This window comes from Oreochromis niloticus, linkage group LG3 (assembly GCF_001858045.2).
Source record: "Oreochromis niloticus isolate F11D_XX linkage group LG3, O_niloticus_UMD_NMBU, whole genome shotgun sequence".
In the NCBI taxonomy this organism is placed as follows: Eukaryota; Metazoa; Chordata; class Actinopteri; order Cichliformes; family Cichlidae; genus Oreochromis; species Oreochromis niloticus.
Genome location: NC_031967.2, coordinates 78,474,862 through 78,546,950, shown reverse-complemented (window position 1 = coordinate 78,546,950; position 72,089 = coordinate 78,474,862). Strand labels below are relative to the sequence as shown.

The following is a 72,089-nucleotide window of genomic DNA, read 5'->3' as shown; positions in this document are numbered from 1 at the left end:
TTGTCTTTGGACTAGGATGAAGTCGGCGTAAATCTGCAGTCATATTCGTTGTGTTCCCACTAGTGCTGTCAGCGTTAATCTCGTTAAAATGACATTAACGCCATAATGCGGCAAATCTCCGTTAACGAGTTACCATGGATCGCCCCGTCAACACATTATCAAGCTAACTGCGCTAACGCTCGAGTTCCCACCAATTGAGCATTGCGTGGCACATCCGACATACTGTTTTACTTTTGTCCATGACGCGCTTACCATCAGGGTCATGCTTCACATGAAAACCAAGATAGTTCCAAACGCCAGATCTGAATGAGGGTGGGGGACATTCAATTTCGGGTAGCGTTGAGGCAGTTGCCATGTTGCAACGAGCTTAGCTTCTGTCTTGCTAGCTTGCGCTGCGCTCAGTGGATCTGCGCTCAACAGTGCAGCCTATGCGGAGTAGTCGAACGCAGATCCACTGAGCACTCAACACAGACAGCATCGTCAGAAGAAAAGTTGATAAAATAAATTACAAATTTTGTGTTGTTCGATACATATGCGTACCGAACCGAAAGTACTGTATCGAATGGTTCAATATCGATACGAGTATTGTTGCACCCCTAGTATTTATGTATTAGGTTTTAACAAGCATGTAATGATAATATTTAAATTAGGTGGTCTTTTTTTAAACACATATCTCTTTAGACCTAAACTGACAGTGCCAATACCACACATTCAGACACAGTAGTAGATGGTGTTTTAAATACTATATGTGTTAGTCTAATTTGGTTGTATGGGGTCTATATTGACCTTCTGTGTTGTAAGTTATGATGATTGCACAGCCATTAAGCATCAAATTATTTGGTTTGATGCTTAAAATTTGGTTTTCCAATATATTAGCAATTGTCAGTGACATTTATATTAATCGGGCTGAACTTTAATCATAATTTAGATCAACATGTTTTACTTATTGTTTTATTTGTGCTTTGGTTTGGGGAAGTTGTTTCTTTACTGATCTTTTCCTGTCTTCTGTTATTAGACTTGAGATATGACTGCACTATGCTGTTGCTGATCACTCCAGTTAATTCTACAAGACATGCTGTGTAAGTAAACAAACATCAACAGTTTGGTCTACATTTCTTGAAAGATCATATCCCCCAAACTTAGTTTAGAGGGTCTACACTGTATATAGTGAAGTCTCCAAGTTTTCTAACAGCAAAATTTGTTTTGTGCCCAATTCATTTTGCACATCATTAGAATGAAAATTATTGACCATGTTTGCACAGCCCTTTTTAAAATGATGCTTTCATGACATTGTATTATTGGGTGGTGGTCAGGGCTATCCAGACTGACAATTGGGACATTGAATGTCACCTCTCCGGTGGGGAGGGAGCCTGAGATCGTCTAAATTGGAGTCTGTTCTATACCAAATGCAGATAAAAATGTTTTAAGAAAGCAATTAAGTTCATGTTCCAAAAAATATGATTGTTTGCTCGCAGGACACCAGGAGAGATGAGTCCTCCGTCACAGATGGTGTGGTCAGTGAAGATGGTCATCTGCAGGTTCAAGCTCATTGCATCTCCAACCCACATCCACTGCCACTGTACTTAAGGGAAGTTAAAGACTTTCTTCTGCACTTACATTTGCATCACCTCGATCCATGATAGTCATTCAGGCAGTAATGCCTGGACTGGAAACAAGCCATCCTTAAAATATTACATCATTCCAGCTCCTGTGTTGGAATGAAAAACAAATGTGTTGTTTAAATTAGAGACTGCACTTGTGACAGAACAACAAATATATTTTATTTTGATTGTATAAGTACAAAACAAACTTGTGGTAGGCCTAAACTTATTTTCAGAATAATTAAATATGAGACTTTGTTTCATTATAATATTATAACAGTGATGGCAATATAATTGTTTGTTGTTCAGCAGAACAGTGTCCAGTATCTTGGCTGTTATACTTTTTTTGCATTTGAAAATAAAAGTTGGGCTGATTTTAACATCATCTCATTATTGTTAATTATTTTTAATAGAATAGAATAGAATAGAATTCAACTTTATTGTCATTGCACATGTCACAGGTACAGGGCAACGAAATGCAGTTTGCATCCATCCAGAAGTGCTTTAGTGATATAGATATATTACAATATATATTAGCAATAATATAGATATGTAAGTATATTACAGAAATGGGTCTATTATGGTATGTTATAATGTACACGGTATGAAATATGTTGTGAATATTCTATAACTATAAGTATGTACAGGCTGTAGTGAGTACAAGCTATGTACAGGATATGAACAGGATATAAATATGAAAAACTATACAGAATATGAAATAAATAACTTTACAGAAATCTGAGTTATACAGCTATACAGAAATGGGAACCATGCAAGTTGTAAACAGTTGTAGGGTTAAAAATTATTGTATGTACAGAATGATTATTTACACAGAGCTATACAGTAGTGCAGTTAAGATAAGTGAGGGTGTGGATAATTTCTACAGAGGCTATATAAGTGCTAGTGGTTGTGAGTGGTGGTTCAGTCCATGTTATTATTGTGTGTTTGAGGGTACGGTTGTCAATTGTGGGTGTGTGTGTGTTCAGTCCATGTGTTAACGTGGGTCAGATGTCAGGAGGCAGAGTTCAGGAGTCTGACAGCTGTGGGGAAGAAGCTGTTCCGGTACCTGGTGGTCTTAGTCCGGAGGCTCCTGTAGCGCCTCCCAGAGGGCAGGAGGGTGAAGAGTCCATGTGATGGGTGACTGGGGTCTCTGATGATTTTCCCAGCCCTTTTCAGACACCGCTTCCTGTAGATGTCTTTTATGGCAGGAAGTGGTGCTCCGGCGATGCGCTGGGCAGTTTTCACGACCCTCTGCAACGCCTTCCGGTCCGAGGCAGAGCAGTTCCCGTACCAGACTGTTATACAGTTGGTCAGGATGCTCTCGATGATGCAACGATAGAAGTTCACCAGGATGTCTGAGGACAGGTGGTTCTTCCTCAGAGTCCTCAAGAAGAAGAGGCGGTGGTGAGCCTTCTTGACCAGCTTGGAGCAGTTGGTCGTCCAGGTGAGATCCTCGGAGATGTGGACTCCCAGGAACTTGAAGCTGCTCACACGCTCCACAGCCGTCCCCTTAATGTGGATGGGTGGATGTGGGTCAGCATTCCTCCTGTAGTCCACGATGAGCTCCTTGGTCTTCTCGGTGTTAAGCAGCAGGTTGTTTGTGTCGCACCACTCAGCTAGACGATCCACCTCCTCCCTGTAGGCGGCCTCATCGTTGTCACTGATGAGGCCAATCACTGTGGTATCATCTGCAAACTTAATGATGGTGTTGGAACCATCAGCAGGTCTGCAGTCGTGGGTGAAGAGGGAGTAGAGGAAAGGGCTCATCACACAGCCTTGTGGTACACCGGTGTTCATTGTGATGGTAGATGAGCAGTGGTTATCCAGCCGGACATGTTGGGGGCGGTTGGTCAGGAAGTCCAGTAACCATTTGCAGATGAGGGAACTGATGCCCAGGTCTGTCAGTTTCCTGATGAGTTGTGAGGGGTGGATTGTATTGAACGCTGAACTGAAGTCTATAAACAGCATTCTGGCGTAGGTGTTGTTGTTGTCCAGGTGTGAGAGGACGTGTGTGGACGGGTGTGGCTTTGTAGGCTCCAGCCAGGTTGGAATACACATGGTCTAAAGTCTTGTCTCCTCTGGTGTGGCAGGAGACATGTTGGTGGAATCTGGGGAGGACTGTCTTTAAGTTGGTGTGGTTGAAGTCGCCAGCAACAATAAAAGCAGCCTCGGGGTGTTTATTCTGGTGTTTGTTAATGGCTGCAGAAAGTTCTTTCATGGCCAACCTAGCATTAGCGTCAGGGGGTATATACACGGCAGTGAGTATGATCGAAGTGAGTTCTCTGGGGAGATAATAAGGTCCGCATTTGACCATTAAAAACTCCGCATTAGGTGAGCAGTGACTCTCAGTAGTAGTGGAGTTCATGCACCAAGCATTGTTAATATAAATGCACAAACCTCCACCTCTGGTCTTGCCGGAGTCATCTGCTAGCCTGTCGGCTCGGTGTGTGTGGCGTCCTGCTAACTCGATAGCATTGTCCGGGCAGCTGTTGTTCAACCATGTTTCGGTGAAAAACATGACATTTGAGTCCATAATCCATCTGTTGTTAGTGATGGAGAGCCGTATCTCATCCATTTTGTTTGCCAGAGAACGGACATTGGCGAGGAAAATACTGGGTAAAGGCAGCCGGTGTGGTGTTAGCTTTAGCTTAGCCCGTAGCCCTCCGCGCCTACCTCGCCTTTGTTTACGATCTCGGCGCCGTCTGCGTGCACTTCCGCCCGGCCGGGGAGAGTGGGCAGCCTCCGGTGTTCTGGAGATCTCTGGGATGAGTCGGAGATCGGCGATAAAACTGTTGGAGTTATGAGTCCAGATGTCCAGAAGCTCTTGTCTGCTGTAGGTCAGCAACGCACAGCAATTCTGGATGAATAATCCGGTTAAAAGTAGATAAAAAACCGCTAAATAGCAGATTCTGGAGAGACACTGAGCCTCGCGTTGTTCACGCGCCGCCATCTTGCTACCTTGCTAATCATATTCGGGTTACCACAAATTGTTTTTTCATATAGTTAGAAGAATAGAATAATCCTTTAATTGTCCCACAAAGGGAAATTTGGTTGTAACAGCAGCCAGAAAGACACATATACAAACAAACAGTACACAGGGCACAGAACAGAAACACAATTTGTCTTACATATTTACAATAAGGACAATGGTTACTATAAACAGAGTACTGTACAGTTATTAAATTAAATATAAATAACTACAGATAAGAGGTGTGGGGATTATATCATTTTAATATCATGTTTATTCTTTTATATCCTTTTTATTAAGCTTTCAGTAATGGCATTTGATTAAAATATTTATTCAATATATTACACATAAAGTTTCAATCATGTTATTTCACATATTGCAAAATGTGCTCACAAATGAGTTGGCCTTCTGTCTGGTAAGAGGTTACAGGCTTTATCTGGTGAGGTGAGAGGTGAGACAGAGTGCAGTGAGGTCGAGACAGTTCGCCGGCACACAGACATTATATAGACACATTTCTAGGTTAGAGTTAAGATGTATTTTGCTTGTAACTGCATTTTGTGCCTGCATAAGCAACAGTTTTTTGTAGGATGTGCTTCTGATGTTCCAGAGATAAGCGAGAGTAAGAAGATCAACAGGAAGCACCTGGCGTGGAGAAGGAGAAAATGTCTTTTTGAATGTGTCAAAGGTTGTCAGCAGAAGAGTTGTGGTTATTGTAACTTATGCATGTCATGTATTCGCTTAAACGCATGAAGGGGCGTAATAACACCCTGACATATAAAACATTCTGAGTATGCGTTCTTGTGGGGATTTATGTGGTCTGTGGTCGTTTGTCTCTCACCTCAATCACGAATCAGGACAGAGGCAAACCAGGTTGTAGTGCGAATCGGTTGATTAACTTATTGCAGTTACAGCGCAGATGTAAACATCTATGATTGTTGGGAACAGTTCTGATTGTACAGTCTGACAGCTGCAGGGAGGATGGACCTGCGGAAATGCTCCTTCATGCATCTAGGTTCCAGCAATCTCTCACTAAAGGAGCTCTGCAGTTCAGCAACATTTACATGCATGGGGTGGGAGACTCTGTCCATCAGAGATGTTACTTTGGCCAGAGTCCTTCTGTCTCCCACCACCTGCACTGGGTCCAGGGTGCAGGGCCCAGGTGTTGAACTTGAAATGTTTGTCAGTAGGTAAACAATTGCTATTGTACAGTCAGAAATATTCCTAATACTGCATACTTGCAATGAATAAGTTGTCCTAACAGTCATCTTAAGTAAGCTTTACTTAGTTTTTTTGAGTTCTGGAAACTAAATAGGTTTTTACTCTGTAATCAAAGTGAATAAGTTGCCTTAACTTAGTCATCTTAAGTAAACTACTCAATTTTTTGAGGCAATGAGTTTGCATAGTTTTTTGAGTTCTGGGAACTAACGAGGTTGTACAGTGTACTCAAAATGAGTAAGTTGCCCTAACTTAATTATCTTAAGTAAAACTTTACTCAATTTTTTTCAGGCAACAAATTCGGATAGTTTTTTTTAGTTCTGGGAACTAATGAGGCTGTAAGGTATACTCAAAATGGGTAAGTTTCCCTAGCTTAATCATCTTGTAGCTGTCGCATTGAAATGTAATTATTATGTGATTGCAATGTTCAAAATTTGGTGTTTAATCTGGATTCGTGTTGTGTTGTCGCCACCTACTGGTGGACCTGACTGTGGCGCTTTGTGTGCGCATGCTTTGGGGTGATGTTCAATTAAGCGCACATGTCACCGGAGACTGAAGGCTCGAGCCAGAAAGAGAATGCTGGCTTGTGTAAAAGGTGGAAATATAGAAGATATGGACTACAATTTCTCATGAATGTTCAGTAGACAGGCGCCCACGGTATGTTGGTGCATTTACTTTGTGTGGATGTTTTATTTGAGTTGTAATTTTTGTTCTCCTGATGTAATATCCGTGTTTTTCATTGATCATTTCACCATAGTTTCTCACGGTGTTTGCTGGTGAAAAGAAGATTAAAATACTGGCTAAACATCAGTTGGAGCATGGCCCTTTATTCTACTTCGAACATGAAAAACCTTCAGGAGCAGTTACAGTGAAAAACATGGCCTGTTATGGAGCGACCAGCCATAGCCCTGCACGCCATGCTTCCAAGACGGCAGCCCATGTGGAAGAGTAGACTGTGAGTTCTTACATCAGCGAAACGTTTGAACTCCATAAAGAGATCTAAGAAAAAGCCAAAAAAAATTTGTATGGTGTAGATATTGTACATTTGTTCATTTATTGAAAGTGTATTACTGTGCTAATGTTTGATATTTAAGGTAGTGTACTCTGGTTAAGTTTCATTTTATTGTTCTAAGTTGTTGGTTCAAAACATTGTAATGGAGCAGAGTACACAAGAAACTCATATCCTTGAGCAAATACTTATAGCCTTAGAAGATGAAAAGGCACAGTTAGAAAAGAAATTAGAAACTGAACTTGAAGATGCAGAAAGAGAAGAAGTTGAAGCACGCATAGGAGAAATTCATGCAGACCTTGAAATACACAAAATAGGGCTGCCTCAGCCATCATCTAAACCTGACGCAGAGATGAGACGCACAGATCGTCAAAGGCAACTAACAGAAAAAATGCGTGAGTTTAAACAGACAGAGATAACAAGCAAAGAACGAAAGTTTATGTCAACATATTTAAACTTTAAGGCAGAAATTCAGCTCACTAGGTCCAAACTTAAAGAAGAATGTTCTAAAGCAGAATTGGCTGAAATGATCAAGTCAGTAGAAAAATGTGAGTTGGACCTACAGCAAGATTATGTGGCTTTACGTGCACTGACTACACCATCTCAAGATATGAGAAGAAAGATGGATAGCTGTACTTCAGTTTCTGCTGAAATGATGATACTTCTGAAAAGGCGTTACATAGATGTTGACAAAGAGTTTGATGCATTAGCTGTAAAAGAATCACTCCTTCAATTACTCCAAAGAGAAGGTGCACAATCAATTTATGGCTCAACTGTGTCTAGAGCTGGAAGAAATAGCCAGCACAGCCATAGTCAGCAAGGAAGTCATGTAACTGCAAGGAAAGCAGAGGCAGCAGCACGACTGGCATCAAAGCAAGCTGAAATAAACAGAGAAATGGAAATATCTGCCTGGAGAAAGGAGATATTAGCTCAACAAGAGCAATTGAAAATATTGGAAAATCAAAGAGATCTTGAGGTCATTCAGGCAGAATACAATGTATATGCTGAAGAGGAATCAAAAATGAATGCTGAAATAAGAAATTGTGAAGTAAGGAGTACTTTGTCTTTCAGTCAGCTCCCTAAACCACTTAGCAGTCCTCGATGCACCCAAGTTCCTCAGAGCACTGCACCTCCTCACTCTGAAGGTAAATTCATCCAGACCTCACAAAGTGTTCATGCCCCTCACTGTGATACTCAAGTGGTGCCAAAAGAAAGTGAGCTCTCTCTGGTGCAGGCATTAAAAGAGTCCTTAGCAATGTCTAGACTTCCAGTACCAGAGCCGTTTACATTTACAGGAGACCCACTGAAATTTGTTGAGTGGAGCACTTGCTTTAAGGCGCTTATCGAGACTAGCTGCACAGATTCAGCCCATAAGCTGTTCTACTTGAAGAAGTACATTGGTGGAGAAGCTCTCTGTGTTTTAGAAGGGACATTTTATCGAAGTGACGAGGAAGCTTACAAACAAGCTTGGGATGCTTTGAACAAACGCTATGGACACCCATTTGTAGTTCAAAGAGCCTTTAGGGGAAAACTAAGCAGTTGGCCAAAGATTGGACCAAAGAAGTCACTTAAATTAAGAGAATTTAGTGATTTCCTCATTTCTTGTAAGAATGCTATGCCCCACGTCCAAGGCCTCAAGGTTTTAGATGATTGTGAAGAAAATCAAATAATATTGCTGAAACTTCCTGATTGGGCCACAACCCGCTGGAATCATTATGTCACAAAATTACTGGATGAAGAAAAGGCATATCCAGGGTTTGCAGAATTTGCAGACTTTGTGGCTGAAGAGGCGCGTATAGCATGTAATCCAGTTTCTTCTCTGTTTGCCTTAAAAAACACATTTGAAAAACCTGAGAAAGAACAAAAACGTCTGAAGACCAGTGTCCTGGTGACATCATCAAATGTGTCTAAAGATGTGAAGAACACAACTACAGTTCAGAGCAATAGAAAATCAAAACCCAACCTTTCCTCAACTCAGAACAAACGGCAACTTGAGTGTATCTGCTGCAAGCAAAATCATTTTATCTATAAATGTGCAAAGTTTACAGCAATGCCGCTTGAAGAAAAGAAACAGTTCATTAGGGACAACAATATGTGCTTTGCTTGTCTGCGAGTCGGTCACATTTCCAAAAACTGTCGACAGAGAGCAACATGTAATGTCTGCAGACGAAGCCACCCTTCTCCTCTCCATGAAGATCCTCCACTGGGAGACGAACCTGAAACACCATCAGAAGAGGAGAATGCAGCCACTGTATCGTGCAGTGTGAGAGTGGGCAACAATGATTGCACTTCAATGATCGTTCCAGTGTGGCTTTCTTCATCAGCAAAGAATCAAGAGACATTGGTTTATGCTCTGCTAGACACCCAAAGCAGCAACACATTTATTGACCAAGATATTTGTGAAAAGATACAGGCAAGCAGGGAACCAGTGAAGCTAAAGCTGACAACAATGATTGACAGGTGTTCGATTGTACCTAGTCAAAGAGTGGATGGACTGAGGGTAAGAGGGTACAACTCAGAAAAGTACATTGACTTGCCACCAACTTACACTCAAGAGTACATTCCACTGGAGAAACACAGTATTCCAACTCGAGAGACAGCAAAAAAGTGGCCCCATCTAGTCAGCATTGCAAATGAAATGCCAGATCTCTTGGACTGTCCTATAGCTCTTCTCATTGGTTACGACTGTGCAAGAGCTCTAAAACCAAGGGAAGTCATACCAGGAAATGATTATGATCCCTATGCAATAAAAACAGACTTAGGGTGGAGTATCGTGGGAGCCATTAAGCCATGGAAAAGTTCGATGGAAGCAGCAGGGATCTGTCATCATGTCACAGTAAAGGAGCTGCCATCTGTCACACCTGCTTCTGTGATTAAAGCATTTGAAAATGACTTTCTGGACACAAACCATAAAGAAGGGGGTGTATCTCAAGAGGACATTCAGTTTGTAGAGATGCTGAATGAGAACATTCACTACAATGAGGAAGGCCATTTAGAAATGCCTCTGCCTTTTAGAGAACGCCCACAGCTTCCAAATAACAAGCAGCTTGCAATGTTTCGCTTGAAACGTTTAAAAGGAAAAATGGATAAGAACCCAAAGTACAAGGAAGACTACATAAAGTTCATGAATAGTGTCTTTAAAGATGGTGATGCAGAGGAAGCAGATGGCACATCAACAGGTAGTAACACATGGTACATTCCGCACCATGGCGTGTATCATCCCAGGAAGCCGGAGAAAATTCGAGTGGTTTTCGACTGCTCTGCTAAACACGAAGGCATCTCTTTAAATGACCACCTACTCACAGGCCCAGACTTGATTAATGCTCTGGCAGGGGTTTTGTGCAGATTTCGAGAGCATCAAATAGCAATTATGTGCGCTGTGGAAAAAATGTTTCATCGCTTCCATGTCAACCCAGAGGATCGAGACTTCTTAAGGTTTCTGTGGTGGAAGGACGGGAATACAGATACTGAGCCTAAGGAGTATTGCATGTGAGTGCACATTTTCGGAGCGGCATCATCACCGGGATGTGCTAACTATGGCATGAAGTATCTCGCCAGGGAACAAGAGAAGGACTACCCACTAGCAGCCAGATTCATTCACAAAAACTTTTATGTGGATGACGGGCTAATCAGCATTGATTCAGTCAGGGAAGCCAAGCAGCTGGTCTGTGAAGCACAAGAGGTCTGTGCAAAAGGGAAACTGCGCTTGCACAAATTTGCATGCAATAATAAGGAGGTCATGAGCATTATCCCAGAAACAGAACGAGCCAGCAATACCAAAGATGTAAACCTGAACTACTCTGTAATTGAAATGCAAAGTGTGCTGGGAGTAAAGTGGAACATAGAGGTTGACGTGTTCTCATTCAGTGTAGCCCTCAAAGAAAGGCCAGCCACACGCCGAGGAATTCTAGCAACAGTTGCTAGTGTGTATGACCCATTAGGATTTCTCTCACCACATTTTGACAGGAAAACAAGGACTCCAGGAAATGTGCAAACGCAGAGTGGGATGGGATGAACCTATTCCCCCAGCACTAGAGACCAAATGGAAAGCATGGCTCGGTGACTTGGAGAATCTAAAAAGGATTGAAATACCAAGATGCCTTGTTCCTGAGAACTTCGGCAAGGTCAAAAAAATTGAGTTGCATCATTTTTCGGATGCCAGCAGCAGTGGCTATGGACAATGTTCATACATCAGGATTGTTGCTGATAAGAACGTGCATTGTGCACTGGTCATGGGTAAAGCCAGAGTGGCACCCACAAGAATAATCACTATCCCACGCCTTGAGCTCACTGCAGCTGCAGTTTCTGCAGCTGTAAGTAACTTCCTCAGGTCAGAGCTCGAGCGGAAAATTGACGAGGAGTTTTTCTGGACAGATTCTAAAGTGACGCTTGGATACATAAAAAATGATGCTCGTCGCTTTCATGTCTTTGTGGCAAATCGAGTTCAGAAAATAAGAGACTCTACTGATCCAAAGCAATGGTTTTACATTGAATCTGATCAAAATCCAGCTGATCACGCGTCTACGGGCCTCAAGGTGGCAGATCTGCTAAGCTCGAATTGGCTCACTGGACCTAAATTCCTATGGGAAAGGGAAATTGTCACAAACCAACATTCCCTTGATCTTCTTGTTGGGGACCCAGAAGTAAAGGTCCTGAAGACAAATGCCCTTGAAGAAAACAGCTTTCTTGAGAGGTTCTCAAGATTTTCCAATTGGGATACAGCTCTTAACGTTGTGGCAAGAATTAAAAGACTTGCAAGGAGAGATAAGTCAGGACCCATTAGTGTAGAAGAAAGACAAATGGCTGCTTTTGTACTCTTCCAGGCAGCACAGAGGGAAGCCTTTAAAGAAGAGCTCAAATGGTTCAGTCAAAACTCAGCTGGACTACCAAAAACTCATAAAATGTATCAACTCGATCCTATTTTGGTAGACAACTTGCTTAGGGTTGGAGGAAGGTTGAGAAAGTCCTCAGCATCATTTGCATTGAATCATCCAGTAATCCTTCCAAAGGAAGGCATTGTCACACAACTCGTTCTTGACCACTGTCACAAGAAAACGCAGCACCAAGGCCGAAGCCAAACTCTGAACAAACTCAGGGAAAGTGGCTATTGGATCATCGGTGGCAGTAAGGTAGTGGCCAAATACATTAAAGGGTGTGTCAATTGTAGAAAAGTGCGTGGGCCAGCTGAAGAACAACGCATGGCTGACTTACCATGTGACAGAGTGGATCCTTCGCCTCCATTCACCTACACTGGAGTTGATGTTTTCGGCCCCTTCTATACGAAACAAGGTCGAAAGGAATGGAAGAGGTATGGCCTGTTGTTTACATGTTTAAGCTCGAGAGCCGCACACATTGAGATGTTGGAAGATCTTTCCACTGACACATTTATAAACGCTTTAAGATGCTTCATAGCAATGAGAGGCACAGTCAGACAGATTCGTTCTGACCAAGGGACAAATTTTGTCGGAGCTAAGAACGAGTTCAAGAAGGGTCTATTGGAATTAGACAAGGAGATGATTTCTACTTATCTAGCTAAAAACCAGTGTGACTTTCAAATGAATGTTCCTGAAGCTAGTCACAGAGGAGGCATTTGGGAACGACAGATCCGCACTGTTAGGAATGTCATGAGTTCTGTCCTAGCCCAAGCTACAGGAAGGTTAGATGACACCTCATTGAGAACTTTCTTCTACGAGGCCATGTCAATTTTGAACCATCGTCCACTCACTACTGATACGATCAACGACCCCAACAGTGCTGAGCCTTTGACGCCTAATCATTTGCTCACAATGAAAGAGTCTGTGCCACTTCCGCCTCCTGGTAGATTTGTAAGAGAAGATTTGTAAGCCAGGAAGAGTTGGCGGAGGGTGCAATATTTAACAGAGTTGTTCTGGAGCAGGTGGCGCAAGGAATACCTAACCAGCATTAGTTTAAGACAACGATGGCATACTCCTAAACAAAATGTACAGGTTGGAGATGTAGTGATTTTAAAGGAGGACAATATTCCAAGAAATGAGTGGAAATTGGCAAGGGTGGTTGAAGCCAATGAAGATGATGATGGTTTAGTGCGGAAGGTTAAGATCCAAATAGGGCAAAAGGATCTGGGAAAGAAAGGTGAACGTTTGAAACAAGTCTCTTTTCTTGAGAGACCAGTTCAGAAACTAGTGGTACTTGTGAAAGGGTCTAAACTACAGTGAAGTAGTACAAGGGTTAAGAACACAAACATAATATGTGATCTATAAGTTTATTTAAGAAGTGATTTTTTTGTAACATAAGTTGATGTTTGATTGTCAATTTATTAAAAATTACAGGATTTAATTTTGTTTTACTCATGTAAATAGAAATCCTTTGTAATTTTGGTGGCAGTGTAGCTGTCGCATTGAAATGTAATTATTATGTGATTGCAATGTTCAAAATTTGGTGTTTAATCTGGATTCGTGTTGTGTTGTCGCCACCTACTGGTGGACCTGAGTGTGGCGCTTTGTGTGCGCATGCTTTGGGGTGATGTTCAATTAAGCGCACATGTCACCAGAGACTGAAGGCTCGAGCCAGAAAGAGAATGCTGGCTTGTGTAAAAGGTGGAAATATGGAAGATATGGACTACAATTTCTCATGAATGTTCAGTAGAAAGGCGCACACGGTATGTTGGTGCATTTACTTTGTGTGGATGTTTTATTTGAGTTGTAATTTTTGTTCTGCTGATGTAATATCCGTGTTTTTCATTGATCATTTCATCATAGTTTCTCACGGTGTTTGCTGGTGAAAAGAAGATTAAAATACTGGCTAAACATCAGTTGGAGCATGGCCCTTTATTCTACTTCGAACATGAAAAACCTTCAGGAGCAGTTACACATCTTAAGTAAAACTTTACTCAATTTTTTTTTCAGGCAACAAGTTTGCATAGTTTTTTGAGTTCTGTGAACTAATTAGATTTTACAGTGCAGGCATCAAATCCAATCTTCTGCAATGCTCATCTCACATGTCGCTTCTCATATTTAGACATCCATACATGTTCTTTACATAAGGTCCTGTCTCTATCTATGTGACTTTTCCAAAGTTCACTTTAAAATCAATTCATTGCATTTTCATTCATTCTTAACATAGAACATCCATTATATTTGAACATTCAGTACCATGAATACAGTTCACTGCATCCCCAACACACAGACGCACACACACACACACACACACAAAATCTGAATCTTTATAACTTTCCTCACTTATAAGAAATTATCCCCATAAACCAGAAGATCAACTAAATAACAAACAAACCAACAAATTACAACAGTTAAATTAAACTGAAAATATTTTTGAATACTGTACTGGTTTCTTGAAGAAAATTTCTGCACTAACTAAAAAGCAATCCCGAGGCACATGCTATGCTAGCTGTTTTACCTAGTCACAGTGATTTTTGTATTTAGGGGCTATTGAGTACTTCATCTGACTCTTTTGCTTAGATCCTTCACTTTTGACCATTAAAAAGCAAAGACTCCCAAAATATTTTTAACAGTTACTGAGCGCTGCAAATACACCCCTCCCCCAAATATATTCCCTGCTGCTTGTCATTGGACTCAATGAACAAAAGAATCATTAGTAAGTGGCAGAGTAAAACTAAGTTTAACCTTTCATTCATGTAAATTAACCCTTTAAGACCTACCATAGAACTAAGTCCGCCAGAGCTTACTTTATATTTTTACATGCTGTAGTGCCATTTCTGGGAGCATTTCAAGTTGCTATACATCAATACAACCATTATAGCCCAAATTTTAATAATATGTATGCATTAAGTCCATAGTAACTACATAAATTGCAAAAAAGTGCAATAAACTACAAAAAAATTGAAAATCATTTTTGTTTTGTTTTTTTTAACTTAATGATAGGTTTGTAGCTTAAACCTATTCGCTGGAACGTTAAAGGCAATGTGATTACACAGCAAGCAAGACACGAAGTAGGCAAAGTCCTTTGGGTTACTCATGCATGAGGGAGGCCTGCCTGGAGCCAAGTGTCGTTCCACCTACTTGACCTCCGTCAGAGACTCTCAGCCAGGTTCCCCACAGCACTCCTTTTATTGCGGTTACTTGAATATGCATAGGGTCATTAACATATGATGTATACATACACACAAAGAGTACCTTGCCTGTGGTTTTGTAAGTGCGTGTGTATGTGTATGTGTGTGTAAGCTGCTGACCAAAAGGGTCATAAAGCAGGAACAACATCCTAGGTCATAAAGAGGGTAACCTCCCCACACCCAATCTATGGTTCACCCTAGATAACACAGTGAAGCCATACAAAGGGCAGGAAGTTTTACCACATCAAAAGAAGCAGATCTTCCAGATAGGATGTATCTGCAATAAAACACTATAGCCCCTCACCCAGAACCTCGAGAATCTGGGGAGGGGAGAACAAAAGAATTCCTTTCAACACACAGTTAAAGTACAAATGGTAAGAATAAAAATGACAAACATTTAACAATTCACTCTAACACATATATTTCTAGTTAGAGAAATTTAAGAGGCTTATCCCTCAAAACTGCAAATACAAAAAAGTTGCACAAAATAGTTTCCCACCACAGGAAATTTATTTTGAGTGTCTTCATAGTTTTATTTTTGAATTTTCATATACTGCAGGAAAAACAAAAATAAATATTATAATGCAAATTTCCCAAAAAACAGGATATATATAAATAAACTATTTCCAGCAGTGGAATTTGAGTCCTAAGCATCACAGAAACGACACAGAAAGTCATAAAGTCAAACATAACTTTTAAAAACAACAGTATAAGCTTATAAGGCCCCGATGGTAAAAAAAAAACAAACAAAAAACCCAAAAACCTACATTTCCACAAAATCATGTCACTTCCGGTTTCGGGCAGGTCATGGCAGACATGCGATAGTTCGCACTGATGGACGTAGGACGTGTTACGAACAGCTGATTGGATCAGTAAAGCGTGTTTCTGGAATATTATGTTTTTGTTGCTGCAAGTGCTTTTTATGCAATTTTTGCAAAGCCATGTGTGGAAGGAAACCATGACAAGTTGATGGCATAAGATGTAAGTACAACTCCTCCGGTTTCATATGCAAAAAAAAATTATTGCGCTAGCTTACATGGTTACAGCGCTACCGAGATTTAAAAATAGTTACGCAAAACGGAGCGTGCCCGCTCCAACCGGCTTTAAAGGGTTAACAATTAATAATTATTTTTGTTTAGTGAATTTAAAAATAAATGTGTGTTTGTACGTGTGAGAGTTGGCATGGACATGGAGTTTCGGTACATCATGGAATACTGCTTGATAACCCAATGATGCAGAGTATATACCCACCCCACCCTTTCTATAGCTGCACTCCATCATGTTCATGATGAAAAAACATGATTGCTGTTTTTGCCACCCAGAATTAGTACTAAAAAAAAGAATGTAGTCAGTCTCATCTGTGGCTGGCCTGTTAATAATCTAGCCATCCTTTTGAGGGCATATGTAGGACAAGAGAACGTTAATCATGTTCTTAATAATGGGGAATTGTGGGTGGAGCTGATGTGGCAGGTGATGGGCTAAGACCATCTCCCAGGCATCCACCAGATTGACATTCAGTCCTTCAAACATGGCTCTGAGCACTTTGTCTCTCTGCAGTGAGTACCAGTCGCTGTTAGTTAGTACTTCATGAAGTTTCAAAGCTTTGGGGTTTCCAGTCCGAATAACAACCAGTGTATCTGGAGCCCTGGACAGAAGCCGCACCACTGCCCTCCGAATGCTCTGCAACCGTCGGATGTAGATCTCAGTGGGGAAAGTGCAGAAGTGTGCCCAGATGCCAATAACTACAACGGTGTTTCTACCTCCAGTCACATTGTCTAACTCGTTGGCAATATAACGCAACTCGCTGGTTGGCACTTTGGTAAAATGGAGAGGAGGCCCGTGCACACGGTAAGTCACAATGATGTTGTTTTCATAGTTCAGAGCCATAAAAGGTCCAACTTTCTTCTCACTATTCAAGTTAAACTCCTTGAGATCTGAAAGTATTAGAGAGGGAATACATTAAGCTGCAGAGTAGAAAAAAATTAAATTGGTGTCAAAAAGGTTTGTGGGTCAGATACCTCGTACTGTTGCAATAAAGTATTCAAACCACTGCCTGATGGTGGAGTCTCCATACAAGTGAACCACCTTTCCTTTCAGACACTGAGTGATGGCTGATGGAGTGTTGAATTGATGAACTGTGGTGTCATCTAGTGCTCTCCACACACCCTGGTAGTAATAGCCAGAGGGTCCAGGTCCAACACTATTGCTGCTCTCCTCTGAATTATCTGAGAAGAGGACAAACAAGAAAAGAAAGAATTGTATGTTTGTTTAAGCTTATAAGTGCATTGATGTCTCTTAAAATGTTTGTTCTAATTTAATTTCGTAACAAGTCTGGTCAGTGTGGTTTTCTAGACACACTAAGATGGTCAGATTGTTTGAAAATGTATTTAGTCACCTACAAGTCAGTCCAAATGTAGTGTACTAGTGATTTGAAGACTGGTGCACATGTAACTGACTCCAAATAAAGTTTTACACATTACAAATGGAAGTCTCATCACATGCATTGTGCGCTTTGCAATTTTGTCACAGACTTGAATGTGTGTACAGAGAAAATGTTACGGTCCTGGGCCTGGGCACAGTTTTTTTTTTAATTTGCATTATTGTTTATTAGTCTTTTTTCTTCTATTGTTCATGGTTACTAGTGTTTTGGTGTCTGTTCTGTATTTCTGAGCTTGTGGATTCCTTTGCCCCTAATGTCAATAATACTGTTGATGGTGAGAAGACAACATTCAAGGGGAGATTAGTCTAATTTTAATTAGGAAAGATTTTCATGTTTTACTGTCCACTTATTACAACTTTGTAATCATACCATTTATTGTTATAATAGACCTCTTTATTTTGGGGAATAGCAGCCATTAATTGTATCCACATGTTATGGACTATCTAAACAGAAGTCCACATGTTACACTGCCACCCAAATATTCTATGCTACCACCACTTAGCTTACAGTAGCCTTGACACATCTTTCCACAGGTATCTACTGTCTGGAACAAGGTAGTAAATGTAATAGAGCCGTTTAATTTTTATAGCTGTCAACTGCTCACAATCTGCAGCACATCCTCTTTCAATTTAGATATAAATGATTGTTGTCAAAAGTGACTTTACCTTTCTTCTTGGGCAAAACAGTGACACCGGCAGGTCCTGAAGCTGGAATGGAGACTTTCATATTGACACCTCTGAAGCAAGCACACACAATTTTATGTAACCCAGCAGGCAACAAATCAGATTGGATTAAACACTACTAAACATTAAAGAAAGATATAGTGAACAGTAAGTTATTCACCATTAATACAAATCAACAGTTACCTCAAATCTATGGGGAAAAACCTTGTAAAATATGAGGTTGGATTTTTACGTTTCTGGAAAGACAGGTTGATGAGTGATAATCATCATTCGAGAGTCGTCTTGATACATGTTCAATCATCCAGGTAAGTAAATCTCCATAATGAATTGTACTGTTTATAAGATTTAGGGAAACATGCAGTCAGCTGAGACTGAAGAAGTCACTTGGATGAGTGACGAAATGTTTCTCCCACAAAACGCTACGTCCAGATGAACAGATTCAACTTCTGGAGATTTACTTTCCTGGATGATTGAGAATGCATCAAGACGAGTACATTTGCATGATGACTGAAACTAGCCCACTGAAGGAACAATGGACTGGGAGGTCAGTTCCTTAATCATAATTACTGTGAATGGTACTCATGGCCATTGATCAGTGGGCTGGTTTCAGTCATTATGCAAATGTACTGTTTATAAGATTGGGGAAACCTGCAGTCAGCTGAGACTGAAGAAGTCACTTGGATGAGTGACGAGACGTTTCTCCCACTGAAAACGCTACATCCAGATGGACTTTAATTAAAAAAAAAATGTTTCACCAAGGATCCAGAAGTAATTCTCACCTCTGAAAGAGCTGGTCCATTGCTGTGATTTGCTGATATCCAGCCCTTAAGTGGAGGATCCTGGCATCACAACTCAGATTCTTTGGCTTGTAGCAGAACCACGGCTCACCTGTTTGGAGGTCAGTGTAGTTGCACACAGGCTGCTGGGTTGGACGCAAGCATACGTGACATTTGGTAGTTTCAGTAACTGAGCCTGAGCGGAACTGGCTCACGAAGCACATCCTGTCGGGCTGTTCTATGTTCAGTCTGCGAAGTTCTGTGACTGCCTCACTGGGGTGAACCAGTGTCACCTGGTAGGACCAAGAATCAAAGTCTGGTAACCTGGTCTCATAGATTATATGCATATGAAGAACCTTGTAATACACACTTTGGTGTTGGTGGCAAGTAGGTCTGGGCCATATCATACCGTTCACGGTATACCGGTATAATGTTAGGCAAAAATTAAATATCACAATAGAATATGGCTAAAATGTGCATGTGCAGTGCCTTTGTTTTCATACACACATGGCGGAAAAAGCATGGTGGCAACGGAGAATGAAAAGGGCAAAAGCGGATCGTTGAATGAAACAGATTAAGAGGAACTGGTTTGTAAAAATGCTGCAACTTTCATGATGTGGAACTAGTTTGGTTTTTGTCCATCAGATACCCACCAAAGCACATTTTTTTTGTAGAACATGCAAGCGGGCCATCGTTATTACCATATTTTTCGAACTTTAAGGTGCTCTTAAAAGCCTTTAATTTTCTCAAAAATCGACAGTGCACTTTATGTATTCTGGTTGTGCTTACTGACCTCAAATAGGTTTTATGTGGTACTCAAAATCTGTCAAAAAATGTTTTAGTACGACTTTGGGAAGCTACGAAGCCGCACCGCTTGATGGCTTGTCGGAGCATTATGGCTACCGTAGTCAGGAGTCTCGCGGAGTAATGCATACTGTGCTTCAACATAATATCACCGTATTGCGTGTGTATAAGGACCCCAAAAAGGCACCTGTTAAGAGACGTGTACGAAGCGGATTTTAAACTCAAGGCTATCAGTCGCGCAGTAGAACATGCGAATAGAGGAGCTGTGAGAGAATTCAGGATTAATGAATCAATGGTACAGAAGTGGAGGAAGCAATAGTGATATGCGATACCACTGATTTCAGTTCCCATCCAATACCAAGTAAAATTCAGGGTGGCATCGACGATACTGATCCGATACCGATACTTTGTACAAAAACTTAATGTTTCATTGCAATTCATAATACAATATATAATGACATTATGTAATTGTAATAATAATATAGTAATATAGCTTCATAATGATTACAGGACATCAGACTACTTGTTCTTATTGCTTAATAATGCAGAATAATACTATAGAAACAAAAAAACTGAAGTTGTGTGCTATTTGAGCACGTTGCCTGCCTGCAGCATTAAAGGACTCCGCGAGAGATGTCTGTCTTGCCCTAACAGCACCTGTCCCTCTCCTCCTCTTCAGTTTGCCTCAACATAAGCTCATCATATTCTGTGATATGATTTACTCTGAGGTGTTTGACGAGGTCAGTGATGTTGCCACAACACCTCACTGTCTTGCCATATGTAATGCAAACCGCGTCTTAGCTGTTTGTGGAGGTAAAATACCTGCACAAATGACTCCGTTTACGCTCAGCAACTGTTGTGAGTGCGCACGCCAGTGGCTGCGACACATTTATACAGCCGTGTTTCACATATGACTATGAAAAGCGCAAGAGGAAGTAGTTCCTTCCAATTTAGACGATCCGAATGATATAGTTTCTTTCCACTGTGTTCCTTTTAATGGGACAAACTACAAATTTACCCCAGAGTAGTAAAATATAGATATTTTAATATGAGAATCGATTCTAGAACATAAATTACTGGTATCAGAAGAATCAATATTTCAATATCGATCCGCACACCACTAGGAAGCAAGAAGAATGAGCTGAGTAAAGTGTGACTTATCTGCCTGCTTTGTTTGCTCTTGCTCTTGACGAAGGCGGTCGTACTTTTCTCCTCTCCTCCTCCTCCTCTCCCTTAGCTTCCCTGCTTAGCCTCTTGTGTCCTTGTCTAGTCTTGTGTTTTTTGTATTACTTTTCCCTGGAACACTTTCTCACAGTCTGTTCTCTACAACCTAAAAGAGAATTATAGATTTGATCTACTGGTCCCTGAATGCAATTGACACCCCTTTCTCAACGAGAAGTTTGGGCTTGGGTGAGCCTGAGTGCTGAAGATATCTACCTATTCGGAACGTCTTGATGCATTCTCAATCATCCAGGTAAGTAAATCTCCAAAAGTTGATTCTGTTCATCTGGACGTAGCGTTTTGTGGGAGAAACGTTTCGTCACTCATCCAAGTGACTTCTTCAGTCTCAGCTGACTGCAGGTTTCCCCAAATCTTATAAACAGTACATTACAAACAGTACAGTACATCACCATGGAGGAGAGGAAGGCACTCACATCACTTAGTGATGACAACAAGATTATCATCCTTCCGGCAGACAAGGGTAGGTGCACAGTATTGCTAAACCAGAAAGAAGATTTTGTCACTACTCAGTGATGCAAATACTTATGAGCCCCTGAAACGAGACCCAGGAAGTGACTACAGGAAGAGGGTGATAGACTGTCTGAAGCAGTTAGAACAAGACAAGGCTATTGACCGGACCTCATACCACAGGCTGTACCCAGGGGAGTCTACACCAAGTCTGTATGGTTTACCGAAAATACATAAACAGGGTGCACCTTTAAGACCGATTGTCTGCATGATCAACTCTGTCACCTATAACATCTCCAAGTTTCTGGCTTCAATCCTCAACCCCCTGGTGGGCAGCTCTGAACACCACATCCAGAACACCCTGGATTTTGTTGAGAAGGTGAGAGATGTCATTATGGAGGCAGATGAAACCATGGTCTCATACGGCGTTACATCTCTCTTCACTTGCATCCCAGTCACGGAAGCGTTGGAGGTAGTCCGTAAGAGATTACAGGATGACCCCAACCTCAGCAACAGGACCACTCTCAGCATCGACCAAGTGTGTTTGCTTTTGGAACTGTGTCTTCATTCCACCTACTTCACATACAAGGGTCAGTTCTACAGGCAGAAACATGGGTGTGCCATGGGCTCCCCAGTTTCACCCATCGTGGCCAATTTGTACATGGAAGAAGTGGAAAAGAGGGCTTTGCTATCCTACCCTGGAACACCACCAAGCCATTGGTTCAGATATGTGGATGAAACCTGGGTGAAAATCAAATCTCAGGACGTACCACAATTCACGGATCACATTAACTCGGTGGACCGACACATCAAATTCACCAGGGAGGATATGAAAACTGACAGGTTAGCCTTCTTAGACTGTGAGATTTCCATCAGTAATGGGGGACATCTAAAAGCCGACGCTTACCATAAACCTACACATACGGATCAGTACCTAAGGTTTGACTCTCATCATCCACTGGAGCACAAACTGGGTGTCATCAGGACGCTACAACACAGAGCGAACACCATCCCCACTGACACAGCGGCCAGGGAGGCAGAAGAACAGCACATCAAGAAGGCCCTGAGTAAATGTGGTTATCCCAGCTGGACTTTTGTCAAAGCTGGGAAGGCACCTAAAGAAAGCTCCAGCAGATCCATTTACGTGAAAAGGGAAAGACCATCTCTGAATCGAGGAGGGGGCCTAAGGGTGCATCTGTCACCATCTTACAATGCTGTGATTGCAGCCATTCCCCAGCTCTCTGTGAATGGTACTCATGGCCATTGATCAGTGGTCTTTGATCAGTGGGTTTTGGTCAGTGGTTGTTGATCAATGGTCATGAGAATTTGCATAATTATGATTAAGGAACTGACCTCCCAGCCCATTGTTCCTTCAGTGGGCTGGTTTCAGTCATTATGCAAATGTACTGTTTATAAGATTTGGGGAAACCTGCAGTCAGCTGAGACTGAAGAAGTCACTTGGATGAGTGACGAAACTTTTCTCCCACAAAACGCTACATCCAGATGAACAGAATCAACTTTTGGAGATACCTATTCAGAACAATGATAACAGGGTTATTGCTGATTGGAGCTTGCTTGGCCTTGGCTTATCAAAGAATTAAGGAAGCGGTACTGGCTGTTCAAACCCCCACAAGGCTGCCCGCTGGGATTGAAACGATGGGACAAGGTGTGAGTTTCTCAAAATAGGGTCATTGAGTGCAGCACGGATAAGATCTTGGAGAAGCTTACGGCTGCGTTGAATACTCAGAATAAGACCTGAGTGAAAACTGGATTACATCTTAGAGGGGCTCACTCGGAATAACATCTTTGAGCGCAAATTGGATCACATCTTGGAGAAGCACACTGTGGTCGTGTGTTCTCAGAAATCGGCTCTCTGAGCACAAGAATGACAACACCACGGAGCGTAAGTCTGATGACATTATGGAGAAGCTCAAGGCTCTCCAACGGGAGATTGAGAGACCAGTGTCGGACTGTTAGAACAGCTTTGAAATTCATATGAGTTGTTCGCACTAAAGTAAAAACCACAATCACTTCATGTGGATACCCCTTTGGTGCCAGCTGCAGTCTCTAGGCTGGAGCTGAACAACAACACCCTGATAATGAACTGTTTTTAGACTGTTCTTCCCATTCTATGCAAGGCCACCTGGGTTGGCTGGAAGACTGTTTACTTAGCCTGGCATGGTGAAGGACACTGTCTCTGCTGAACTCTGGACACATACACACACACGCACACAGACATATACGCATGCAGACATACACTCATCCCCCCTCCCCCCTCCAAACGCCTCCGACGCTTATTCCCTTCCGATGCTGACGGTGGATCATGGAGACCAGCGCATAGGCTGCAGGCCCGGATGTACTGTCTACATTGAATGTCTCTCACCCTTTACCCACCCCTGTTGCTTGTCATGTGTTTCTTTGGTGTATTAAGAGTTTTGTCATGTGCTATGTGCACAGGTGGGTTTTTTTTTCTGTTCTCAAACTGATCTCCCTATTGAAGGGGGGGGGGGGGGGGGGGGGTATTTTTCTCCTTATCTTTCCTCATGTGGTGCATTTTCCATTGTTATACCTCTCTGACCTGTCTTCCCCACGTGATGTTTTTGTGTAATGTATGTATGGTCGGAGGGTAAGATGGCGCCGCCATTGCGTGCAATAGGTCGGCAGCCTTAACATGAAATTTCCCCTTGTGGGACTAATAAAGGTATATCAAAAAATGTCAGCCCATTTCCACTGGAAGTGCCTTTTGGTTAAACTGTCAGCAAGGAATTTGCATTTGCACTGTTACATTTTTATATAGCTTTAATGCACTGTTAGGAAATAAAATATATAATCTGAATGCTGATTAGTGTGTTTTATGAGAGGCCCAGATTTCAGTGTAAAACTAGGTTGCAGGCTGACAGGAAACTGCATACTTTTGCAGAGCATAGGACCAGAAAGTGAAACCAACTAGACTGTTTGATCGAAACTTAAAGTGTGATGTGACGTAGAGAGCGAGTATATAAGTAACTAGGCTTCTGTTTGTGTTTCAGACCTGGGGTTGTGTGTGTTGTGTCCAGGTCTCCATATCCGGATATGTAAAATTAAAGATCATTTTAAAGTAATAAGACCACTTTTGAGCCGTGTCCTTTTTTGGCCGTAAAGAATACAAAAGAACTGGGATTTAATACTTGGTGCCAGTGACCCGGATTCTTGTGCAGCTGAGGGGACTAATTTGGAACTTGAGGTACGATCTGATATGAGGTGGACAACAGACCTGTCTAAAAGAGTAAAAGTAAGCGTACAAGCCTGTTGAAAATTGTCCACATTGGATGAATTCTAAATTAGTTGTCCACCGAATTGATGATTGTTACCATTAAACTGGCTCAGTAGTGGAAATTAAACGTAATTGTAAAATCTGTTAAGTAGATTTCAGGTGACATGTCCAGGATCATTTTGGGTAATTAGAAATAAAGAAAAGTGAAGTTTGGGGATATTGGATGAAAGCTCATTGTTGTTAATACTGGGGTGGATTTTTAATTGTTGTTTGAAGTTGGTGTGTTATGTGTGTGTGTGTTACGTCAGCCAAGAAAAGAGATATTAGGTTAAAATATTTGGTTAAGTGATCTATCCCTGTATTGACAAGTGGTAGAGTTGGACTCAGGCACCAGATAATTCAGCGGTGGAATCCCCACAGTGGTGCTTTTAAATATATTTAAATAAATTTTAGGATGGGAAGTTGGACTTCCTATGGGTACAAAATGTTCTGAGTGTGATGGCTCCATCTTGCGGCGGACGCGCTGCAATTTCCTGTGACGACAGGGTCATCCGGGTGATACCCGCGACAGATAGGGACAGTTGTTAATAATCAGTGGTCAAGTACCACTTTTCTTGCACCGTTTGATCGACAGGGTTGGACCTGGGTGGTCCCGTTCGAACGTGATTGACAGGTAAACCTTAAGTAAAGCTTAATGGCGCAGACGGGATTCGAAAGCGCCCAGGAGTGGGGTTTCCGGTCAACTCACGGGGGACCACTTTTAAATTATCATAGGGCCTAGAAATTTGACCGCTATAGGTGAGGGCATTCCCAAAGCGGGTTGATTGACCAGCAAGGTTGGACCTGGCTTAGAGGCTTTTAAATTAATCAAGGAAAAAGTTAAGTGTACCGGTACTCAGGTTTGGAAAATGTGATATGGAAATGGTGAATAATATCGGTTTTGAAGAGGTAATATGGTAATGGAAATAATTTATCTTGGCACTCAGTGGCAGTCTTTTGTTATATATATAAATGTGTGAATGTATAAGTGAAGTGTAAAATTGTCATTTGGATGAATGTTTAAAGGTGCACATTGTTTTGAGAGAAAAGGCGGTGTGTGTGAGACGACGAAGTTTTGGGAGGTGTGTAATATGCTGATGAAAGTATTGTGTGAATGTTACAAAACTGAACTGAAAGAATGGTGATATGTGTGGAAAATTGTTAATTGTCCCGATGTCTGAAAGAACTCTGCTGAGCACGCTGAAGATTGTGATGTGAATGCTTGCAAAACCAGAGAGCTTAGTATATTTAAAAGTGTGTGTGTGAAATAAGGGTGTATTGTTTTTAGATCAAGACTTAGCAGAAGTACAGAGGGTTTATAGACTGTAAATATAAAAAACAAGAGTTTGATTAGTCTGTAGAAACAGGAAAGAGAGAAACAGAAAAATATGAGTCTGCGTGGCTGTGTGTGTGAGAGAGGAAGTAGTGTGTGTGACAGTAACTTTGCATGCCCATAAAAGGAAACTGGCTGATGTGTGTAGTGTGAGACCAGAGAGGAAGGAATGTGTTAAGAAAAAGTGATAAAATGAAATTAATTAAATGCTTTAGTGTGTTAATACAGGTGGACTTCCCTCAACCTGAAATCTTGAGTAAAGCGGCAAAATGATAGATTAACAGAATTGGGAGGAAAACAGGCCAGGTTTTGGCTAAAATTTTACAGCTTGACCTCTCACTTTGTCCCGACCCTGAGAAGAAGCTCAAAGGACAGTTAATCTCCTGATGAAGACCGACAGAACATCGTGGACTTGAAGAATTAACAGCAGGCAAAAGACAGTGCAACTGACCTATAACACTGAAGGGTCAAGCAGCAGCATGTATGAATACCACTGATGGAACATGAGTTTTGAATTGCAAGCTGGAAACTTGACAAGTGACATGACTGTTTGAAGGCACTGGATGATATTTGCCATGCTGGGAGTTAACCTAAAAGAAAAGACTGAAAAGATCAAGAGAGAAGTAACAGAGAAGAAGAAACAGCTGAGTTGGGCCTGTGTTGATCTGTGAGGCCCCACAGGAAACTATGAGAACAGTGAGAGACGTGAACCTGGACGTCATATAGTGAATGCATATGGGAAAATTGGATTGAAGGCTGAACTCATGAAGGTTTAGAAATGTCCACCACATCACAACAAAGAGGGAAACAAAAAAGGTAAAAATAAAGAGAGAAATTAACTAACAATTACATTAATGAATAGAAAACACACATATAGAAATTGTTACATGTGAAATTATTTTTGGAAAGAATCAGAAGTGAGATTGACATGATCACATAAACGCAATGAAGAACACGCCTACACTATCAATGTAAACACATAAAATAAATTGGTATTTTTGGCCGGAGAGAGAGAAGTGGGTCGTTTAAGCACTCATGATAATAATGAAAATGTCTAAGTTTGTCATTTTTAGGTGCAAAGCAGACCTGGATCAATTTTCCACATGCAGCGGTCGGAAGAAAGTTATAGGTTAACATCACTGGAAACGTTCAGGCCAAGTTTCTGGTTGAACTGGCTGAAGACAAGGAATGCTGTTATTTAAGGTGGGAAATCAAAATTTGGGTTAGCAAACTTGGGGAAGAGAAAACTGACTGCTTAAGTGGGAAAATTGTGAAGGAGTCTAAAACACTGCAAAAAGAAATATATACAAAATCACACACACAAACAGAAAATGCATTAACGTTAGAAATACAAGAGAGTTCATGAGGATTAGACAGTATGTTGAGCATGTGAGACTGTTTATCAGTGTTAAAATAGTGTGAATTTAGCACACTTAAACCCTGAAGTTGAGGAATGACTTAGGAAGTTCCATGACAAGGGAGTGACATTGGTGAAAATGAAAAGTGATTAAAAGCTTAAAGTAGTTTTAAAATAGTGAATTGGAAGTGCTCTTGTGGCGATTGAATAAAACAAGTGATTACTCTAGGAAGAAAATAAAATAATTTAACAGTGTGGTGAGATTTAAATATGCCTTTCTCTTGTCACGGTGAGTCCTGAGATATGACTCAGTATGCAAATTAGCTAAAATGAGTGGTGAGAAAGAAGCTTCGTGTGTGGCTGTGTGTGAGAGGCTTTCAAGAGAGGAAATATAGCAGAGACTGAGGAGGATTAATTGGTGAAATATATAATGGTAAAGTAACAGGACAATTAAATAAAGTGGTCAGGTCTGTTCAGAAGTGCAGAGTTGGACAAGAAATTTATAATTTAATGATGACACATTGTTATAACGTGTTTATATCTTATGCTAAATTTAAGTATGTTAAAGTGCTTAAAGGGGAACATTATTGTGTGCAAATTGTGTGGCTTTTAACAAAATTTTCTGTGTATTTAGCAGGTGAAACTATGTCAGTTGACCTCGGACTCTCAGTACGCTGTGGAATCTGAGGCCAACCACTAGATATGATGTGAGGAGAATGAACAGAGGGAGTAATTTAAGTCTGATTTCAGACTATGTAAGTATTGTAAGTTGTATGTATGTAAGTTCTATCTATGTAAGTTTTTTTTCTTTTTCTTTGTCTTTTTTCACTCGCAAAGGGAGAGTGTTTCCTAGCGCTGTCTGTAGAAAACTGCACTGTTCTTCCCGCTGTAAACACCACTGTTTTGTTCAGAAAAAAACATTGTGTGTATTTTTTATCATAACTCTCGTTTTACCTGGCCCATCGACACAATTCAAAACTGGTATGTAGTTTGAAGTCCGCACTTTCGACCCATGTCATGTGATTTTGACGCACTGGCGCGTCCGGTGACCCCAGAGGGTTAAGTGAAAAGAAATTGATGGGGTTTTTTTGCACTAATAAAGTTGTTGTAAAGTATATTGTCTCACATCAATTATATCATCAGTTGTAGCGTTATCACAAATTTTCAAATATATATCGTAATAAATACTTTTGGCCAAATTGCCCTGCCCTAGTGGCAAGTAATCTATTCAGATTACATGCTGGCAAAAGTAAACAGTGCCAGTAGGAACAAAAACAAACCATGTCTGGGTGGACACTAATTTAATCCGATTCAATTCAATTCAATTCAATGTTATTTATGTAGCGCCAAACTACAACAAGAGTCGCCTCAAGGTGCTTTATATTCTACAGTAGATCGTACAATAATAGATACAGAGAAAAACCCAACAATCATATGACCCCCTATGAGCAAGCACTTTGGCAACAGTGGGAAGGAAAAACTCCCTTTTAACAGGAAGAAACCTCCGGCAGAACCAGGCTCAGGGAGGGGCGGGGCCATCTGCTGCGACCGGTTGGGGTGAGAGAAGGAAAACAGGATAAAGACATGCTGTGGAAGAGAGACAGAGATTAATAACAGATATGATTCGATGCAGAGAGGTCTATTAACACATAGTGAGTGAGAAAGGTGACTGGAAAGGAAAAACTCAATCCCCCAGCAGCCTACGTAAATGGTAAAATGGCCTGTATTTATATAGCGCTTTTCTAGTCCCTATGGACCCCAAAGCACTTTACACATCCAGTCATCCACCCATTGGTGATGGGAAGCTACATTGTAGCCACAGCCACCCTGGGGCGCATTGACAGAGGCGAGGCTGCCGGACACTGGCGCCACTGGGCCCTCTGACCACTACCAGTAGGTGACGGGTGAAGTGTCTTGCCCAAGGACACAACGACCAAGACTGTCCAAGCCGGGGCTCGAACCAGCTACGTTCCAATTACAAGGCAAACTCCCAACTGTTGAGCCACGATCGCCCCTACGTCTATTGCAGCATAACTAAGGGAGGATTCAGGGTCATCTGGTCCAGCCCTAACTATATGCTTTACCAAAAAGGAAATTTTTAAGCCTAATCTTGAAAGTAGAGATAGTGTCTGTCTCCTGAATCCAAACTGGAAGCTGGTTCCACAGAAGAGGGGCCTGAAAACTGAAGGCTCTGCCTCCCATTCTACTTTTAAATACTCTAGGAACAACAAGTAGGCCTGCAGAGCGAGAGCAAAGTGCTCTAATAGGGTGATATGGTACTACAAGGTCATTAAGATAAGATGGGGCCTGATTATTTAAGACCTTGTATGTGAGGAGCAGGATTTTGAATTCAGTTCTGGATTTAACAGGAAGCCAATGAAGGGAAGCCAATACAGGAGAAATATGCTCTCTCTTTCTAGTCCCTGTCAGGACTCTTGCTGCAGCATTTTGGATTAACTGAAGACTTTTCAGGGAGTTTTTAGGACTTCCTGATAATAATGAATTACAGTAGTCCAGCCTGGAAGTAATAAATGCGTGAACTAGTTTTTTCAGCATTACTCTGAGACAGGATATATACAGATACCATATTTCTAAGATTTTTAGGGCCGAGTATAATAACCTCAGTTTTATTTGAATTAAGGAGCAGAAAGTTAGGTCTTTAGTCACAGTTATGTAGATAATTTTCCTAGTTTATGTGAGGTAATGGTATTAATGACTAACAAAGTGCTTCTGGAATTACACTACAAAAACAAAAAGGGTGGCTTAAGACTTTTGCACAGTACTGTACAGTTGTCATTAACATGTATTTTAGCAACTGAAGCCAAAAAACATGTCAGTCTTTAGGGATGACTTTCTTGTGATGGCATTCTGAAGTTGTCAATCTGGGAAATTCACGTTTTCTTATTTTCACATTATCTTCTTTCTCAATCACCAGATTGTAGTTTAGTGCCAATATGCAAATATTTGCATGCTCAAGAAACTTTAAAGTGCACTGTAATTATCAAATACCAGTCTGATCTTTAAAATTCCCATTATACTAATAATCTAAATTCAAGGAATTTGTCATCATTTTGAATGCCTTCATTAAGAATTTTTGGCATCAATCTTTTAGCATAGTATCAGGTATGTGGGAAATAAGTTATTTCACGATAATATAATTTTAAAACAAGTCAACTTAAAACATTACAAAGTCAGTTTGAAACCTGAATGAATTTTTAATGATACATGATTTTCTTAGGAATTAATAAAGTATTCTGGTTCTGATTCTGATTAATTGCCTGGATATCCATCCATCCATTCACTTCCACTTATCCTTTTCAGGGTCATGGGGGGCGCTGGAGTCTATCCTAGCTGTCTTAGGGCGAGAGGCAAGGTGCACCCTGGACAGGTCACCAGTCTGTCGCTGGGCTAACACATAGACAGAGACAACCATTCGTGCTCACATTCACTCCTGGATTCACACCTATGGTCAATTTAGTGTTTCCAGTTAACCCTCTGGGGTCGACGGCACGTCACAATCACATGACCAATTTAAGACGACACAGCGACAAGATGCAGAGTCTCCATTTTAACTTGGGTCGAAAGTGCGGACTTCAAACTGCATACCAGTTTTTGAATTGTGGTAATGGGCCACGTAAAACCAGAGTTATGATAAAAAATACACGCAATGTTTTTTTCTGAATAGAACTGTGGTGTTTACAGCGGGAAGAACGGTATAAACAGCGTTTTCTATGGACAGCGCTAGCAAACACTCTCCAGTGAAAAAAGAAAAAGAAAAAACACCCCTTCCCTATTGGTGTTAAACTTTACCATGTCAGCCAATCAAAAAAAATGATATGGCGACATGTGACATTTGGTTGTTTGGGAAGAGGGGGCAGATTTAGGAGTGACACCTGCAACGGAAAGCGGGCGAGCGAAAGAAAGAGAGAGAAGGGGTTTTCATATGTGAGACATTAGTGACGTTTAGCGTGTTTGGAGGCTATAGTTAGTGTGTTGTGTAGTTATTGTTTTGTATTGTGTGTCAGTTATACTGCTGAATGTCACATTTGCTCCAAAAAAAAGCCATCAAAGGCAGATTCCAGTGTAAACGCTGTTCCCACATGGAAAACTGGACTGATGCACCTCCTGCAGTCAGACCTGCAGGGTTTAGGCCTGTGGTGTTCTCCTCTGTCTTATACTGAACACAAACAATGTTTTGGGACTGGCACAAATAATTTGTGTGCCTTCTTATTTGATACAGAACACCTGATTGTTCTGTAAATAGATTCAAATGGTTACATAAAAAACGCCTGAGGCCTTGGCTGCATTTTTAGGTAAATAACACCATATAACCTTGTGGTTTGCAAAACTTGTGCATAACTTTTAGAAAGGTACAATTTCTATTTGCATTTCAAGTTATGAAAATGATTCGTTAAACATGTTTGTGGGTTTTACAGTAAAAAATGTAACTTTTTTCTACTGGGATTTTGAATTTTTTGTCTGGATTTAGATCAATTGTGCTAATATAGTATGCCAAAATGAAAAAAAAACCCCTCAAATTTCAGTTATTTGAGGTTGTGCTGAAAATAATGATACCAAACAAGGCAAGATAAACAGTTTTTAAAGGTGAAATATAGAGGTAAAATCAAAAGTAGTCAAAAACAGCTAATTATACCCTGGACCCCAGAGGGTTAACCTAACCCCGCTAACCTAGCCTTGATAGCTGTATATAGCTGCTAAATCTGCAGTTAGTCACAGTTATGTAGATAATTCTCTGCAGTTAAGTGTTGAGAAATGCTAAGTCTGCTTTTCTCTAAAGGTTCCACAGTTCCAAAAAACAGAAGGGCAAGTTGAATATAAGATTATCAACCCTTATGATCAGCATAAAAATGATAAATTTTAACATCACCTCAACCTGTGCACTTCCTTCCCAGAGTAAAAAGAAAAAAGCAGAGTAGGAGCCATTGAGATGATCCACGATTTGCCCTGCCACACCTGCATGAAGAGTTGGGTTGTGCAGACGAGCGAGTAAGACATCTCCCCCACAATTCTTTGGATGGCCCTGGAAGTCATGAATTTTGATCAGAACCTCCAGCTTATCCCCAATATGCCACTGTTCCCCTTCTCTCCCTGGAAGAATGGTGAAGGTGCTGTGTGCTGGATCACTGGTTCTGTTCATGGACACAGGTGATGGTAATGGTGGAGTTTCAGGCCAAGCAATGGACTGTAGTAGGAGGTGTTCTTCATGAGCATCTGTACCAGAAAATGGTTGGAATTTACAGTTGTAATGCATCTCAGAAGGTGGGGTGAACGGGGAAACACTTGGGATGATGACGATGGTGTTTGCTTTATTCAAGAACTGGAAAAGAGAGAGATTAAAGACAACAACAAAAATACATCAGACAATTTAAGTCCGCTTCATTTTTAGTCGTTAATTGCATAATGAAGGATTCGTATTGCCATTGCATTTGCTAGTCTATGAGTTAATGCAAATGTGTGATGCATGGCGCCTCTGTATTCAAAAGAATATGTGAATCACAAAACGAACATGTATAAAATGATCCAATTCAAAAATGTGAGCTTGTTCCATTATCAGAGTTATGATAATGGAACAAGAGTGTTATTTCAAAGTCAAAATTGTACATTTTAAAATGTATTACCTACAGGAGTAAATTTCATAGATATTTAACACAATTTAATTTACCGGTATTCATTTTCCTAAAGATTTTTGTATATATATAATATTTATATATATTTTTGTATATACGTTATTATATAATAATGTATATATAATATATAAATAAAATGCTACAATGCCTACAATAAAAACAAACAAAAAAAACCCCCACCCATCTCGCCCCTGTGGGCGGTTTATCCTTCAAGCTCGGGTCCTCTACCAGAGGCCTGGGAGCTTGAGGGTCCTGCGCAGTATCTTAGCTGTTCCCAGGACTGCGCTCTTCTGGACAGAGATCTCCGATGTTGTTCCCGGGATCTGCTGGAGCCACTCACCTAGCTTGGGAGTCACCGCACCTAGTGCTCCGATTACCACGGGGACCACCGTTACCTTCACCCTCCACATCCTCTCGAGCTCTTCTCTGAGCCCTTGGTATTTCTCCAGCTTCTCGTGTTCCTTCTTCCTGATATTGCTGTCATTCGGAACCGCTACATCGATCACTACAGCCGTCTTCTTCTGTTTGTCTACCACCACTATGTCCGGTTGGTTAGCCTGGTGTGATAGACCCCAGGCTATATGGATCTTGTATTCAGAGCTTGTTCTTGTGCTGCCATGATTAGTGCCTCTGTGCTGTCTTTCAGTCCAGCTTTGTCCAGCCACTGGTAGGATTTCTGGATATCAGCCACCTCCTCTATCTGCCGGTGGTACATACCGTGCAGGGGCCTGTCCTTCCATGATGGTTCCTCGCCTTCCTCCTCTTTCTTGGGTTTCTGCTGCGTGAGGTATTCACCGAGCACACTGTCAGTTGGGGCCATCTTCGTGATGTATTCGTGGATGTTTCTTGTCTCATCCTGGACTGTGGTGCTGACATTCACCAGTCCCCGGCCCCCTTCCTTCCGCTTAGCATACAGCCTCAGGGTGCTGAACTTGGGGTGAAACCCTCCATGCATGGTCAGGAGCTTTCTTGTCTTTATGTCAGTGGCTTCTATCTCCTCCTTTGGCCAGCCTATTACCCCAGCAGGGTACTACGCAAGTAACCCTGGCGGAAGGGGTTACATGAATAGGATGAGGGACCTATGGATATATATATATATATATATATATATATATATATATATATATATATATATATATATATGCAAAATGTGGACATCACATTTTGGGCTGTCTAGACCAAAATACTAAGGGCGAGATAAAAATTATGTATGATTGTGATTATACATGCATGATTATAGGTGATATTATTTATGTAACACACATTACTGTAATATTGTGTTATATTACAGTAATGTTTGTTTAAATAAGTGAAATAAAAACAGCACATCGATAGTGACAGTAATAGTGCTGACTTTGACCCCAAACCATCAGGGCTCCTGATGGACGTCATTCTATGTCATTTCGGCACCTGTAGCTTTTAACCCTTTAAGACCTACCATAGAACCAAGTCCGCCAGAGCTTTATATTTTTACATGCTGTAGTGCCATTTCTGGGAGCATTTCAAGTTGCTATACATCGATACAACTGTTATAGCCCAAATTTTAATAATATGTATGCATTAAGTCCATAGTAACTACATAAATTGCAAAAAGGTGCAATAAACTACAAAAAAATTGAAAATCATTTTTGTTTTTTGTTTTTATATATTTCTACTTGGAGAAATTTAAGAGGGTTATCCCTCAAAACTTTAAATACAAAAAAGTTGCTAAAAAATAGTTGACAGCAACAGCAAATTTATTTTGAGTGTCTCCATAGTTTTATTTTTGAGATACACCAATTTTTATATACTGTAGAAAAAACAAAAATAAATATTATAATGCAAATTTGCAAAAAAACAGCATATGCATCAAAATAAACTATTTCCAGCAGTGCAATATGAGTCCTAAGCATCCCAGAAACGACACAGAAAGTTAGAAAGTCAAACATAACTTTTAAAAACACAAGTATAGGCTCATAAGGCCCCGATAGTAAAAAACTACATTTCCGCAAAATGACGTCACTTCCGGTTTTGGGCAGGTCATGGCGGACATGCGATAGTTCGCGCTGACCTCTATTCCAACCTAGGAAGTGTTACGAACAACTGATCGGATCGGCAAAGCCTGTTTCTGGAATATAATGTTTTTGTTGCTGCAAGTGGCTTTTATGCAATTTTTGCAAAGCCATATGTGGAAGGAAACTGTGACCTAGGACAAGCTGATGGCATAAGATGTAAGTAGAACTCCTCCGGTTTCATATGAAAAAAAATTATTGCGCTAGCTTACGTGGTTCCGGTTCTACAGAGATTTAAAAATAGTTACGCAAAACGGAGCGTGCCTGCTCCGACCAGCTTTAAAGGGTTAATGGAAGCAGACATTTTACAAATTCCTGCCCTTCCCCCAGGTCTACATTAACTACTTAACTATGTTTTTGGCCCACACACACAAGTACACGTGAATCGGAAATGCTCTCAGGTGTGCTGTTCCCAAGTTCTTGAATTGTTTTGTGTCTTGTTGTATGTGTAATAAAATGAATAAATAAATAATTAAAGCCAAGTCCTCACCGCCAGAATGTCCATGATATATATTATCAAGATGAATACAAATATAGCCAAGAAGAGGAAGATGCAGCCACACTTTGGAAGGCCAGTGCAGACCTGACTTTTACAGACTTGAACCTTCATGGTTGGAGAACAGCCACTTGCCTGCGGTGTAGTACAGTGATGATGTCATCTGCAAGACGTGAACAAATAAAAATGGTCATGTCATTCAGCTGAATAATCCAGTCAAATAAACATACAAAAACATGTGAGTTTCATGTTTTTTATGTTAGGTCATGCAGAAAATGCAATATGATGCATAACATTATATTATATATACATAATATTATATATACATAACATTATATGCATAACAACATGCATAACATTGTCTCTCCCTCTCTTACACAAATGAAGTAATATACAGTAATTTATATGTGTCTGTGTTTCTTTGTGTTTTGCTTCCACGGAGTCAGACTTTCTTATAATTATTTTACAGTGGGCTTATAGTCCACTTGACAAGGTATACTGTCAATGCCAACAGATGGGTGGGACTTGAACACAGGACTCTGGTGAAAGGTTTAACAAGTTCATTTACAAAATAAGATAAGGTAAGATAAGATAACCTTTATTAGTCCCACATGTGGGAAATTTGTTTTGTCACAGCAGGAAGTGGACAGTGCAAAAGTTATATAGCAAAATTAGAATACAATAAGAATAGAATAGAAATAATAATACTGTACACAACTGTAAAGAATAGAATAAAATAAAGTAAAATAAAATACTATATACAGTAGAATAAATAGAATAAAATATACAATAGGATAAAAATAGAATGCAAATGCTTTATACAACTGAGTAAAAACTACAACTTTTTCAGAAAAAGATTATTGCACTTAGAGAAAAAGAGTATTGCACTTAGAGAAAAAAAGTATTGCACTTATCACAGTTAACAAAGCAAAGGCAAGAAGTTCAGTCAGTGAAGCCCAGATTCCAAGCAGAAGATGCAAAGTTAAGGTACTGTTGGGATTTAGAGATTCTTTTATTGCTATTATATAATCTGCCTTATGATGAATGCATTGATAACGTGTTTTACAGTATTATTTTAACAGTAATATTGTTTACAGGGTTCATATTGCATTGAATATGTTTGTCATCACATTCATTTTATTCACAGGTTTAGTTCATTCTATACACAATGCATAACTGTGCTTGTTTAGAGTTGATGTTCTATCCAAGAGGGTTTTAAGCTTCACTGGTGAGAGTGTCCAGGTGATACATGTTGAGGGAAGATGAGAACATAGCAGGTTAATTGCATGCATGCTCACAATACACATATTAATCTAGTAGCAGGCCTGAGCGAAGGCCCAAGTGTCTTCTGCTTCTTATTTGAGACCTGCGCCAATTCAGTCTACTTAGTGATTGAGGACGAGGGTCCATTATTAGCCCTTAGAGGCCCTGAAGCTCGAAGTTATTACCTTAAAAGGAAGGTGTTATCAAAAAGAGAAGTTATATGTCTGTTCATAGTTATTAGAGATGTACAAGATGTACCCTTGTCTGTAAACAATGACTGGACATAATGTATTTTTGACCTGTATTGACGTGTATGTGGGGGTGTGATCCTCTATGCTATAAAACCAGAACTCAGTGTATTTTTGTCAGAGCAAATAAGCCATATGCTGACGGTTGTTCTCCGTTGTCAATAAACTCATCGTTTGATTGTACTTTTCTGGGCCTCCGTCGTTTGTTGTCTGGTCTACAGTTGATCGATCTCGCTTCATTTGGTGGAGGATGCAGGGCAACTGACGATCAGCAGAAAGAAGTACAGGTGTTTGTTGTCGGCGGAGGTCGAGCCCAGATTAGGTAATCGAACGGCAGAGGTCACGGTGACGGCTCGACTACTGGGCCCACATAATAAAAAGGTAAGGCACAAACCTCTTAAACAGAAATTGTGCTGTAGTGGATTATAATTCTAAAATAGGTAGTCGAGTGGTCATCCGTTGATCTCTGTTTTGAGTTTTGTTTGCAGCGAAAGTGAAACTTAAGAGTAGTGTTGCATTCATGGTCGCCTTGGAAAAAGCAGTACTGAGCGAAAAGTAACTAGAGACGTTGTTTTAAGGAAATAAGAGAGATTAAAAGAGATAATAAGTGTCTAAAGTCAAGGAGTTGAAGAACTCCCTCCCTGGGAAAGACGTTTCCTAGGATTATACTAGGGGAGGGGCCCCGCTGAGACTTGTGGCCTCAGATATAGCCCTGGTGATCGCAGAGGATCATTGTTAGGGAGACACTTAATTGTGAGAAAAAGAGTAAAATACCGGACGCAAGAGTCCGAGGAAGTTGATATATGATTTAAGAGAAACTCAGGCCAGCCGTAAGTTTGAGGTTTTGCAGTAAAGCCAGCCGAGCAGCAAAGTGAAACTAAGGTCTGTTGTGTTGAAGTAACTCTGAGAATAAATACTGTGAGCTATGAGAGACGATTAAAAAGTATTACCTATGCATTTGTGGACCCGCTGTGGTCAGTGAAAATTTGCGGACCCGCCGTGGGCCAAGAAAAGCTGTGTTTTTGTTGATATTCCTGGAGAATTTGCAGACCTGTTGACGTCTCTTAAAGACGAGCAGCGGTGTGTATATCCGGGTTGTAGGGACCCACTCATACAGCTGGAAACCGTGACGTAAGAAACTGTCTGAAATGATTTAAGTGCCAGCCGGCTGCAGGCTGTGTGTGAGAGAGGCTGTAAAAGTCTCTTTTTCCGTTCTTTTTTGCTGGGGAAAAGTGTGCAGTTAAAATTTGGGTGCGGTCACTTCCCCTTTTAATTTTAACAAAGAATAGATACATTGATTAAATGAGGGGTAGATAAAGGGCATGCTCATTGTGCCGTTGTTTCATTATAGGTGCTTGGAAATAGACAGTGAGAGGCCCACGGGGATCCCATTAAGGCTGCTGAAGCATTTTCCTGTTTTGTGAGCGTGCCTTTGGTGATTTTGAAATATAGTATCACTGGACAGGGTGATTCTAATATAAGAGTTATTTTAATCCAACCAGAAACAGAGTAAGAAATAAAGCTGTGAGCCTCCTCCTGAGTGGAGAGAATTTGCAGAATTTTTGAGTATCTCTTGTCAAAGAAAGGGGAAAAGAGATTCTGTGTATGGCAGACCGTGAAGTTTCTAGATTAGATCAGAGAGAACTAATGTGGCCGAAGGTTGGATCTGATATGAGGCGAACAGAGGACCGGTCTAAAAAGATTAAAAGGTACGCACAAACCTGTTCAATAAGCAAATTTGTGCAAATTGGCTGAATTCTAAATTATCTGTTCGCTGAGTAGATGATCTTAACTATTAAATTGGTGCAGTAGTGGTAAAACTGAATTCTCGAGAATAAAGTAAAACGTTGAAGTAATGAATGAGTAACTTGGAAGTAATGAGAAGCTTTGAAGCAAGGATAATGAAACTTTGAGAAACAGACAGTACTGAGTTAAAAGGTTATATGGTATTTCGTGGTAAAAGAGAAAAAGAGACCAATGCATGTTTAAGAATAGACGAATATAAGAGTTATTGGTCAGCTTATGGTTTAATAAGTGTCAAACTCCTGTACCTCTTTGAGACTTCAAAGAGGAGCTCCGGCGTGGGCATACTGCAGGTGGCGCTGCCGAAAGTTGTGGGCTCGGTGAATAGCTAATGATCAAGAGGATCATTTTGGGAGACGCCTATTTGTAAGTAAAAGGATTAAGTTCGGACGAGGAAGTCCGACAGAAAACACCTGGTGCTGTCAGGATGTTTAAGTGACACAGAAGTTCAGAAAATCGAGTCAGAAATGGTTTTGTGGCTCTTGGTAAACTGATTTTGAAGGAAAATCAGTGTTTATTGTGCTGAAGTAACAGATCCGGCGCGGTCTGATGGGAAGAATCAGCTGCACAATTCTGAGTGTGCAGCGTTGTTGATATTAACAGATCCGGCGTGGTCTGAGGAAAAGAAATAAATCGGTGAATGGTTGATATACTTACATGAATTTTGGTGGATCCGCTGAGGTCCAGAAAATAATCAATGCGGACTGTGTTTGTTCGAACATTGATAAATGATCCAGGAAGAATTGCCCTGGGTCAGTGTGTGTGTGTTGTTCAGTGACAACATGCACAGTTTAAATTGGGCCCTGTTCCTTCCTCTTTTTAGTTTCAAAACACAAAGGCTGTTGGATGAAGAATTACTGTGTGAGGAACGGCTTCACTTTTGATTAGGGAAATAATATGCTTACTTTTGGGTCTATGAAGATCTCGTAACATTCCGGTGGAGATGCCGGGGTAAAAAAGAGTGAGCTCGGACGAGGGAGTCCGAGAAAAGGACACCTTGAGTTGAGCAAGGTGTTTAACTGACTCAGGATTTCAGAGAATCGAGTCAGCTGTGATCTTGAGTTTTAAGGGTAAGTTGATTTTAAAGGAAAATCAATGTTTACCATGTTGAAGTAATTCTGATGATATTACTAGATGTGTTGTGATACAAGTAAAGAATAAGTTGTGTAAATGTGGACACACAATTGTGTTGAGATTGATGGATCGGCTGCGGTCCACCTGATAAGTTAATGCTGGGTAAACTGAGACAATAAACTGTTTTTAAATCTTCACTGGCGGCAGTGAGATACATGTGCTGAAGATTACTGGACCCGGCGAGGTCCATATGATGAAGTTCTTGGGCAGATAAATGACAGAAACAGTTTCCGAATTTTGAGGAGAATTCTGAAGCACTGAGGTTGAATTTTCTCTGTGCTTGGTGCGCTGTGTGGACTTATATCAGAGTTATAAGTCCAAAGGTTATGACCTGGAGGTCATTCATGGTGTTTAAAGAAGAACAGGAATTAGAAAAGGATATTTAATGTCATATTTTGTGTAAATTGAGGAAAACTCACCACATGTGTTCACCTTTTTTCATTTAAAGGGACACAGACATTAACACACACACAAAGTTCTTAGGTGTGAGTTACTTCCTCTTTTAATTTTAAACTGCAACACATGTGTTCATTGAACTAGAATTTCAGCAGTGGATGAGACAGGATTTAGATTAGGGCTAGTTAAAGATAAAGATGACTTTTATTAGTCCCACAGCTGGGAAATTTGTTTTGTTAAAGCAAAAGTGCAAAGTTATGCAGCAGAAATTAGAAAACACTGGAATGCAATAAGATAAAGTAGAATAGAATAATATATACAATAGAATGAAATAGAATACCAACACTATATACAGCTGAGTAAGAAAATACAAAATACAACTTTGTTAAAGAAAGAAGTGCACATATAGCAGTCTTATTGCACGTATGAGGGTTCTGGTAAAGTAAAAGATTATGTTCAAAGTTTTATGCCCTGGAGGCCAAGAGTCGTGTAAAGAAAGACACGACTTAGAAAAGGACATTTAAGGTCACATTTTGTCTAAGATGGGGAGAATTGTCCCATATGTGTTTATTTCTCTTCTTTTTTAAGAGGACAGACGCACTGAGTGTTGTCTATTTCCTCTTTCTGATTCTAAGCAAGCATGTTTGATAAAATACTCTTAGGAAAGCGTATTTTGAGTGCTTCTAAGTGTGTGAATGTTGTGAGTACTTGATTTGAATGATTTTGTGTGATTTGTACAAAATAATGAATAAGTAATAATAATACTACGTAGGTACATAGCAGAGTGTGGGAGAAAGAGGAAGTCTGAGAGAAGTGTGTGCGTAGCCAAACTGGAGAGTGTGTGCTTGAAACAGGAAGTCTGATTATACCTGGTGAAAGACGTTGCAACATGAAAACAGAGCAATTAGAGACTGAATGTCTTAAGAAAAAGTAATAAAATATATTAATTACATGTTTTAGAAAAAGCAAGACTGAGAAAATAAATACATGAACTAACAATTACATTAATGAATAGAAAACGCACGTACACAAATTGTTACAGGTGAAATGTTGGGAATAATCAAGAAGTGAGATAGCTTAATATACTGATGAAATGAAGAAAGCAGCTTACACTCCTTTGATTTCCAGAGTCAGTGTGTCCCCTCCCCTCATAGCACCCGTGCCCACTTGGCCCCCGTATCAGGCGAAGCATGGAAGGCTGGACAGCCCATGACGGGTAAGATCCCACCTCGAAACCCTGGGACAACCTAAGGCAAGGCGCAGTCACGATTGCTTGAACCTAGGTCCCTAAGTGAGCTTGGACTCACTGGAGGAGACGGGACTTCAAGGGTAAAGCCGCTGGGGCAGAGGGGGAAATGTCATTAACAATGACGAGTGATGAGCCAAAGAGGGGAGACACTCACTGTCTTTCAGGGTGAATTGTTCCCTGAACTTGAAAATCAAGCTCTAACTTCTGGCTGAGGACAAGGAATGCTGTTATTTAAGGAGGGAGATCAAATTTGGGAAAGAGAAAAACTGACTGTTTAAGTGGAACCTTGTGAGGGAGTCTGAAAAAACCACAAAAAGAAACATATACACAATCACACACACAAATAGAAAATGCGTTAACCTTAGAATACAAAAGAGTTCATGAAGATCAGATAGCAGGTTTAGCATCGGAGTCTGTTTATCATGTTGTCCAACTCGCTTAGTGTGTAGTAGTTTTCAGAAGAGAAAATTTAGAATTTAGTGATGATGGTGTGCAAGTTGTGTGGTGTTTAACGAGATTTTCTTTGTATTGAGCAGGTGAGGTGATGTTAGTTGACCTGAGAGTGTCAGGACCCTGGAGAACTTGTGGCAAAATGTTCTGTGTTTAAGATTGTTGAGGTTGTTGTTGTAGTGATGGGTTACTTCTATCGGTTAGATTTGTGTCGTTTTCTTATTTTAATAGAGGGAGTTTTATCAAACATGCACATGTCTAAGGGGGTCCATCATTTTTGTAACAGTGCACTTAGAAAACCTGTCAGGTGATTTTGTTTTGTGTTTTGATGAGCTAATAATCAGCTTTCTTTTTTCTCATTTTTGTTCTAAGCAGGCCTGCAAAAGAGTGAATAACACCGCTGACAAAAGTCTCAGGACAACAAACATAAGGTGACCTTCTCCAGATTACAATGGGCGGAGGAGAAGGCTAAGTCTCTGTCTAAAAGATTGCCGCGAGCCAATCCAGTCCAAAAGCAGAAAGAACTATTTTCCTAAAAACAAAATAAAACAAATGAATGAGTTGATGTTGCTGAGAGTGAAGACTGATTATTTGCGAGATAGTCTCCACTGTCAGCAAGACCTGATGTTAATGCATGTGAGTGAATGTGTGTACATGGATGGTGACTGGACGGACGAGGCAGACCATAGGTTGGATCGACTGGACACTGAGATAAAGACTGGACTAAGGTTAGACACATGACTGATAACTGTTCTGTTTTAAGTTTCCTTTCTTATAACACAGGTTGGATCATAAGTGGGGAAAAACTGAGTATGAAATGTGAAGTTCTGGTTAACATACAGGTTTTGTTTCTAGGACGTTCCAAGGATGCAGGCTGTGGATGGAGCCAAGAAAAGATTTGACATAATGATTAATTTGATTTCATTCCTTAAACACAGGTTTGAAGGGCCGGACCATGTATACTTAATATGATATGACTAACCTTTTTCTTTTAATTTCCTAAGCTCGAGTGAAGGATTTTGAGTTTGTAACACATAAGATGTGTCACAAAAGGGGGAGTTACAGGATTTAAGGTTTAATTTGAAAGGGGTTTTAGGATTACTCGATGACGTTTGGGGTTTTTGATAATTGAGATATGGTAAAATTGAGGCAGAAATTGTGTTGTCGTTCTTTTTGATCTGTTTTTATGCTCAGATGGTGATGGTTTATATCTTACCCTGGGTGTGTTTAACAAGGCTAACAGTGTTGCTCACACACATGAAGGGCATGGAGATTAAGTAAAGTTAATATGAAGGACAGAGCCCAGAACATGATATGGTGAAACAACTTTGAATGATTAAAGGAACATTAGATGAACACAGTAGATTAGTGAGGTGTAGCAGAGAGAGGCTTTTTGTTTTCTATCCTTTACAGGAGAAGATTTCAGGACCACAGCGACCACAGGGGGGCGAGAATCCTCGAAGCCCGAGACCGAACGGAACCAACCAGAGAAAGGAGAAGAACAGAGCACAAATACACCTAGTTGTTTATATTACAAAGAAGATCAAAAGCTTGTTAGACATAGGTTATAATGGAAGCATAAAAGGGATGAGAGGAACTTTACATAACATAGAAATCCTGCAACAATTCGTAAATTGCCCAAACACAGTGTTCAGACCGGATATGCGCTACCCGTTAAAGGGGGCGAAGAAATCAGGCCTAAGTTTGAAAAATGAAATGGGTTAACTCGATAGAGCATGTTTCCAAAGGTTGAGAAAATAATGTAGGCCCTTTTACCAGGAGAAAGCTAATTGTATCTTTTACACTTTACAGTGTGCACTGAGGGAAGTCAGGAATAGTTTAAAGTAGGATTGAAAAAATTAAACTAGGTGAAAAAAGGGGTGTAGCAAGTAGATTTAGGGCAGCTCACAGCCTGGCGTAAACGCAAGGTGCTGTCACACAGCTTAAGTTATTTGTTTGATTTATTTTTATGACAAAATAATAAGGAAACATTGAAAACATACAACCCGTTGAGGAGACAGATAGGGTTGGGGAATTGAAAGGTTTTGTTTGTTTAGTATAATTTCTTTTGTTATATTTTAGCTTTAACAGGGAACATGCCTCTCTGGAGCTTCTCTCCTGATGCTACCCTGCCAAAGACCCTTATCCATAGAGACTATGTCAGCTCCCAAACAGACAGCAACAAACCAAATCTAGCAATAAACAACTTAAACATCAATGGTAACAAAGCAAGAACAATACGGAATCCACATTTGAACCGAAGAATAAAACAGTGAAATGTGGATTATTAAATATTAGGTCTCTCACCCCCGGAAGATGATTGAATAAAGAAAGACAGGTACTTATGTAGGTCAGCATAAGGTTGAGTCCAACAGAAGCAAGGCACCCTACATGCACACAGCATGCAGCAGGGGTTGCCAAAATAATATAGAAAACAGCACATGTAGTGAGAGAACACCCACTAAAAGTTCTGACTACACATAGTGTGGCAATATGGCAGATTTAATGGGATCAGGAGAACCTCATGATTGTACTAAGAAAGCAGAAGTTGAAGGGAAAGTCAGGGAAGATTTAAAAGCAGAACCTATCCCTGGAGCTGAGGATTGGTTCATAGATGGCTGCTGTCATCGTGATGAAGAAGGATCGAAAGCAGGCTATGCTATAGTCTGCAAACAAGGAACTGAATTTGAGCCCACGAGGAACTCCAGCAGTGGAAGGAGCCACGCTGGATGGGTCCGTATGAGGTCGTTGCCAGAACAACTACAGCAGTTCAACTGAAAGGGAAAGGCGATACCTGGTATCATTGGTCGCAGTGTGCGCCAGCACATGAGAGTTTGGGAGAGGAAAACTCCTCTTCAACTAACACAGGTGTCAATGATAACGAGCAGAGGCAAAATAAATCCTCTCACCTGTGCAACGGGCCAACCAGTAGTCTACCTGGGAGGCCGAAGAGAGAAGAGCAGCAGCTTAGAAGGTCGCCACGTCAGAAGAAAGGAGCGGTGACCAGTTGAGAACTCCAAAAGCAGGGGAGTTTCATTCCAGAATACAAAGTTTATATAACATGATGCAAACACACGAATCAGAGACACGTAATGAGAAAACTGATTAGAATGTTCCTTACAACTACATGTTTATTGTATGCAATGATATTAACTATGGCTGTGTTGTTTATTGTCTATATTTTGCAGGGCACTCCGGACCACTTGTCTGAACACGGAGGCCAGTCCAGCACAGCACTTCCTGAGACTGTAGTTGCTAAAACGGGATCGGTAAAAAAGACAAAAGCGCGAGGTGTCAGGTAAAGGTGATGAGTGTCTCAGCATGAATAATGGCATAGAGTTGAATTATGTTAAAGGGTCTACCAGCTCATTCACGTTTGATTTGTGTGACGTCATTAAGTGTACAGGAGCTAGTAGTAGCTGGAGAGCGTATGATGTACGGGTCTGCAATGACCCCATGATATGCTTAGGGCAAATTTAGTTGATGCAAAGTCTAAGCCGCTCGCAGAAAGCTTAATCACCATTCTGACTGATCAGATGGTAACTTCGAGAACAGTAGCTCAAAAGGAACAGGAACCAAAAGAGAGATTACTTCTGACAACAGATTACTCTAGACTGAAGCCTAAGGATTTGATTGAGTGTGCCACCGGTTTCAAGGACAGTAACCTCTGGCTTGATTGGGTGGCTCAAAATGCTAGAGAACAACATGTATCTGACTGTGTTGCCTGTGCGTCAGCTAGGCCACGTTTGTTTATAGAGCCCGCACCGTTGCATTAGAGGATGAGTGGGGCTATGATTGTATGTTACAGTTAATTAGAAGTGCAGTGACTACTGGCAACTGTACTCTGTTGTCCAGGCTTTTCCGTTTCAAAGCAGACAGCAGTGGGACCATTTATGCCAAAACAAGATAACCACACATGTTTTAAGTTCTCTACAGATAATGAAAAGTACAAGGTGGGAGAGATCGACCCAACTGGGTGTGCTGTCACACTCACGGGACGAACCACCAACAATGTAAGCGACTCTAGCACGGTAATTGGAACATGGTCAAGAAGTGGGCTCTATTATTACTGTGGGGAAAATACTCTGTTAGTTCGTGTTCCTATGGGAAGCGTAGGGACATGTGCGATGGTGCGACTAGGAGCTCCGCTCATGCTTATTGGGAACCAGGTAAAGGCTATTCCACAACACAACACACGTACCTTAGCCGCCAGAGGTAAGAGACATATTTTGGCCAAAAGAGGGACCCGGGGTACACATGCATATGACCCTAGGTTAAACTCTCCAACCTGGATAGACTCTATTGGAGTGCCCAGGAGAGTTCCAGATGAGTACAAGCTGGTAAATCCGATAGTGGTAGAATTTGAAAGTATATTTCTTTGGGTGACACCTAACAAGAATGTTGATCGCATTAACTATGTTCATTGCAATCTGCTGAGACTCTCTAACCTAACCAGGGATGCCATGATGGGGTTCGCAGAACAATTGGGTCCGAGTTTGCTGATGGGAAATCGAATGGCCCTTAACATGAGAAGGGAGGCGTGTGCGCCATATTCGGAGATATGTGCTGCACTTTTATCCCTAATAATACTGCCCCAGATGGCTCAGTAACCCGAGCTCTGGAGGGCTTGAAAACTTTGTCTAAAACTATGCATGAACACTCAGGTATCGAAAATCTGCTGGCGTCCTGGATGACATCTGTGTTTGGACAATGGAAAGGTGTGGCTATGTCAGTGATGTTTTCTTTGACTGTACTTTTGGGAATACTGGTCATCGCTAGTTGTTGTATCATTCCTTGTGTCAGAGGATTGTTGGTAAAAGTAATGGCGAGGGTTCCTAACCCTGGCTGGGTTGAGGGCATCTACCAGATGAACTTAGAACCCATAGAGTGGGCCAGGGAGTGATACAACATGAAGTGTGGTGACATTCCTTGTTGGAATGTCAAAAGAGGGAATGTTGGGATTTAGAGATTCTTTTATTGCTGCCATATAATCTGCCTTATGATAAATGTATTAATAACATGTTTTAGAGTATTATTTTAACAGTAATATTGTTTACAGGGTTCATATTGCATTGAATATGTTTGTCATCACATTCATTTTATTCACAGGTTTAGTTCATTCTATACACAATGCATAACTGTGCTTGTTTAGAGTTGATGTTCTATCCAAGAGGGTTTTAAGCTTCACTGGTGAGAGTGTCCAGGTGATACATGTTGAGGGAAGATGAGAACATAGCAGGTTAATTGCATGCATGCTCACAATACACATATTAATCTAGTAGCAGGCCTGAGCGAAGGCCCAAGTGTCTTCTGCTTCTTATTTGAGACCTGCGCCAATTCAGTCTACTTAGTGATTGAGGACGAGGGTCCATTATTAGCCCTTAGAGGCCCTGAAGCTCGAAGTTATTACCTTAAAAGGAAGGTGTTATCAAAAAGAGAAGTTATATGTCTGTTTATAGTTATTAGAGATGTACAAGATGTACCCTTGTCTGTAAACAATGACTGGACATAATGTATTTTTGACCTGTATTGACGTGTATGTGGGGGTGTGATCCTCTATGCTATAAAACCAGAACTCAGTGTATTTTTGTCAGAGCAAATAAGCCATATGCTGACGGTTGTTCTCCGTTGTCAATAAACTCATCGTTTGATTGTACTTTTCTGGGCCTCCGTCGTTTGTTGTCTGGTCTACAGTTGATCGATCTCGCTTCAGTACTTACAAAGATGAAGGCAGAGCAAAGCAGCAAATGAGAGAGCCCGCTTAAAGATCTGTGGTTTGTTCAGCGATCTAGCAAAGCCACTTCAAGCAGTAAACGTAAGTGACCAGACTGTCAACTGGTGAGCTCCAGCAATTACCTCCAGGTATGTCAGATATGTGGAAAAGGGGCGGGAACCCAGGAAAAGTCCCGCCTATGAAACACAAGGCTGGGTTAACTAAAACACAAAACTCATACTAGAAAAAGTTGCATTTCCTGTGAAAATGCTGTGTGAATGCCTTGCAGTGGAATCGGAAAACAGCAGAAGAAGGAGAACTATCTGTTGAAAACACTGTGTAGAAGCTGAACTCTTTGCTGAAAACTGCTTTATTTGAAAGGGTACACTGAACAGTGTCACTAAAGCAGAGTGCATGCAAGCACAGCAGAAGTGTGCTAACAACCACAAGTAGGATTCAAACCTGCACCAAATCATAAAACTTTGCTGAATTGTAATAAATTAACAATATGAATTACTGGTCCGTGATAGTGTATTAATTTGTAGTGAAAAAAAAATGTTGACCAAGGTGGAATCGAACCCTCAACCTTTGGGCTGTAGACCCATGTCATTACCAACTGCGCCACTGGCAAAGGGGCCGGACGCTTGGAAAACAGAGTGATGTGCAGTCACAATCAGATCGCGGTGAGAGGCGAAAAATGCCGTTTTTTGCTGTTACAAAACATCGTGTAACTCAAAAACTAGGTGGGATAGCAGCATACTTCTTGTACTGGGTGAATTAGCGGACTTTGGTGTACTTTGACTGCGATTTTCATAGCTCTTTGTACCTCCGACGCGGAGATATGACGAGAGAAGAAACGGCTTTATTTTCAGAGTTTGAAAACTGAAAGAACAGATTTCCACCCCTCAAACAAACGTAATTCATGGTCAAACGGTAAGATGACTGTAAAAACTGCTTCGACCGTGAGTGTCAGCAGTATCTGAAGATGAATTGGCACAAGCCTCATGTCTTAACTTCGCTTTGTTAAGGAGATATGATGATTTGAAAGTGTCTCTCGTTAGAGAATTCCAGCTGTCATTTTGAACAAATTCTCCATTGACTTTCAATGGAGAGTTTTCAGACCTTGTGTTGGTCTGAGGCGATTTGATAAAAATCTGTAACTTCCACAACAATGATAGTGACATTTTCTGAAAGCCAGCAAAAATCCCCATGTTTTGATGTATAAGTTGTGGAGGTTGAGTGAAAATTGAGTGAGTGGCAAGAACTTGTTCAGACATGAAGAGAAACTTCAGAAAGGACAAGTGCTCACTCTGACTTAATTGCATATCAACCATAACAACGCATGTATTTTCTGAAAAATCACAATGATCCAACTGAAGACTTAAAGAACGATACAATTAAAACGGTAAAAGATATGAAAAAGACGATTTAGACATGAATAGTGCAATAATTTGAGAACATTTTAAAGTTTGAATGGAGATTCTACGTAAAAGTATGAGGAAGTAGTGAAGTTTCAAAGACAAGCAAGTTTTAGCAGAATTGTGGAAGTTCTCCATTCATTTCAATGGGACAAATTAAAGGAAAAAAGTGGTATTTTTTTTTCCTCATCAGTGTGCTTCTGAGCTTCTTTTTCTGTTTTTGTCAAGGAGTTATTTGCGGATTGTAGCACCTTTTTGAGTGCTGAGTTGGCCAGCACCGCTTGAACTTTCAGACTCAATAAATATCTGAAAATTACTCATTGCCTGTGTAACAAGTTTTATAGAATTACAGTTGTGATGTAGACAGTGACTATTTTAATCACTTAGTTAGAACTGATCTTTTCATGTGGGCGTGGCTACTCCTCTGCATCTGCCCATCTATGCATCAGATAATAAAACAAACCGTCAACTGGGGATGGGAATCGAAAACTGGTTCTTGTTGAGAACCGGTTCCCACTGTTTTAATTCCTTGGAATTGTTTGCCATTTCCAGTCGCTTTGAATGACATTGCATTATCATTTACCCAGCAGGAAACATGGCGCCTAAGCAGCACAAACACTCAAAAGTTTGGTTATACTTTACGAGACAGGATGACAACAGGGCAACTTGCAATACTTGCAAAGTAGATATTTCATCAAACGGAGGAAACACTACGAATATGCTAAAGCATTTGCTCATAAAGCACGCGATAACCTTAAATGAATGTCATGTTTTTGATCCGCTTCGGACTAGTGAATCTCAACCCAGCAGTGACGGTAACGGTTGCACGTCCTCTCCCGTTAATACGGCAGGTAACTAATCAAATAACATTGCATATTATGTTAGCAGGATTTGCCTTATTGCAAAAACCTGCTATTACTGTGCATTGCATTTAGATGCCCATGACGAGAGACAGAGTCTGGCTGGCTCAGATGCTGGCAGTTCTCGCTGCAGTCTACCGGTAGCTTCTCCTTTCACAGAGGCAGGGAAAAGTAAAATGACACAGGCCAGGACAGACGAATGTCACCGAGCAGTGACTAAGTTTGTGGTAAAAGGCTTGCACCCATTTGCCACAGTAGATGCCCCCAAGTTTCGGTAAGTGAATGTGTTTAATTGTAGGCTAAGTCAGGGAATGTCAAAGTTTCATGTTTACCTCTTACCACATGTTTCATCTGTTTCCATTTCTTTGTCTTTTAGAGAAATGATAAAGACTCTGAACCCTAAGTACAAAGCCCCAATAAGAGACAGTTTAACCAACAACTTGATCCCTGCTTGGTATGCGGTCAAAAAGGCAAATCTGATTTCTGAGCTCAAACGTGTTGAAGGCAGCCATCACTGCAGATAGATTGACAAGTTTTAGTCAAGACCATTACCTCACAGTAACGCTGCATTATGTCAGGAATGGCCAGGCTCAAGAAAAAGTCCTCAAAACCAAACCAGTGTACCAGGCACAGACAGAGACAGCTGTAGGAGATTGATGAGATTGTAGATTGAGTAAGGTATCAAAGACAAGGTTGTGGCAGCCAGTGTTGATAATGCAGCCAACATGGATGTAGCTGTCAAAAAGCTTCAAATTCTTAAGTTTCCATGCTTTGCACACACCCTGAACCTTGGGCGCTCAGAAGCTCTACAACTGTCCTCCCATTTCCAACTGGGTGGCAAGAATTCGCTCTGTGATTGTATGGATGAAGAGGCCCCACATTGCAAAAGTGGTCCTGAAGGAGAAGCAAGAATTGCTCATTAAGCATAGTAAATAGTTTCTTTTAAGATTGTGTACATGTAAATCATTAGATCATGATCAAATTAAATTCATAAACTAAGATAAGGAATATTACATTAGCATTTAAATTGTGGATGTGTTACCCCTTAGAGCTGCCCAAGCATATGCTGCTCCTAGATGTAAAGACCAGACAGAACTCTCTGTATTTGATGATAGAGAGATTCTGCGAGCAGTTTCCTGCCATCCAGGCTGCAGCCATCGATCCACGGATAAGAAAGTCCATGGAAAAGGAAAGGTGAGTAGTACTGAAAAATAATGATAATATGGCTTAACATGGACTCAGGTTTTATTTTTGTTTGTTTTATGAACCATATCTGTTGTATTTTTGTTTTGTTGATTTAGCAGACTGGCTAAAATGGGCAATGATGACTTAAGAAAAGCAGAAGAGTTTGTGGTGCTCATGCGGATGCACTACACCTCCACACTAGCAGTTTCCAGCGACAAAAGTCAGATTGAGATGAGATTTTGCCCATCCTACAACAGCTACAGCAACACTAGACCGTACAAGAAGATGACTCTGCCTTCACAAGGAGCATAAAGGAGAACATTTGGAAAGATCTTTCCAAACAATACCAGGTACAATTGATGATTTATTTATCATAAATAAAATGAAAGTTATAAATACTTAAGGATAGTTATGATGTCACATTTTACTCCGTTTTAAAAATTTAAGGATGCTGATATGCAGAAATTCCTGGAGGAGGCTACCACACACAGAGGTGGAAAGTAACGAATTACATTTACTTGCGTTACTGTAATTGAGTAGTTTTTTTGTGTATTTGTACTTTTTAAAGTCATTTTTCAAGTCTGTAATTTTACTTTTACTTAAGTATATATTTTTAAAAAGTATTGTAGTTCGCTACGTTTTCAATCACACCCGTTACTGAGTAAATTAAAAAAAACAACAACTTTGCGCTTCAGAAATACTGCAGGGAATGATGGGTAGTAGAACAAATTGGCGCTAAGGCCACGTTAAAGATGGAGTCTGACATCGGTGTTACGGATCCAGTGAAAAAAGAAGCCCCGTTGAATTCTGCTGACCCTGAACTCGAAGAAACTGATGTGAGCCCCTGGCCGTATTTAAGGGACCATTTCGGCTTCAAGTGCAAGAAAGGCAACAGCTTTATTATGCAGTGTAAGCTGTGTTTGCCCAGAGAGACCGAGTTAGCAGCTTTTAAAAGTTCCACATCAAACCTGCGCAAGCATGTAGAGGTAAGTTAAATACAACTCGTACCGTTATGGTAGCAAAAAGGCTGTGTTCAAATTAATCACATTAAGTTAAGACATCTGTGAAGAACACAGCTAACGTTGGTTGGTACTAGCAACTTGCTGTAATCGGGCACGTTGTTGTCCACGCAACTTACATCTTTTTTTACTGGGTTGGTAAATTGCCAAAAGAAAATGTGTTTACCTACGTTTTTCCTGTTTGTTAATAATAATAATTTATTTTAAAAAATAGTTAAATTAAAGACAGAAGCGGCTACTTTCTTACTTAACCCACATATGTTCACACTGCAGGCAAAAGAATAACAGAACGCTCACTTACCTTAGATTAGTCAAAGACAGCTGACTTCTGTTACTTGTTAATTAGCACTTGCAACTTCCCGTTAACTAGCCTGTTACTGTCCAATAAAAAAAACCCACTAGGTATATTGTTATAATATACCAGCGGTAGCTATGTAATGCATTGATGTCTTATTGGGGACGTCAAAAAACTTTCTCTCAAACTTAACACTGGCCTGCCTGCCTCAGCTGCCTGCGAGCGTCTCTTTGGCTGTGTCCGAATTCAGGGGAAGGATGCTTAAAATGCCATATTTGGAGGCAATGACGTCACAGCGACGCGACGAGGACTGTCCGAATTCAAAGAGTACTCAAAATGTGGCGACAAATGCGTCCTACTTTGCCCTGAATTCTAAGGATGGTCCGATGTATCCTTCATGTCCTACTATATCCCAGGATTCATTGCGGGTCATAGAGGAGATTTGTTTCTGATAACGATGGCGGTCGAAGCAGGAGAGGAAAAAACACTTTCAAATGTAAGTATATGAAAATCTGGTTGTACAAAAGTTAAATTGTTATAGCGGTCGTTTTGTTAAGCTTTGGGCATCTGCATAGACATGTTTCTTTTCTTTAAAATAACCGTAAACCAGCTTGTATCGGGGGTCCCGCGATTTTTCATGTATTGCCGCTTACATACAGCTAATTTTGATTTTTTCGAATTGGTGATATGTTGTGGGGAACAAAGACCAAACGGCTTAATTTATTAAAACGAGGAGAAAACGATCACCTCTTCACTGGGGTGAAGAATTGGGCCGCTACGGCGTGGATGTACAAGAATAAATCAATTTACGCATCATATTCATATGAGTACGGTCCTATTAACCCTCATGCTGTACAGCAGCGGTCCCCAACCTTTTTGCGCCACAGACCGGTTTATGTCAGACACGGAGCGGCCTTTAAGGTATTGTGGAGAAATACAACCACATAAAATGATCCGACCAAGACAAAAACTGTGGTATTTTGTAAATATAATAATAAACGTGAATGTACTGTGAAATTGTGTAACTTTATTAGCAGCGTCCTCCTGAAAATGCGCCAATATTGACAGTAACATCCTCCTCTCTGCCGCTTAATGCTCTCTGGTCGCTATGGTAACGTGTAAATATTTCTTTCAAAATAAGACACACAACTACAACAAGGGAAAGACTCAGGGAAACCGAGTTAACGATGAAACCCCTGAAAACCATAAATTTCACAGCGGAGCCTTAACTCTCGTGGCCCGGTACCAAACGACTCACGGACCGCTGCTGTACAGAACCTGTGATGTCCAGACGGTGTTCCTCTGGTGTTCTGCTGTGAAAACCTTTGGGCTTAGGGATTAACATAGTTGCCATGGTGTCCTTTCTTCTCTTATTTGTTGTGTGTGATCAGGACAATTCTGGAGAAGATGGGCCTGCAGGGGACAGTCACCCCCTTGCAGGCCAGAAGACATGAGATAACTTTAAAGAATACAAAGTACGTATGTGTGTTATCAAGAAGATAATTCTTAAGAACACAAGTTAATAAATGTGCAATTACTAAGAGTTGTTGTGGTGTTTTTATTTGCCTGCTGTCATTTTTGATTTCCTCTGCCTTTAGGATTGCAAGTATCCAGGCTCAGGAGAGGGGGTCAGTGGGAAGCCCACTGCTGCTACTTGGCCCTGGTTTGCCCTCATGGATGAGGTGATAGGACAGATGCCTTCCATTAAGCCTCCTGTCCTAATTTCCTCTCTCCCTGAGGACACTCCAGGGCCAAGCGCAGCAGTGGGTGACCAAAACGACAGCGATGACGAAGCGGCTCAGCCACCTATGACAGGGAGAAAGAGGAAAAGAGATGATGAGCTGCTAGACCTCATCAGAGAGGACATGAGGCAGCAAAGAGAGGCTGAGGAGAGGAGAGCAGGGAGAGGACGGACAGACGGTTTTCACTTCTAGAAAGATTAGTTCCCAAATGAGTTATGTATTGAGAAGTTTATTTATTTGAATATATTTGTTACATTGTTATATGTGTTGCATTAGTTTAAAGGTTTTATGTTATTAATAAATTGATTCAAACAAACAGTAATTGTCACTGAACTCAATTTGATTTACAGGCATTTGTAACACATATGAACATAACGCTAACTTTGAACAATATTACTTGGATATTTATTTGATAGCAATAAAGTAAATAACAATAACAATTAAACAAGAATATTTCAAATACACAGTATGTAAAGATGAAAAAACAATATTTTCAGTTGTTCACACAAGATTAACCTGAGTGACCTGTTCCTGAACAACTGTAATAGATTACAGGAAGTCTCTGGCAGTGTTGCTGAATCTGCCCGAGCAAGATCAGGCATGGATGAGCTGCAACTGAGACCTGCGGTTTGTCTTGTCTGGTCGGCGAGTGGAGAATCACACAGGGTGGTCTGCAAAGAGAGCTTCAGGATGCTTCCTCCCACTGTCCACTGCATCCTCCATCCACAGGGTTTGCAGGGCTGGCTCACTCGTGGCTGCCACACCACTAAGATGTTTTCAGAAATATGCAAGCAGGAGATGGTGGATGCTATATTATTAGTATAATACTTGTAACTCTGTAGCAGACAACAGTTTGATAAAGTGCTATGTAAAAAAACAAACAAAAAAAGATTAGATTCTATACGTTTCAAAGATATTTAGGTTATATATTTTATATGATACAGTACATGTGTGAGAATGACCGATGTTGTGGCAAAAACTGATTTCCGGTTTTTGCCCTAAACTTATTGCTCGTATTTAACCTGCTATGAATAACTTGTTGGTCTATAATACGTGAAACATGTCAAATGTGTCCCTCATTAGTGATATCAAGTCACTCTGAGCCACCAGCAACATTCCAGTAACAAGGTAGAAGCTGCAATCAGTTTTTGGCAGTGACTTTTATATATCCTTTAATCATCCAGTTAAAAAAAAAATCTTATTGACATTAGAAATTTATTTTTTAAGAGTAATCTGGCCAAGAGGACAGCAGACAGCGCAACAAATATATCAATTGTACCTACATTATAACCAGAGTTATAAAGATACTTGAACAACAGGTAATTATTGTATATATAAAACCCCTTAGTAAACCATGTTCACCGAAGTCTATTTACCAACATACATGAAGATATTACACATATTACACTCGGAAACATTGGAAATCAGTTTTGGCAGGCGAACACTTTTTTGGCACAACGCCGGCAATATTTCAATTATCCGTGTAATTAGCTAAGTAATTCCTAAATGCGTGTAGATTAAAGGAAATTATTTTACCTGGATATGATTGTCTCTGATGAGCCTAAGGTACAAAACGTGCGGGCGGCGACGATAAGGTTTTTCTAGCTCCTCGAGAAATAAAATTGTCCAAACAACGGAGCGACATTTCTGGGTCCATTTTAAAGTTTTCGCGCTGTGGCGCCAGCGATCGGGAAAAACACGCAAGTAAGGGCAGAGTTGAAGGCTAGGAGGCTGTCCACAGCCCATCTGTTATGTTGTTTGTTCAATAAAGTTTCTATGGAGAAAAAAAGGGGGCTGTCCAAGCCGCTCACTTCCTTACTACCCGTCTGTCTAAGGACACTACCTTGTGACGTAGGTAGGTAGTGTCCTTATGAGCATCCTTCCCCTGAATTCGGACACAGCCTTAGTGTCTGCATGTGTTCCTGTTTGTCGTCACGTCGTCCCTTATACTTGTCCGTGTTTCATGCTCAGTTTTTGTCAGGCTAACAGAGGGACTCACATGCAGACTGTGTTCTAATAAATATAAAGGTGACAGTTTATTTACAAAAGGGGTGAACCACAGTGCTACATATATGTACAATGAGTTGGGCAGGGGGTCCAGTGAAAAGAGGGAAGGGAATCCACACTCGCTCTCCTCTTCAGCCACTCTCGTCCTGCTCTTCACTCACACAGCCACATACACGAATGACAGGGAAGGTTCTGTAACCAGGTCTGGGGAAATCTATACATGAAGAACATGAGTTTATATAACTGGCAAGTTTACAGAGAGAGATTTCTTAACAAAGAGCTGAGATGATGAACATGGGAGGTTCAACGTTTCAGCGATGAACTGCTCCGTGCCGCAGAGCTCAATAGTTACAGATAAGCTCAGGTAAATCAGCAACAGGCCGTGGAAATCATCACGGGTGTGTGGACCAAGAGCAAGAGCTCATAATGAGCCCTGCCCAGGCAGGCAGGAGAAAGGAGGAGAAAGCAAAACATACACAACCTATAGCCATCATGAGCCAGTCGGAGAGACACGGGGACCATGACAGTTTCTAGCCTTCCGAGTTTAGTTTCTGTTTTGTCTTATACCAACAATAAAGCTGAAGTTTAAGTTCCGCCTCCACGAGTTTGCATTTGCATACTTTCCTGATCCACTCCTCTCCTACAATAAATGGTGAACACATCTCCCACAGCTTCTTCTCCTGAGCCATTTAGACTGTTAAAAAAACATTATCCCCCCACACCCTACCTCACCCTGCCCCTACCCCTGCCCACCCACCTACCTCATCAAATCTGAGCCATGACCTGAGTAACCCCCATCGCTCAGACCACACACAGACTATTCAGATCAAGTCTTTTCTTTGCACTACTTCCAAGCAGTTTGCAATTATTTTGATGCCTTTGTCTTATTTTTGTATATATTTTTGTATATATATCCCTCATGATTGTACAAATTTCTCTGTTTGTTATTTATTAGTGCTGTCTAATATTTTATTTTACCCCACAGTTGGTGTCAAGCGCTTCCAATTTTGTTGTACCGACAATAAAGGGCTATTCTATTCTTCTATTCTAGTCAGTTATTCAGTTATTAATGCTGGGGAGCAGACCTGCCCAGTCTCTCTCATTTATGAGGTTGCAGTACTGTGCCAACTGCAGATGGTTTTTCTTTCAGCTGCTCTTTAATGTTTTCATCAGCACTGAGGCTTTGCTGATGGTTTTGATTTATCTTGGTAACTTTGATGAACAAATTTTAACTAAGTTTTGTTTATGTGTCTTTTAGCAATCCTCTGGTTCAGTACTTCATTTTTCAACTTTGTTTTTCTCCTTTAGTTCTGATCTCTCTGCTGAGCTACACAGGTGCTGAGGTAGGTGCAACCCAGTACTAGCAAGGTGTTCCTAATATAGTGGCCGCTTGGTGTTTGCATGGTGTATAAAGGCATCAGTCACAAAACAATAAGATCCAGTAGATGGCAGCAGAGGAGCTTCAGTTTGCACAACAAGTGATGGTTTTCATCTGACCTTTGACCTTCACAGCATCTCTTCTCAGAGTTGCCTACTCCCTGCTCCTTGTGTCTTCTTTCCTCGCTGACTTTTATGTTGTATTACATATATTCTGTCTACAGTGCTGGGGCCAGTATAGAAAGTATACAGCTCATTCATTACCGACTCAAAAGACACACAACAGCTTTTCTACTCCATATTATGTTGACTGAAATTAAATCTTGTATACTAAATGAATACATAAGGTAACCTAAGATTAGCATGTTAAGAATGAGATGAAATATATCGAGTTAATTATATTAATCTCTTAACACTTATTCAAACTCTTAACTGAAAATAATTTCATTCGGGTGTATAGCTCATATTTATTCCAATCAGAGCCCTCCGTCACTCCCCTGGTTAAATGAACACAACATGAGTCATTACAGCTGAAATCATTAGTGGGAGCGTGCATGTATGCTACTCTGTTTATAACTTTTATGAAACAGAGTGAGCTGATACAAAAGTCTCCTGACACTCTGCAGGTACGTTACTGGGCTGCTGGTCAGACGAGGCTTCTCTGGAGCTCTTTGTCAAGCTCGGGTGTTTCAGCACCAAGGACAGCGTGCAGCTCTGAGCTTCAGCAGCAGAACTGAATCCACAGACTTTAGCAGCAGCACAGGAAGTGACACACACATAACTGCTCACATGCTTTTTAAATGTTGATTTATTGTTTTTGTTAGATTCATTCATAACCAAATTTGACTTAATCAGATGATCAGTGTTTGACTGCTGTGTGTCTTAAGCAGTGTTGGTCAAGTTACTTGAAAAAAGTAATCAGTAACTAATTACTGATTACTTCCCCCCCCAAAAGTAATCCCGTTACTTTACTGATAACTTATTTTCAAAAGTAATTAATTACTTAGTTACTTTCTAAAAACACGATTTACAACCTGAATAGGTAATAAAGCGATAGCTCTTTCAGCCCAATTCTACTTTTTCTGCATAATCCATCATACAAAATGTAATCAAATGGAAATGTCTCCTTTTAAAACTTTAAATCTTTTAACTTTATGCATCAAGCAAAACTTAATTATATGCAACATTCTCTGACTGGAAGAAATTTGTTTAACATTTAAACCTATTTTCTGCACGTTCCAGCACATAAAATAAAATATTTTTTTGTGTTTACACTCACTCTTTCAAATAGATGCAAGTAAAACACAGCGGAAAATAAATAAAATCAACGACTAGCGGTCCTGTTGCTCTATTTTCACCTGTAAAGCAGGAGTGGGGTAGGCGGAGGTTTACCCTGGTGCAGGTGTGCCGCAGCGGTCAATTCAAGAATCCGCGAGTTTCTCTGTGAATTTCACATTACGTCGTAGCGCACTCTGTGCTTGCTTGGAAGTTTAGGGGTTTTTTTCGCTGTAAAAAGTTTTCTTCCCACGCACAACGGACGCTAATGTTTTTGAGTTTGATTCCTTAAAAATTGACAAAGTAAGGTCAGTACTTCCACGCTTTAAACGCTGCACGCTCATACTCTCTCCCGATATATTATCCATTGTTGATCTGCACACAGCTGTTGTCATGAACGTCGCACTTGCTTACGTCACTGTCATGAGACATTTTCGCAAAAAAAAAACATCCATCCATCTTCATCCGCTTTATCCGAGGCCGGGTCGCGGGGGCAGCAGCCTAAGCAGAGAAGCCCAGACCTCCCTCTCCCCAGCCACCTCCTCCAGCTTATCCGGGGGAACACCAAGGCGTTCCCAGGCCAGCCGAGAGATATAATCTCTCCAGTGTGTCCTGGGTCTGCCCCGGGGCCTCCTCCCGGTGGGACATGCCCAGAACACCTCACCCAGGAGGCGCCCAGGAGGCATCCTTGTCAGATGCCCGAACCACCTCAACTGGCTCCTTTCGATGTGGAGGAGCAGCGGCTCTACTCTGAGCCCCTCCCGGATGGCCGAACTTCTCACCCTATCTCTAAGGGAGAGGCCAGCCACCCTTCGGAGGAAGCTCATTTCTGCCGCTTGTATCCGCGATCTCGTTCTTTCGGTCACTACCCACAGCTCTTGGCCATAGGTGAGGGTAGGGACGTAGATCGACCGGTAAATTGAGAGCTTCGCTTTTACACTCAGCTCCCTCTTCACCACGACGGACCGGTGCAGCGTCCGCATCACTGCAGCCGCAGCACCAATCCGTCTGTCGATCTCCGGCTCCCTTCTCCCATCACTCGCGAACAAGACCCCCGAGATACTTGAACTCCTCCACTTGGGGCAGGAACTCATCCCCGACCCGGAGTGGGCACTCCACCCTTTTCCGGCTGAGAACCATGGCCTCAGATTTGGAGGTGCAAAAAAAACCAAAAAAAACAAAACAAACAGTTTTAGTAACGCAGCGTTCCTACGGGAAAGTAACGGTAATCTAATTACCGTTTTTGCAATAGTAATCCCTTACTTTACTCGTTACTTGAAAAAGTAATCAGATTACAGTAACGCATTACAAGTAACGCGTATTGAATATAAGGAGTTATGGTGACACATGTAACCTCACATTGTGTTTTTGTTTGAATATTAGTTTAGACTGTTAGCAGCTACAGGCAAAAATGTAAAGCTGTTGCAGCCTTTATTTTATTAATTTTTATTCTTTATAGTTGCTGTTTTATGTAAACTAAATGACTACAAAACAAATGTTTCAGATTTGTTTAGTTGTAATTTATAGAATAATTTTGTAATGTGTACTCATCAGAGATGGGCAGTAACGCGTTACAAGTAACGCGTTACTGTAATCTGATTACTTTTTTCGAGTAACGAGTAATGTAAGGGATTACTATTGCAAAAACGGTAATTAGATTACCGTTACTTTCACGTAGGAACGCTGCGTTACTGCGTTACTAAAACCATGATTTTTTGCGAGAACGTCTCATGACAGTGACGTAAGCGAGTGCGACGTTCGTGACAACAGCTGTCTGCAGATCATAATATATCGAGTGCGGGACAGAGTGTAGCATGCAGCGTTTAAAGCGTGGAAGTACTGACCTTATTTTGAGTTTGATTCCATAAAAAGTGACAAAAACATTAGTGTCCGTTGTGCGTGGGAAGAAAACTTCTTTTTACAGCGAAAAAACCCCTAAACTTCCAAGCAAGCACCGAGTGTACTACGATGTAATGTGAAATTCACAGAGAAACTCGCGGATTCTTCCACTGACCGCTGCGGCACACCTGCACCAGGGTAAACCTCCGCCTACCCCACTCCTGCTTTACAGGTGAAAATAGAGCAACAGAACTGCTAGTCTTTGATTTTATTTATTTTCTGCTGTGTTTTACTTGCATCTATTTGAAAGAGTGAGTGTAAACACAAAAAATATTTTATTTTATTTTATGTGCTGGAATGTGCAGAAAATAGGTTTAAATGTTAAACAAATTTCTTCCAGTCAGAGAATGTTGCATATAATTTAATTTTTGCTTGATGCATAAAGTTAAAAGATTAAAACTAATAAAACAAGTTTTAAAAAGAGACGTTTCCATTTGATTACATTTTGTATGATGAATTATGCAGAAAAAGTAGAATTGGGCTGAAAGATCTATCGCTTTATCACCTATTCAGGTTGTAAATCGTGTTTTTAAAAAGTAACTAAGTAACTAAGTAACTAAGTAATTAATTACTTTTGAAAATAAGTAATCAGTAAAGTAATGGGATTACTTTTGGGGGGAAGTAATCAGTAATTAGTAACTGATTACTCTTTTCAAGTAACTTGACCAACACTGGTACTCATTGTCTACCTATGAAAACTTGACCTATGAATTGCATGCAGTGGCGGTCCTAGCCTGTTTGGTGCCCCGGGCGAACACTCCCTCTGGCGCCCCTCTGGCACACACGCACACACACATAAAACATATTAAGGATTGTACATTAACATAAAACTGTTGTTGAAACCATACTGAATTTCACCAGAGAAACACACACACGCACATGAAGAGAGAGAGAGTATGCATTGTATGCAAACGGCTACCAAACAGCCGTCATAATTCGTCATACAATGAGAACAGGACAAATCAACAACTGAGAATGACTAATTAATATTAAAATCTGTAACAATGTATTGTTTGGAGTTTAGTCTGTTACTGCTACTATTTTTACCATTTCTTTTTGGAGCAACTGTAACCCACATTATTTCCTTAGGGATTAATAAAGTATTCTGATTCTGATTGTTTCAGGATGACCTGCCATTATCCAATCACACATCTGCTTACCTGTATCTTTTGCTTGTTTCTCCTCCTCTCTTTTTTCTAAACTGAGCACCTGGTGGCTTTGAACTGTTCTTGTCCATCTTCCATTGGTTTTAATTTTGCACTCCAGTATGAACACCCATCCCGCAACTCGAGGATCACCACAACATAACCTAACCTAATAGACCTACACCTTAGTTCACAGATTCACTTTGTCTAAGGTGTATTTCTGGGATTTCACACAACCCAGGATTCAAATCATGAATACATAATGGGCTTGGATTGACAATATTATGAATGAAATGTGCTCTATTTGGAAGCAGCCGCCCCCCTTCCCTTTCAACGAGTTGTGTGTGAGACTTTAAATCATCAAACTGTAAATTATAAATTGTTATTGATCCCTTTACCCCGAGTCCTAAAGTGTATATTTATTTTCTTACTCTTCTTATATATATTGTTTACTTGCACTGCTGTAACTGGAGCCTCGTCGTCTCGTCTCTCTATATACTGGACTGTATGTAGCGGAGATGACAATAAAGTTCACTTTGACTTCAGCAGCGAGCAGGCGCACCGAGGGCTCTCGCGCTCACTTGTCGCGTATAGAATTTCGAAAAAACATCGGTGCAAATTATAAGTCTGTATCATAATGTCTGGTGTTTTCGTGTTTGTTGTTTTGTTTTTATTTTGTTTTATTTTGCGAGTTGGATATTGGATGCCGCTCCAGCCAGCCAGAGAATCCCCCGCCGCCCCGCCCTCTCCTCCCTGTGCCGCAAGCAGCAGGCGCACCTCAGCAAATGGGCGATAGAAAACCGATCGGTGCTTTTGCCATTCCCAATATCCGCTGGCTGATGCTGGAGCAGCATGAGTACGAGCAATTTTGTTTTTGTTTTTGTTTTTTTTGCCGATGCCCGTGATGCCGCCCCCCACCACGATGCCGCCCCGGGCAACTGCCCGTGTCAAAAACCGCTACTGATTGCATGTATCATAATGTTACAAGTAACGCGTTACTGCCCATCTCTGGTCTTCAGTGTGTCACTCAATACTTTATCATTAAAACAGAGAGTTGAGGTGTTTTGTGTTTGAAAAACTACAAACTCATAAACATGCGAGTCAGACTGGACTTCTGGATCATTATTTTCTCACCTGTACCTGAATCAGCACAAACCCACAGAGTTTGAAAACTCTCAGTGAACCTTTACATGACTTTGATTCACAGTGGAAGTCTGCTGCCATCTACTGGTAATGCAGGTGTACTACGGCAGAGCTGCAGATTTGTATCACAATAAGAAACTTGGAAATGGTAAAAGGCCTGTATTTGTATAGCGCGTTACTAGTCCTAAAGGACCCCACAGTGCTTTACACATCTAGTCATCCACCCAGTCACACCCATATTCACACACTGGTGATGGCAAGCTACATTGTAGCCGCAGCCACCCTGGGGCGCACTGATAGAGGCGAGGCTGCCGGACACTGGCGCCACTGGATCCTCTGACCACTACCAGTAGGCAACGGCTGAAGTGTCTTGCCCAAGGACACAATGACCAAGACTGTCGGAGCCAGGGCTTTTATGCATAATCCATCATATAAAATGTAATCAAATGAAAAAGTCTTTTTAAAATGTGTTTTATTAGTTTGAATCGTTTAACTTTATGCACATTGTGACGTGGTGGTAACAGACATCAGTCACCCTCAGTCAGGAGTTCGATGCAAGATCTCTTGCATCGAACTCCTAACTGAGGTAGACCAAAAACATAATGACAATAAAGGCTTGGTTAAGGAGAAACACTTTTAGGTCATGAAGTAGCCAGTCTCCCGACCTCAGTGCTGTAGAAAATCTGTGGAGGGAGCTGAACCATTGAGATGCCAAACAGCAGCCAAGAAACCTAAAGTAACAAGAGTGTTTCTGTAAAGAGAGGTGGGCCAAAATTAATCTTGAAATGTCTGTAAACTCACCAACTACAAGAAATGCCTCACCACTGTGATAGCCAACACGGGTTTCTCTACACCATGTTCTGCTTGGAGAAGAAATTCTTATTTCACTCGATGGGTCAATTGTTCTTTTTCTCTTGGATATCTCACTGAAAGTGAGCAAACCTAACCAAAATAGTTATAACCATAAAAATGATAATTGCAATAACTGTACCAACATTTATATCAAAATTGTTATTATACATAAAGCCACACCTCCATAAACAATAATGAGAATAATATTGGTCCATAACAGTCATTTGGTGGCTTGACAACATTTAAATTAAATCAATAAATCTATACACTGATATCTAAATTAAGCAGGTGCTGGGATGAGTACAGAATATTAAGATGCAGTTAGTGGAAAGAAACAAGTGTCTACATCTGCATGCATGTTTGTAAGTTTATACAGTGTGAAGTCAAGTGACAGCTGAACGTTAAAACAATGATTAAAACTGTGCAGGTATACAGAGTCATGTGGTGGTTAACACCTTTGCCTCACACCAAGAAAGTCCTTGTTTTAAATCCAGTGGCTGGCTGAGGTCTTTCTGTGTGGGGTCTGCATAGTTCTCCCTAAGCGAATGGCATCAGTGGTTGATTGTAGGTATGAATATTTGTCTGGCTGTGTTTGACCTGAAACAGACTGGTGACCTCTCCATAGTCTACCCTGCCTATTACACTGAGGCATTTGGGTCATGCTCCAGTAATAATATCTTGATGGTACATTTTTAAGTGCTGAAGCTAACAAGTCATGTGTGCAGAGCAAATGTGTATGTATAATACAGACTGTTTAGAACAGATTTAATCCAACACTTAACAGGTTAAACAAGACGGAGGAAAAAAACGAAATAGAGAAAAAAAATTACTTGTTTGTGAATTTATCTTGTCGGGCTTAAAATTCCTCCAGTAAGTTTTCGTGCTCAGAGTTGGATGATCCCATGTCCTGAAAAGAAAAAGAAGTGTGAAGGTTTGCATTAACACAGTTACACAATTACATTACACAGCATGAGTAGTTTGCATTTTATTTATGGTTATTTTGTTTCATTTTTGGTTTCATTTATAGTTTCTGTTGTAGATCCCGTTTACACTAATATATAAGTGCTTCCTCTGTGCAGTATAATTAAAAGGCACTTCATTCATTTTCAGTACTATACAGATGACACCCAGCTTCATCCATGAAGCCAAACAATTTCAGTTCACTCCAATTAGATTTTATTTATCCAGTGTCAATTCACAACAACATCAAGTTGCTTCAAACTGTAAAGTAAAGAGCCTGTAATAGTGACTGCTCAACACGTTCTCATCCCAACACGTAACATATCGACGCTATGTGACAAATCGTTGGTTTGTTACTGCTTTGGAGGCATGAGAGCAGGTTAGAATGAATCTATTAATGTAAGGTTATGGTTCAGGTTAGGGCCACCAACTCAATAAAAAGCGAAGCGGCTTTCTATTCACTTCAATTAACAATCCAGAGCATCTCAAGAACACAGAAGGCTGCCTTTCACATTACTATGACAAGATTTGGGCCGTGACAAATCGTTGGTATGTTACGCGTTGGGAATGAGAATGCTCTGCGACTGCTACACAGATTACAAGTTTGTCAAGCTTACAAACAAACTGATGAACAGACAGAAATATAACAGACAAACATTCAATTCAGTTTGGTTTATAAACAGCAGGTGAAACAGCAGTCACCTCAAGGCACTTTATGTAATAAAGAGTCTACCGCATTAGAGTTTACCTGTAATCGTGCTCCATCAGCATCATCCACTTAATCAGGTGGTGAATTAGCTTCTCTATTAATTAATTCTTCTGCAGCATTGAAAAAAACTCTTCCCATCGTTCCTCAACCATCTTTTGTTCATTAAAACAGTCAGCTTTTCTTTTGCTTTTGTCCTTAAAAGCTCTCTGTGCACCATCCCCTCCTCTTTCAGAATCACTTTGTAAAACGTTATTTTCTTGTCCAAGCAATTTTTTTTTCCCCCCACAGCATTTCCCACATCTAAAATAAGACATGAAAGATGCTACAACAATGACAGTCAAGAGCAAAATGTAACCAATGCACTGAAACAATAAAACACAAAATATTTTATATTTTCATATTTTATCACAGTTTAAAACCCACAGTGTAAAAAGAAAGACAAGCACTGACCTTGGACTTGTTGTCAGGGTTTCGCGTGTGAATGAGAAGAGGACCCAAACGCTGGACTCACGGTGCAGGATAATGGTATTTAATGAAATGGCTGGCTGAACCGAAGTGACTGAACAGAACTGAACACACGGGACCAGCAGTAACAACATCAATGACGCGACAGTGAACAGAAGGAAACAGAGGACTTAAATATGCTGACAGATGAGGATGGTAATGAGAGACCGGTGAGTACACAGCTGAACATAATCTGGTTAATGACACAAGAGACGGACTGACACTGGGAAAACAGGAAGTGAGGACAACATTGGTGTGGCAACAATCTAAACTTGACAGAACTGAAAGCACTGGGTCAACGACCCAGGAACCCTGACAGTTGTTCAGTTCAGTGACGTGTAATCGCTCCTCAAAAGTGAGCTTCCACTTGTCTTTGCAAGGCAACAGTGCCCCTTCAGTTCTGTTAGAGAGATTTCTCAGACAGCAGACATACCAGCCTCCACTGACAAACAGATATGCAGCTCAGAGCAAACTAACTAAAACTGCCTTTAAAAAGTCACAGATGAAAGAAATGCAAAATCTGGGCCATTTACAAAATGTTTGGCATTTACCTAGTGTTTGATATTCACGATCACATGCGTATCTACAGATTCTCTGAAAGGAAGAGTTGGTCCACAGCATTAAGCCAAATATTATTATACAAGGCAAAAACATGTAAATTCTGCAGTCAAGCACTTGTGATCTGCAAGTGCATTCAAAGTTCTTGCTAAAGAAAATTGTGGTGATAAAAATCAAAATATAAGCAATGTATAGGGTTGTTTTCCAGAAGCAAAATTTGTGATTAAGGTCTTATCCATTGTAACCTGCTTATACTCTGAAAATGTACAGAACTAACAGGAGATTGTACAGTTCCTGTTTTCCTGTAAACTTCTGCCAGGTTCAACCCCCAATGAACATTTATGACGCTGAGAAAGCTGAATATGACACGACAAGACAAGAAGCTCTTTCGAATACTCACAACTGACTCAGAGTTGTGTCTGCTCAGGGGTTTTATTCATTAAGGCAAAAGTTGAGTAAAAGAAATACCAAAATACCATAAAGAAATACCACAAATTCAAATGCACATACTTGACTCAGTTTAAAGAATTAATTTAGGAACACAAATGCGATTTTCTTATCTTTATTTTCTTGCTCAAGGCATGTTACAACATGTGTGTTCTGGTGTACAGACTTTAACTTTATAAAATTAAGCGTTTTTTTAAAGGTTCTTATGGTAAGTCTGTTATATTTAGTGGAAAAGCTTTTGCAAATGTGGCAGCACGAGGTGGGAATAAAGTAAATACTCTTCACAGTTAAAAGACAATGCCACCCTGGGAATTTCACCCAGAGAATACTGGAAGTAACACTAATCACCAAGAAGGCACTTAGGTCCGCTATACTCAGTACAGAGAAGAGGTTCAATGATAAAACAGTTTGACAATTTATTGATAATTATTTAAAACATATAAAAGCACAATCATAAATATCAATGTACAAATAGGCTTAAAAAGGTATTCAGAGCCAAAGCTTACCAGTGGAGGGGCAGGGATGCCACGCAGAAACTCAAAGAGAAGAAAACACACCAAGACACAAGTACAGCACACTATCACACACTCACACTAATAAACTAAAAAAAGGCACGTGTGTACAAAGAAACAAAGAAAATTTTAATATATTACAACAAAACTAATATTCACACGCTGGGGATAGCCCAACTGCAGGACCACACTGGTGATCTGCAGCTAGAAAAAGGGCCTCCCACCAGTGGCGTAACTAAAACCCAAACTACAAATCAAAAAACAAAAAACAAAACAAACATACAACCTAAATAAAACTTTAAAATCCGGAGCAGATGGAATCGCCGTATTGCTCCAACTTGCCGTCTGCCCGACTATAAGTTAATCATCCAGTCAATCAATATGCATGCCGGCCGACTCCAGTAGCCGGCATGCATATGGCCGCTGTCCACGCCAACGTCCACTTTAAAAGGCTGGCAGCAGCAGGAATAGGAACCTCGCAATAAGAACAGACGGTAAAAGCAAAGCAGCAGCACTTCAGTTAGCGTGGCGTTGTGTAAAACTAAGGCCCACACTTCCGAGTAAACAGCATCATGAATTATGAGCAGAGTGGCTCATAGGAGGCTTCTACAGCTACGACCAGCTGCGATGGAGGCTTCAGAAGGATAACCCGCAGATGAGCTCTGCAACACCAAGGGAAGTCAGGTGACCAAAAAGGAGATCAGGGACGCTCAAATGGCCACTATTTATGCTACCGCCCCCCTAATGCGCCAGGCTGAAAGTGGGTTGAGCCTAGAAATAACATTCATCCTGCCACACAAATAAAAAAAATCTTCTTTTTCTTTTATTCACACTGAATGAAAGATTAAGATCTGTGTTGGCATATGTTCACAATTCTGAATTAAATGGTTTCAGTCTGCTCTCTTCCTTTAGTGCATTAACAGAGCAGGCCGGCTCATTAAGGAAGCCTTAAGTGTAATCCTTTGAGATCTGTGACCTGACTCAGTGGGTTATACTGTTAGTGAGTGGGATTCAAACGTGTCATCTGTCAATGAACAGCATTACTATTGTGAAGAAGTTTGTTTTAACCTAAACAACATTTTTCTAAATCTAAACAAAATCTAGTGCTAGAGTTCTTCCAGAATTGATGTAAAAGTAAAAAGAAAAAATTAAATATAAAACAAAAAGGTTGCCTGTGAACCTTGGTCTGTTTGTTGCTAAGCCTTAAACACACGGAAAATGAGTTCGTGTAGTTATTTTTTTGACATTTTTGTGTCCATCTTCCAACTCACGCCTTTGTTCTTCATCTGTCTCTGAGTTTAACGTCGCATTAAAGGGGAGCTTTCAACGATAAAACACCTGCAGGTTTCAAAAATATTAGTAATGCAACTGTTTCACTTTCTTTTCTTAATCAAACAGTTTCTGGAAAACATCTGAACTTTCTAAGATTCCACTGTCTTTGTTTCGACTTGTTCCCTTATCGTTGTGGGGCTGTGTGTGTGTGTCTGTGTGTGCATGTGTGTCTCTTATCGTTATATCTCTCTCAGAATTTTCTGTTAAACGAGAGTCAACTGTGTAACATAAAAACAGTTGAAACCAAAACCACTGCAGAAAAGATCCAACATTAATGTATGTGTTCATCTGACCAAATAAATACTGATAAACAAGCAAAATAAACATGCAACAGCTTTTCATCTAAAGAATTTTTATGTCAGGCTCCCATTTTTCCTGATAATGTTAATGCTAGAGGAAGTTTGGAACTGTTCTTGATTGTTGGCAACTTTCACACACTATGTGCGTCATTGTTTGGCATCCCTGCTGTGAAACTTGTGGTCTTCGTTGCTGTGGCTCCCCCACTTCCACTTTGCAGTTAATCATGGACTTGGGTAAACTGGGAAAGTTCAAATTCAGTGAGGAGCCTATAGATATGGTCACTTAGAATTGCTGCTTCCAGCTTGCTGATGGTTTCCAGCTGCTGGGAGTCCCCCCTCCAATCGTAGAGTGTCACCAAGAGATTTTCTTCAAAATGTCCCGAAGAAAGCTGCACATGTTGTTTTATGTTTCATTTGACACAAAGTGACAAAAACAAAGCTGAGAAAATCCACATTTCTATACGTCCTGAAGAATGTGAAAATGTGTTTGCACAGGTAGTTTCAAGATTTTTTTTAAACAAGTAAAAAAAAGCCCAAAAGAAATAGCAGGAGTGCACAGAGAAAGAGGGCGGGGATTCATTTTTTGTAAATGTAAAAAACATCACATCACTGAGAGGAACGATGAAGGAAACATCTCTGCAATGTCTGCTAAGTAAAAACCTCTTAAGGTTACCTAAAGTTTATTTTTACAGATTTTTTCATTGTTGATTGATTGCAGATGAAAGAAAATGACATAAACAAGAAGTGAAACAGAATTTAAAGAAAATTTAAAACACGAAGAAGACACATTTCAGCTGTGAAGAGGAAGTTTGAGCATCTTACACAAAAATAGGATGTGAAAAACTGAATTTAGCAATTTAGTGATTTTAAAAACAGAACTGTACTGTGGACATACATTTTATTGTTACTCGGCTGTCTTTTACTCAATGCATACAAAAGGTCTACAGCATGAAAACAAAGTAGAATGATATTAACAAAAATCAAAAATCTTGCCTATTTAACAATAATACAAAAATTCCTCCATCCTCAGATGAAGATCAAGACTGCTTGTTTCTGCTCAGGAGCAGAAACATTAAAATGTCTACATACAACATAAGCAGCATTCATTAACAAAACATCAAAATCTAAATGATAATCTGTACCACAAAGCTAGATGTTAGACTACAATGACTGATCTCTGACACATTGTTATAAAAGTACTTTAATTTAAAGACTTTGTCTGATCTTGAAAATAAATGTGTTTTATGTTGAGTTAATTTCTATCAGTGTTCTGTTTTTTAGGTCTGTGGATGTGATTCATGTCTGACTGCAGTTATTACATTTGACAAGTTTCACATTTTGACATGAAGCATTAATCAGACTTTAAAGGAACATTTTAATCAACACTGACACTACAGAATCTCTTCTCTTTATCTGACACAGCAGTACAGAAGAAAATATGACTTATCACTTGATTGATTGAATGACTGATGAAGAATTAATTTTTTTGTGAAAACTCAAACCAGCCTTTCCTCTTTAGTTCTGATCTCACTGCTGAGCTGCACAACAAACCAAGGTCAGTAACCTTCTTCTGTCACAGTTTAAACCTGAGAAATGCTCACTGATATGACCTGATTGGGTTCATGTTTCATAATGGAAAATACAACAGATCATCAGATTTTCATTTTAACCCTCACAGCTCGTCTGACTGTGAGTCCCAGCAGCTCTCAGTTCTTTGAATATGACTTTGTGTCTCTGAGCTGTGAGGAGGACGACAGCTCTGCTGGATGGACTCTGAGGAGAAACACAAGCAAACCCAACATCACTCAGTGTGGAGATGGGTGGGGAAGATGGTCTGGTTCTTCATGTGACATCACTGTTTTCCCATGGGACAGTGGAGTTTACTGGTGTGAGTCCAGAGAGGGTCCCATCAGTAACATGGTTAACCTGACAGTCACTGGTAAGCTGAGTGTGTGGAGTTAGTGTTGATGAAGCTGTGTGTAAATGGATGAAATGCTGTAGTTTGTCTCTGTGTTGAGGTGGATCAGTGATCCTGCAGAGTCCTGTCCTCCCTGTGATGGAGGGAGATGACGTCACTCTGCTCTGTAAAACAGAGACCACTCCCTCCAACCTCCCAGCTGCTTTCTATAAAGATGGCTCCCTCATCAGGAAGCAGCCTACAGGTCACATGACCATCCAGCATGTTTCCAGGTCTGATGAAGGCCTCTACAAGTGTGACATCAGCGCTCATGGAGAGTCTCCATCCAGCTGGATCACTGTCACAGGTGACACACTCACCTGTCTGTGTTTCTGCAGCTTTCAATATTCACAATGTGACGACAACTTAATGACTGTGTTTGCTTTATTTCAGACAAACACACCACCACACCTCCACCTACATCCACACCTCCACCTACATCCACCTCTCCTCCTGATTTCTCCTGTGTCCCTCTATCACGCTTTTCTCTTGTCCTCACTGTGTCAGTTATTAGTTCAGTCTGTGTTCTGGTTCTTGTGGTGTTACTGGTTCTGCTGGTGAGACGACAAGTTCAAAGGAAAACTGAATGTGAGTCTGAGACGTTTCTCTTTCAGATTTTGTTTCTCAGAGTGAAATTATGTAAAGAATTTTTAAAGCTATATTCACAAATTGTTTAAACTGTTTCCTGCTGTGATTATGAAACAGTGAATTGCTTTGCTGTTATCTGACAGGGGAGGAGTTGGAGATGATGACATCACGTACAGCAAAGGCTCAAGTCATCAACAACAGCCAATCAGAGGAAGCAGAGGTAGTTTTTAATGTGCTGTGTGTTGAGGATTCATGTTGATATTCAAAGGAAATATAAAAATTGGTTAAATGAACTCTGTGAACTGATCTTAAACTAATGTGTT

At 40.6% G+C, this 72,089-nt stretch overlaps 1 protein-coding gene across 1 annotated transcript; it reads right to left on the bottom strand.

Annotated features, from left to right (window-relative positions):
• Positions 1-16,019: 16,019 nt before the first annotated feature.
• Positions 16,020-32,562, bottom strand: LOC100706972 (NXPE family member 3-like). The gene is made up of 5 exons (XM_005464331.2): positions 32,121-32,562; positions 18,761-19,050; positions 17,964-18,034; positions 16,877-17,083; positions 16,020-16,792 (listed from the first exon to the last, which is right to left on the bottom strand). Exons 1-5 carry the CDS (start codon positions 32,502-32,504, stop codon positions 16,239-16,241), a joined length of 1,506 nt encoding a protein of 501 aa, XP_005464388.2. The 5' UTR covers positions 32,505-32,562; the 3' UTR covers positions 16,020-16,238.
• Between the last annotated feature and the right edge of the window lie 39,527 nt (positions 32,563-72,089).

Bases quoted from the DNA above. Each gene is read 5' to 3' on its own strand.
- LOC100706972 (XM_005464331.2), bottom strand. From the start codon at position 32,504: ATGCATTACAACTGTAAATTCCAACCATTTTCTGGTACAGATGCTCAT. The intron at 19,051-32,120 runs GTGATGTTAAAA...TGGTCCTACCAG, and splicing joins AAGGAAGTGCACAGGTTGAG to GTGACACTGGTTCACCCCAG. The intron at 16,793-16,876 runs GTATCTGACCCA...TAATACTTTCAG, and splicing joins CTTTATTGCAACAGTACGAG to ATCTCAAGGAGTTTAACTTG.